Source organism: Eubalaena glacialis, chromosome 10, assembly GCF_028564815.1.
Source record: "Eubalaena glacialis isolate mEubGla1 chromosome 10, mEubGla1.1.hap2.+ XY, whole genome shotgun sequence".
Lineage (NCBI taxonomy): Eukaryota > Metazoa > Chordata > Mammalia > Artiodactyla > Balaenidae > Eubalaena > Eubalaena glacialis.
In genome coordinates this window covers 23553781-23614112 of record NC_083725.1, presented here as the reverse complement: position 1 = coordinate 23614112, position 60332 = coordinate 23553781, and the positions used below count along the sequence as shown (strand labels likewise).

Sequence of the window (60332 nt, the reverse complement as noted above, 5' to 3'; positions counted from 1 at the left end):
ACCAAGAGAAGCTCATTAGAAGAAGACCACCTGAGGCCAGATTAAAGGAGTGCAGGCCCTGCACACACCGTAATCTTTATCAGCAACCCGCCCTTGAACCATTGCTATGAAACTCCTCACCAAATCCTCCCGGTTTAGGGACACACAGTTGTGAGGGGCACGAGCCCGCTGTGTGCCCCTTTGCCTGGCAGAGCAATAAAGCTATTCTTTTCTACTTCACCCAGAAAAAAAAAAAAATTTAATTGCAGTGGTTGATTTTTTTAATTAATTAATTTTTTTAAATTTAATGTTATATATTTATATATAAATTTATTTATATTTATATATTTATATTTAATTAATTTTATATAATTTAATATTTAATTAATTGATTAATTAATTAATTAATTTTTGGCTGTGTTGGGTCTTCGTCTCTGTGTGAGGGCTTTCTCTTGTTGTGGCAAGTGGGGGGCCACTCTTCATCGCGGTGCGCGGGCCTCTCACCGTCCCGGCCTCTCTTGTTGCGGAGCACAGGCTCCAGACTCAACGCATTTTAAAAGTAGTAAAACTCCCGATAAGTGTCTGTGCTCGCCCCGCCCAGGAGAGAGCGTGCCCTCCGTGAGGGACACGTGAAAGGCTGAGTGAACGTCTGCCTGTGGTCTGTTACCTGGTGCACGGGTGTGTGAATTTCTGCGGAGAGCTCTCAATTTCTGTAGTTTCTGCTGACTTGACACGGTGGTTGGCAAATGGTGATGTGTTCCATGCATTCAGGACATGATCGTGGTTACTAATAATCACTTTGTTCTCTCTGTGCATGTCTGTGTCCTAATATTTTCTTTTTATAAGGACCCCAGTCATATTGGACTAGAGCCCGCTCATTTGACCTCAGTTACCTATTTAAGGGCCTTATCTCCAAATACAGTCATATTACGAGGTATTGGGGGTTAAGACTTCCACATATTAACTTGAGCAGGACACAATTCAGCTGATAATAGAAGGTAAGAGTAATTTAAGCAAGTAAGTGACTATTTTTTAAAGTGAGTTGCTTAAAGATATGAATTGACTCAAGAAGAGCAAGAAGAAATTACATAACACTGTACGTTATACAAAGGTATTAAATTAATCATCATAACATCCTATGAGATCCGCATGAAATCAGACTAAACAAGATTAAGCAACTTATCCAGAGTTGTATAGTTAGTACTTTCCAGAATTTAAACCAGGTATTTTCCCAGTTCCATTCTACATTATATTTTCATTTCATTATTTGAAATGAATTTTGAGTCTTCATTTTGCTTAGTTTCTGAAGTTCTATGGGGATAGAATGGAGTTGGATATTTTCAGTGACATTCACACATGGGGAAGGAAATTGAGTCCAGAAGCTTCTGCGATGTTTCCATGGAGAACGCCAACAACAGAACCAGAAACACCGTTATCCTTTTGGTTCAGTCATCTTTCGTAACACACTACAAGAATTAATTTTAAGAAGCCCAGTGTTTTCCCAACTTTCACCGATGGGCTCTGTAGGGTCCTCTAATAATATCTAAGAGACTCATTAGTTTCACATTCCAAGCCACTTCAGACCAGGAGTTCTGATTGTTCTTTGTGAGAAAATCAAGTGACAATCATAGCTCGTAATTTAGGATGGTTTCTTCAGGGCCCAGGCAAAACCTAATACACAGTAATAATCATTGTTAATTGCATCTTTGACAATGATTAATCGGGTATCAAAGAGGTGTATAAATTGGGAGAAATTATGATCAAAGAGAAACATAGGCCACAGATGTTTAATTAATGCTCAATTATTTATGAGTTTAACTTTGGTTAAGCTAATTTTCCTCCTTCTAGACAATTTCCAATTCATCTCTACAAAGAGACCAGAATAATCACCTTCCAATACAAGATTTATTGTGTTCCTTTAATTAAGAGCCTACAGTGACTTGTACATTCACTCCACGAAGTTTTGCTATGAGAGAAAATGAGCCATTATATTTTGACTTGAATTAGATATGCCACCATACTTGACTTAGCTCATCTTACTGGAAGCACTTTGAGGGCAGATCCTACAGTCTTGTCTTACATCCTCTACAGAATCAAGCCAAGGGAATCACACATAGTTACAGCTGGAAAAACCCTTGTTCTGGGTTGATATTTTTACCCTTTACCACCAAGACTTTATCACCAAGACCTATCTTTACAGTCTCTAAACAGAAGACCTTCTTGCCTTCCGTTTTCATATTGACTAGGAATGTAAAGGGAAGAACTGAGAAGTAGCCATAGTCGGCTAGCAGCCAGCCCAGATAAATCATCTGTGGAGATATTGTTTCTTTCAAAAGATATAAACATAAGAGGAAGTCCTAGAGCTTGTAACAATTGTGCATAATAAAATTCCATGAAAACCTAGAAATCCAGATGCAGATCAGTAACATATTGGTTAAATAAGCTGTTATGTTCATGCAATGGACAAGTGTACAGACATTAAGAAGAATGAGATACTCTTTTCTATGAGATTCTCTTTTCACTGAACTCATCAGTGCTGCAAAGACAATGTTACATAATAGTTTTTCTTTAACATTATATCAGGCATCTTCATCTTGTCCTGTATTTATTGCCAGTGTTACTAAAGGTTATCATTTACCTCTTTCTCTTTTAGATATACAGTTTCTTCTTACTGTGGAAGCATTCATCAATCCCTATTTTACTATTTCTTTTAAATTAGAAATGAATATTGAATTTTATAAAATGTCTTTGGGGGATATTTCAACTGATTGTATAGTTTTGTTCTCTTTTGACCTTGTTATATGATAAATTATATCTTGTTATTTTATATTATGCTATTTATTATATATGGTATTATGTTTACTAATTACATTTATTATATTAGAATTACATTATAATTAAGGTAGCATTTTGTTTCAGATAGACAAAACAACCAGTGGAATAGGAAGCATCTTAAAATTAGATGCAAGAGCGTAAGGGATTTGAGATTAAAATAAAATTGACATTTTGGATCAGTAGCCAAACTTATTCAACAAAAGTGGGAAAATATGGCTATCATTAATAAATTCTAGATATAGCAACTAGTTAAAAGTAAAAACGTCATGAAACTGTAAAGGTATCAGAAACCTGGGAGACTTGAAATAAATTATTCATGAGGAACACCTTTCTAAGATGCAAAGAAAAAAGGATACATTTAATTATATAAGAATTAAAATTTTCCTCATGGCAAAATGCACTACAAAGGTCAGAAAACAAGCAAAAGAAATTGGGAAATATATTTAGAAATAGATATGCTCTCTTTACAACTTTTGAGAGAAGCACATGTTTCTTTTTCCTTTAACCTGTTATGTGGGTATTAACCTATAATGTAAGTGCATGGTTCCTTTCCTTTAACCTGTAATGTGAGATTTCATCTGTATGGTAAGTGCATGGTTCCTTTCCTTTCATCTGTAATGTGAGTGTCAACATGGGGCACTGTTTCCAAGCACAGACTTTGGATGTTCCTGTACTGGTCCCATCACTGACCATCCACAAAAACTTGCAAACGTTGCTTTACTTTCCTGGGGGTTAGAGTCTTAGCTAAGAAATGGAAGCAAAATAGAACCTTCCCCCAGGGATAATAGAAGGTTTAAAGGAGTAAATATGTAAATGACTTAGGACAGTGCCTAGTACAAAAGAGATCAATAGAAGTACTTATCAATTTTTTAAAGAGACAGATGAAAGAAATAAAATGTGGTGATTTCAATCTATTGATATATATTCTTGACATTAAACTACCTTTTCATTCATTGGATGACCTAACTTGCTCATGCTTTTTCTTACTCTAGTGAACCTGGGTAGCTAATATCATAGCTTAAAATGTTTGCTTTTATATTTACAAGTAAATTTGACCTGTAAATTTCTTTTTCCTTACAGTCCTAATCTATTTTCAGTATTAGGATTATATAGACTTCCTAAGATGAATAAAGGAGCATTCTTCCTTTGCTACTCTCTAGAAGTTTTTCTTTATTAATACTGATGTTATCTGTTTAATAGAAGTTTGATAGAATTCCCCACCCAAACGTTCTGGGTGGGTCTGGTATTTTCTTGGTGAAAGATTGTAAACTATTGACTTAATTCCTTTACTGGTGAAAGAACTCCAGCTATATACTTCCTCTTGTGTCAGTTTTGGTAAACTTTAGGAGCTAGGAAATTGTCCACTTTACATAAATGTTCAAATTTACTGGCATTTCATATATTCTCTGTTTGTACTCTCTGCTGTAACATTGTCCTGATTCTTTCTGTGTATTATTTACTTATGTTTTTGTTTTGCTTAATCAAAGTGTATTTTTAAAATCTTTTCAAAGAGTATTCTTTTGACTTACTAAGTCACCTCAATTTTATACTTTTTTCTGTTTTATTAAGTTCTGCTCGTATCTTTATTATCTATTTTTTCTATGTTCTCAGGGTTTATTGTTCTGCTCTTCTGATGTCAATTAAAACACTTGGTTATTAATTTTAATAAATCTTTTTAGTTATAAATAGTTGAACTTTTTGAAGATGACAGCTTAGTTGTAAGTATCTAAGGGTCAGCACCTCCACATTGTTGCTGGCCTAAGCCTTAGTGCACCCTATAGCAATGTATATATTGACATTTTTTCCCCTCGACTTTCTGTGTTTTGCTACTTCTCACTTTTCTTTGGAGAGAAGCCCTCTGAAATATCCTTTAGTTATTTTACAGCCAATAAGTCTTTAAAATATGTGTATTTTTTTTAAGATAAATCTACTTATATAATTAGGCAGAAAATCTGATTTGCCGTATTTTTAAAAACAGCATAATTTCACTCTTCTCCATGATTAATTTGCTGTTTTACACAACCTTTGAGTTTTTAGCTTTATCAATGACATGTACTTTAGAAATTTTTTAAAGAGCCTACCCACTCTTTTAAAACATCCTGTTCCTTGTTTCAGTTCTAGTTTTATGTCTATTTTCTGCCTTGCACGTGATAATTCCAACATTCAATGGATGGCCTTGGGAATCTAATTCTGGTATTGATTGTTTTTGCTGATTCTCTCCCATTGTAGCTGATTTCTTCATTATTGTGTAAATTTAGATCATGAGCTCATGTTTAGCTAAACTTTATCTGTGGGAACGCTATAGGCCTGGGTTGAAGGTCTACCTCTCCAGAGAGTGTTTAGTTCTGTGTTTGGAATACCACCCATCTGGGAGCATTTTAAGGTAATTTCTTACCTTCTGTTTGCAAGACCGCAAATAAATTTGCAACCCAAACACTGTGAACACAGATCTGGGGTTTAGGATTCTCAAGATTTCCTACCTGTTTCCTACCCAGAGAAGAGGCCAAGAGAACTTGGTCTTAGTCTCCCTTTGCCAGCAGATGTTTTTTTTACTGGCACACCCTTTCATTAAAGGTGAACCTACGGATAGATAGGTTTAGTTCTAACTTCCCATCTAGGAGGGATGGAGTCTTATCTCCTGCCTCCCATGTGGTCATGGCCATTTTAACAAGTCTCTGTGTCAGGTCAGGTGTGTCATTAAACTATGGCCTGTATTCCAAATCCAGACAGCTGCCTATTTTTTATGGCCTATGAGCTATGAATAATGTTCACATTTTAACTGGTAATATTTTAAATGGTTACTTAAGTACCTAAATAATATCCTCAATTTTGCCTCTTTGGTCCACAAAGCCTAAAATATTTGCTATTTCACTCCATAAAAACAGGATTGCCAGCTTAAGTTCTGCTCATATCTTTATTATCAAGATCTTCAATCCACTCTTAATATAGCTATAACTCTCACACATGTACCCCCCTTCTTTCAGGGGTCCTGGAAATTTCTACTGCACACTTCAAAACTCAGACATGCACTTAAAAATAAGTTGTTTACATTTAACCTAGCATACCGAACTCTTTTCTTTTAGGAGAGTTTTTCAAGTAATCTTGCCCACCATACTCTGCAGAGCTTCATTAATAATGGCAAAAAATTAAAACAACTTAACATTCAACAAATGGGAATTGTTCATAACAATTATAGAAGCACATACAGTAGAAAACTATAAACTGTTCTTGAAACGGTGAGACATAACTAGTTTCATTCTTCGAGAACTATGTTTATTTTGGTCTCTGTTTAAATAAGTATGTTTCTGTGTATGTATGTATATAATCATGTATTTATATACACATACATTATTTACATGATATATTTATATAAATATGTGAAATACATACCTATACACATACCTTTGATTTATATTTGTCTACATACACAGGAATATAATTATATATATCATATATTTATATACATTGAACTGAAAAGTGGTAGTATACATATATATTGTGTATAAATGTGTGTATATGTGCATGTGTAGAAAAACAGGTTGAGAGATATGTAAGCATGATTTAGACGGTTCAAGATTTTAAAAGTAGTTATGTGTAGGTAGTGAGATTATGGCCCATTTGATTTAAAATATTGCATATTTTTACGTCAATTGTTATGAACAGATTCCTACGTAAATAAAATTATAAATAGTTACACATACTTGTATGTGTAGTGTATAATTAAAATATATATACTTTTATATAAGTATTATATTTATATTATATAATATACTTGTCTTATAATAATACATTCTGTATTGTGTTATATAGAATACATTAAATATAATGTATTATATCAGAAAATAATAATGATATATTTCTATATTATGATATAATTGTTTTATAATCAGTATTACATGATATATTAATACTGTGAACATATTAAACATAAATACATTGCATTAGTCATATAGTTTGTGTACAATATATGCTATGCAAAAATACATGTTAATATAATACATAATTGTTATACATTCATATAAACAATAATGTATTACATTTATACACCAATATAATATTTAATATTGGTATATGTATATTATATTGAATATATACATAGCTAATGCTCTTTAAAGCCATCTGCTACAAGAAGTAGAATGAGACCAGGAGTATGGCCAAAGCAAATTCTAAAAATATTAGATTATTTATATTCACTTATATGTCATTTTCCTGGAATCTGCATCTGGCTGTTAGAGAGCACACACAGCAAAATCCTGATAAAGTGCCCAGGAGGACATGGGATCCTTTATTTACTGGGACCTCAAAGGAAGCATAGTGCTATTCAGTCCCCCATCAAAGAGCTAAGAGCAAATCTTGAAGCACCCAGTAAAAGCCAATTCAAACAAAAAAGCTTTTCCACTTCAACTTGAAAAATTTGAGTTCCCAAGAGACCCCCTACATCAACCACCGAAGCTCATTTGGCAGTAAAAACAGTAACATTCAGCGAACAACAAGAAATAGAAAACAATAGTTTTTTAAACAAAAAAAAAAATCCAGCAGCTAATCAGTGTCTTTCCTGTTTGAAAGAAGGCAGTGGGAAGTGGACAGAAGACCTGATAGGAAAGATAAAAAGAAGAGGAAAAGGAAAATAAAAGTTTCCAGTTTGACAATCAAGCTGTCTTCTGCATCCATTTCATCCCAAGACCACCAAGCCAGTGTGGAGGCTTTTTCCTCCTTTCCTTTTCGTGAGACTGATCACGACCAGCACTGCAGAGTCCATTAAATTAAGAAATGCTGTTGCATACATGTGTGAATGAGCTGTGAGTAAAGTACTGGAGTAGAGGACACCTAACTTGAAACGTCCTCATGAATGTCCATGTGGCTGAGCAGGAAGTTAACCTGTCATAGATGTGCTAAATCAGAATAGTTGGGTTTTATTTTATTTACTTTTCCCTGGACTCTGTTGAATGACTGTCATCTACAAGTTCAGGCTACTTTTTGCTGATGATTAATGCACTGGGAGAGCTGAGAGAAAACTGAATAGTAGAGCTGTCTTCTTCTTGACCAGTTCACCTTACTTTCCCAAACTCAAAGTCTTTCCCTATTTCTTTCTCCTTTTTATTGTAGTAAAATGAACATAACATAAAATTCACCATTTTGATCATTTTACAATTCACTGTACAATTCAGTGGAATTTAGTACTGTCACAATGCTGTGCAACTGTCACCACTGCCTAGTTGCAAAACATTTTCATCACCCCAAAAGGAAACCTACACCCATTTTAAGCAGTCATTCCCTATTTCCCTCTCTTCCAAACCCCTGGCAACCACTAATGTATAATGTTTTCCATGTGTATGGATTTGCCACTGCTGGACATTTCGTATAAATGGAACCGTACAATATGTGGCCTTTCATGCCTGATTTCTTTCACTTAGTTGCATCCATGATGTAGCATGTATCAGTAATCCATTCACTTTTATGGCTGGATTCCCTGATCCTGTTTTCTTCATACTGTTTGAATACAAACTTTAAAGTATGTTGAGGGTGAAGCTCTGTTTTAATGGCACATCTATTAGGCCAATTCATTTAACGAAGGTGAAAATGGAGATATTGTTGTGAAATGATAATCGTTGAGAAGCCTCAGCTAATTTGATAATGAAAAGTTTGGGAAATGTTGCAAAAAATTATTTGCTTTATATTAAAAGCCTTTTAAACAAGGATTCAGGAGATTGTCTTTTTCTTGCAGGTAACTTAAATGAGGCAGAAGAAACTAACTGCCCTTTAAAACAGATTTTGAAAGGATTTTATTTATTCTTAATAGACGAATGGGAGTACAGGTTGTTCATATCCAATATGGACTCCCTGTCCAAACACTGTTTATCATTCTAGCCACCACTATCGAATTATATTTCTTGAGACTAATGCAGCTTAACTCCTGCATATTACTTTTGAAAATTCATCTATCAAATCCATTAATACAGTATAAACAAGAGATGTTCATGTTTCAGTGCAGTTCAAATATCAGGTACAAAGAGCCCTCAGTAAGAAAAGGAATCCTATATCTCTTGCCAGAATGTGGTCAGCTCTGGGGTGCTTTGCTAGCTGAAAGACACTTTTATTGTTAAGAGGATAGAGGTTGTTTAAGAGGGATGAGAGGCCAAAAATTTTAAGTACTTGTTTGTGTTAAAAACAGTGCTAGGCTATCTCATACTCTGTATCAGTCAAGGCTCACCATTTTACATATGTGAAAAGCGAAGTTAAAAGTGTTTTAGTAACTTACTAAAAGGCACGCAACCACTAAATTCAAGCAAGAATTCAATCCCAAATCTGTCACACTGAAGTTTGAGCTAATATTGAGATTAATAAAAAATAGCACTAAATTAAAAGTTCAGAGATATTTTTTATTTCGTACTCTTCCACTAACCCTCTTTGGAGATAAATCATTTCATTTATATGGGCCTTAGTTTTCACAACTATAATAGTTGGAAGTTTGACTAGGTGACCTCTATGTAGTCTTCCAGTTCTAAAATGTTCCATTAATTTGGCTTCCTACAATAATTGCCATTGCAATATATGCGTGCTGCCACCAAGTAGCAGTAGAGAGTACTAGTTCCCTTTTTAACCCTAGTGGGGAGTGCATTTTGACATCAGACTTATCCGTCAATAGTACAGCCTGTTAATATAACTATAAAATAACAAAATAATCTGGTATTATTTCCTGTAAAGCAGAAGCTTTACATTGTGTCTATGAATCGTATCAGAATCACCTGTAGGTTTTTAAACATAGAGGAAATCCAGAACCCATTGAATGAGGATTTTCAGAGATGGGACTTGGGCAGTTGGATTTTGGGGCTCCCATCATTTGTATATTTTATTTTATTTTATTTTTTGCCTATGTACAACATTTGTCACATCCTCTTGAATCTTTAGCAATTTCTGTTTGTTTTAAAAGTTTAGAATATTCCATAATCTTCACCTACTTTTCATAAGGCGTTATCTGTTATGTTTATTCACTCTTGTGCTTCTCCTGGTTAAAACTTCATTTTTCCTTTTTTTGGGGGGGGGCCCTGCCTCATGGCTTGCAGGATCTTAGTTCCCTGACCAGGGATTGAACCCCAGGCCCCCAGCAGTGAAAGCACCAAGTCCTAACCACTGGACCACCAGGGAATTCCCAAGACTTCTTTTTTAAATGACTTCTTTTCCCACTCTGATTCATTCCTGGGATCAGTTTCATGTGGGAACATTAAACCAACCTTGCATTACTAGAATAAAGCCACTTTGATTGTGATATATTACTGTTTTACATACCATGGATACAGTTTGTGCTTTTATTTACAAATTTTGCATGCATGTTCAAAAGAGAAACTGGCCTATGATTCTATTCTTGTAATATTCTTTTTACTTTTGATCTGAAGCTTATGTTGGCCTTATAAAAATTTTGAGCAATATATTATTTTCTGTTTCCTGGAAGGGTTTTATGTAAGATTACCAATATTTCTTCCCTAAATATTTGGAAGAATTTACTTGGAAAACCATTTATCCCTGGAAATCATTTTCTGTAAAGGTACTTAATTATACAAACAACTTTTTGAGTAGATATAGACTTTTTAGATATTTCTTTTCTTGGGTTAGTCTTGTTAGGTTGCGTGTTTTAAGAGTTTGTAATTTGGGGACTTCCCTGGTGGCGCAGTGGTTAAGAATCCGCTTGCCAATGCAGGGGACACGGGTTCGAGCCCTGGTCCGGGAAGATCCCACATGCCGCGGAGCAACTAAGCCTGTGTGCCACAACTACTGAGCCCTGTGCCACAACTACTGAAGCCCACGCGCCTAGAGCCCATGTTCCGCAACAAGAGAAGCCACCGCAATGAGAAGCCCGCACACCGCAATGAAGAGCAGCCCCCATTCACCGCAACTAGAGAAAGCCCGCGTGCAGCAACGAAGACACAACGCAGCCAAAAATAAATAGATAAATAAATTTATTAAAAAAAAAAAAAGAATTTGTAATTTTGGATGAATTTTCAAATTTATAAATATAAAATAATTTTCACAGCTTTATCGGGATGTAATTTACATACCATAATTTAACCCTTTAATGTATACAATTCAGTGGTTCTTAGTGTAACCACTAAAAGACGTGTGTAACCATCACAACCATCCAATTTTAGATTTCTGTCCCCCCACAAAGAAACCCATTACACATTAACAATGTTTTTTCATTCTCTCAACCCTCTCAGCTCTAGGCAAGCACTAATCTCCTTTCTGTCTCTACAGATTTGCTATTATGGGCATTTCATATAAATGGGACCATACAATATGTGATCTTTTGAGAGTGGCTGCTTTTCTTTACAGAATGCTTTCACGGTTCATCCATGTTGTTACATGGATCAATATTTCATTCCTTTTTATAGCTGAATGCTGTTCTATCGTACGGATATTCCACATTTTGTTTATTCACTTGTCAGATTGACATTTGAATTTTTTCCACCTTTTGTTTTCAGAAATATGCTTCTATGAACATTCACGTACAAGCTTTTGTGCAGACGTAAGTTTCTATTTCTCTTAGGTATATATTTAGTAGTGGAACTGCTGGGTCATAGGGTAACTCTATGTTTAACACTTGCAGGAACTGTCAAGCTGTTTTGTAAAATGGCCGCACATTTTGTAAAATGGCTCAGACTGTACTTTGTATCCAAAGGTATCCAAAGCCACTTTAGATGCAAAATGTTTAAAGTTGACCTTTGCTGCTGCCCAAATCGTAGCGACTGTGGGCAGTCTGCAAGATGGCATCTTAGGTTTCTCAGGAAGAAATTAGAATACACAAAGGGGGAAATAAGTGTACAATTACATAATGTAGATTTCATATTTAATTTTATGGGAAAAGCAATAATTAGGTGGCTTTTGGTTTTAACTGGAAATAGCCACTCATTGGGAAATAATTACTCGCTAATGGCCTTAGCAAGTCACTCTGGAGCTTCTCCTAGAACTAGAAAACCTAAGTTCTGCTCACAGCAGAACATGGAGACGGTGCCCAGTGCTGGCGAGGCAGCACAGAACAGGGGAATCGTCGCTGGAGGGAGCGGAAGACAGTGCAGCCACTCTGGAAAGGAGTTGGCCAGCTTCCTAGAAAGCGAAACTACATTGCCCACTTTTCCCCAATGTCACCGCTTGTGAAAGTCCAGTCAGCGTCCCAGCAGGATCCTGACGTTGACACGACTGCCCCTGTCATCCGTTGCCCTGGGAAGGCCCCCGGCGGCTTTCGGTCTGGGGCTCTTCCCAGTCAGGCGAGCGTTTGTGTACAGCTTCTGTGTGGACTTCAGTCTCCATTTGCCCGGGGTAAGTGCCCATGACTGCGGTTGCCGAGTCCTGCGACGGCTGCTTTTTGAGGAAGTTTCGCAGTAGGGGAGCGCCTGGCCTGAGCCCCACGTGCCGGCCTCTGCCCATCTCTCTGCCGCCTCAACCCCAGGAGGGAAGGTCCACGTGGACCAGCGCTCCCTCTGCACCTGCTGTGCCCTCGGTCCTCACGGTCACAGGGCTTCCCCAGAGCAGGGGCGGCATGGGCCCCTCCCTGCGTCCCGCCCCACCCCCGCCTCATCCGGGCCCTGCGCCCCCGTGGCTTTGGTGGGAGGGTCTCAAGGAAGGACCCCCTCCTCCGAGCCTACTCCACCCTCAGCCCCCGCTCCCACAGGGCTTCCGTCCCGACGCCAGGCCCGTGGGGCTCCCGCATCAGCAGCGCTGGGACTGCCGGGTTTCTGCAGTTCTTCAGTTCGGACTCCATCTACCCGGAGTCAGAGCCCGCAGGTCAGGGCTCAGCCCATGCCAGCCACAGGTCCACGTCGTCCTCTGCGCTTGTGGCCGACAGGCTGTGTCAGGAGTTCCCACGCCCCCAGCCCGAGTTCCGTTCGTTGGCTAGCGCGGGCCCCCAGAACACAGGCCCCCAGTCCACGGACTAGAGCACCGGGCTATTGGAAAGGAACAGCCAGGTGGAAGGAGGAGGTGGGGAGGCGTGGGGCGGGGCGCGGGGCTTCCAGGCCGCCTGCAGACACCCACCCCGCAGCTCTCTGAACCCCGTGTTTACCGAGATTTTGTTCCATGAGCACGATTACAGCGGGGGCCATGGGCAACGGATTCACGTTGCAACCCCTGGCCCTCTCCCCTCGCAGGAGGTGGGCAGGCAGGGGGGCTGTAAGATGCAAGCCGGCCTGTGGCTTTAGGTTTAGGAGCTGTGTGCCAGGACTGGGGGCCAAGACCCGACCCCTTTCTCCTGTAATTCACAGCGCGGCTCCTGCTGGGCACGGAGGCTGGGGGACGACGGGAGGCTGAAGAGCATGGCGTCCGCCTTCACCCCCTCCCTCCTCTCCTGGCTGAGCCCTGCGGCCGCGCGGGTTCCCAGTGGGGCCCCCCCCGGGGGGCCCTGTCCTGAAGGGACAGGTCCTCCCCGCTGCCTGACACCCCTCTTCCCCCAGCGTGGACCCCCAGAGCCCTCAGCTCTTCCCACTCCTGGTCCAGCAGGACGGGGTCCCTGCGGCACCCTGGACAGGCGGGCGATGGGCAGCCCGGCCCCTCCCGGGAGGCAGCCCCGTGGGGTGGGGAGGGGGACGGGCACTGCGAGCCACCCATGGTCGAGCGCGTCACCTCGGTGCGTGGCGTGGGGCGCCGTGGCTACACGCATCTTGATGGCCGGGATCAGACCCAGCTCTGCCACCAACTGGCTGGGTCCCCGGAGGCCGGTCACTGGACCCCATTGTCCCTGTTCACCATCTGCAACGTGCGTGACCCGAGGACTCCCTCACAGGTGCTGGTCGTGAGGGCTGACCGAGTCGGTTTGTGTGGAGGACAGAGAACAGTGAGGCCAGCAGATGAGGAAAGAGCTTGTCACTCATGGTTCTGGGCAGGGGCACGCCTTGTCACCTAGGGCCTCCCAGGAGCACGAGGGTTCGGCAGGAATGAGGGGAGGGGTGGCTGGGGACTGGAGCCTGAGGTGTGGGTCCCCGGGAAAGAGCAGGCTCAGGATTGGCTAGAATGAGCCCGGGGCTCCGGGCCTCTCCGGGGTGATGAGGGCAGGGGGACGGTGGCCCCGAGTGTGGGAGCCCTGTACCCAAGGGGCTGGGGTGCAGCCCTGCGCTGGCTGGTTTGTGTCCGAAAGTGACAGACGCGGTGAACGCGGGTACCAGGCCCGACCCAGGGCTCAGCGACAGTTCTTGTTCCTCAACACAAACGCTGTCCCGCTTCGGCCGGTGCTGTGCCTTGCGGTGGAGGAAACCGGGACTCAGAGGACTGTGGGACTCCGGCATCCAGGGTGGGGCCCGGGCACGTGGGCCCCGAAGTCCTCCGGAGCGGCAGGCACATGGAGCTTCGAGGCTGGGGGAGGTGAGGGTGTGGACAGTGGGGCTGCGCAGACTACCTTGACACTTGAGAACCACTGGCCCGAGGGACCACGGGGACGCCCGTGGAGGAGGGCACCCAGGAGAGGCGGCCTGCTGGCACGGGGCGGGGTCCTGAGTGCCGCCCCGCCCTCCCAGGGCGCCCTGTGCTCCTGCCCAGTCGTGGCCGGTGGGGCCGTGAGGCTGCAGGGAGGCCAGTTCCCGGCACGGCGCCTGCTGCCCGCAGAGGCCCGGCGTCCCTCGGGCTGCTTGTGAGCCAGGCGTGCCCGACGAGCCCCTGCGCCTGGCAGAGCCAGCGGGCACGCTCCCCCAGCGCCCCTCCTGTCCTCGGACAGGCACGTCTGCTCAGCCCGGGAGCGGGGCCGGTCGCGCTGAGTCCTGGGCTGGGCAGGGGGCGCAGCCTGGGCAGGTCCTCGAGGCGCCCCGCCTGCTGCTGGCCCGGCAGGGGCCCCGGGGAATCGGCACCTTCCTCTGCACCCCACGTCGCTCCCTCCCCCAGGCTGGTCCATTTCTACCTGTTTCTGCAAACCAGATAGACCCTGAAGGGACAGAAACTTAGCTCCGTTGAAACGGCTGAAGCTTAGGCTGTCACCTTGGGGTAACCTCCTGAGGAGGGTCCTAACAGTTAGGACCCGAGGCCCTTTCTTTCCCATCTCCCTCCTCTCGTCCACCTCATCCGCCTCTTCTCCTTGAACCCCCTCCGTGCCCCCGCCCCCCGACTTTACGGCCGTCTTCTTCCTTCAGAAAATCAAGAGCATCAAGAAGAAGCTGAGGACTTCCCTGTTAGCGCAGCGGTTAAGAATCCGCCTGCCCATGCAGGAGACATGGGTTTGAGCCCTGGTCCGGGAAGATCCCACATGCCACGGAGCAGCTAAGCCCGTGCGCCACAACTATTGATCCAGCGCTCTAGAGCCCGTGAGCCACAATTACTGAGCCTGTTTGCCACAACTGCTGAAGCCCGTGCACCTAGAGCCCATGCTCCGCAACAAGAGAAGCCACTACAATGAGAAACCTGCTCACCGCAACGAAGAGTGTCCCCCGCTTGCCGCAACTGGAGAAAGCCCGTGTGCAGCAACGAAGACCCAATGCAGCCACAAATTAATTAATTAATAAATTAATTTTTTAATTTTTAAAAATAAAAAAAAAGAAGCCGAGTCTCCTGTGCATCGACTTCAACAAGAACCTGAACGGGGACGTGACCTTCCTGCCATTCACGCGTGAGGAGCTGGATGCGTGCGGGCCCCGCGGGGTGGTCGAGAGGCATCCGTGTGCCCTGCCCCCGGGAGGGCCTTCTTCTCCTGAGGCGCTCAGAGTGTTTGGGTCCCAAGGTTCTGGATCCTTCCTAGGGGAAGGTGGCGGTCTGTCTACCGAGATTCTGCCCGAAGGAGGTTGTCCCTCGAGACCCCGCCCCGCCCCTGCTCTCTGTGATGTTTCTTGAATCTCACAGGGTCCTCCCGCACCTGACCCGGCGTGGGGTCTTGAAGGGCTGGGGCCTGGGCGGCTTTTTCAGCTTCTGCCCTCTTCCCCGAATGCTTTATTTTGAAAACTTCACACCTGTAGGGAAGTGGCAAGAATAGTACCAGGGAGACCCCGTGTGCTCCCCGGGCCCGGCCTCCCTACGTGGATGCCATGTGTGCTTTTCCTGCGCTGGGGCTTCTGGACGCATCGCCAGGAGCAAGGGCGCGTCTTGAGTCCCTGGGTGCAGGCCCCCCTCGGGAAGCAGAGCGTGGAGCTGTCCCCCAGCCGTCCCAATGGCGGTCTTCTTTTAAACATTAATTAATTAATTAATTTTTGGCTGCGTTGGGTCTTCGTTGCTGCACGCGGGCTTTCTCTAGTTGCGGCGAGCGGGGTCTCCTCTTCGTTGCGGGCACATGCCTCTCATTACGGTGCCTTCTTTCGTTTCGGAGCACGGGCTCTAGACGTGCCGGGTTCTGTAGTTGTGGCACGGGGGCTCAGTAGTTGTGGCTCCCAGGATCTAGAGCGCAGGCTCAGTAGTTGTGGCCCACGGGCTTAGTTGATCTGTGGCACGTGGGATCTTCCCGGACCAGGGCTCGAACCCGCGTCCCCTGCATTGGCAGGCGGATTCTTTTTTTTTTTCTTTTGGAACCAAAACTTTAATCCCAAGGATTGTCACAAAACATATTACAAATGGCAGCATGAAAAAAAAATTGCACAGTAACTCAAAGTTCAGCTCTACAATATACTCTTAATCTGGCAGGACATTGGTGTCTTGAATACTCTCAAATTCCCAAGTAATATTACCAAGAGCTTTGTATTCATGTACAGCAATCACACAGGGGACTTATGACCTAAATCAAAGGTAAACTAACTTTCTTGAAACTTCTTAGATTCTAAAGTCACTGGACAACCTCTTGGCCGGTGTGAAGACTAGTGGAATTTTTAAACCTCTAATCTAGGGTAAGGGTGCAGCTTTAAGTTTTACCTGCTGCCTTGTGTTCACAGCACCTTTTAAAGACTGCTTGCTTAACTACAGCTGCATGCCATATCCCAGCTACAGAAAGCCTTTTCAATGTTTGCCAGTGTTGTTTCCATAATAGTAAACATCACACTTTAGGTGGGCAGGAGTCAGAGTTTTATTATCAGTCTAGGCAAGACCAAAAATTCAAAGCAAATTCAATTTTGCTTAAGGGAACATTGTAAGGTAACAATTCTTCATATTACATGCCTCATATGACCCATTTCAAACCATAGAGAATGACACCTTTATGTGTCACTGTCCCAAGAGACAAACAAATGTGAACAGCTAAAACATTTAAAAAGTGCACCAAGCTTCAGAAGTCTCAAACACAACTTGAATTTTCTGGACATACTCCTGTCAAATGAAGTTATTTCCTGTACACCACTCCTCTTGCAAAGTGGTCTTCTATTTCCTTTCATTTGACCTAGATCGGCTAGGAGACCTAGAGAAAGATCGGGACGGCTTGTGATTTCTCTCCTGGGACAGGGATCTCTCTCTTCTCCTATATCTAGAAAGGGACCTGCTCTGGCTGAGGGAGAAGCTTCTCCGTCTCGGAGATGTGTGGCGAGGTGGAGGACTCCTCCTCCGATAATCATCTCGAGGGCGACGACCCCAAGAAGGAGGCGGTCACGATTTCGACTTCTCTTTTCCCATTCGACAGGTCCACTCTTACTCGGCAGCCACATAGTGTTCTCCCATCTAGTTCTCGGACAGCATCGGCTGCATCTCGGGGATCTTCACGTTCAACAAGAGCGAAGCCGGGAGGGTTTTTAGCAACCCACACACTTCAGAGTGGTCCACAATAGCCTAAAGCTCGTTCCAATTCAGTCTTGTTACCACTGTTTCCAAGATTCCCTACATAAACTTGACAGTCCAACGGACAGGAATCACGATGCAAGACCCTCGTGGCTCCTGGGTTTCACGGGCCACAGGGTGATCCCGGGCCTCTAGAATCTGGCAGCTGAATCTGCTCGCACAAGCTGTCCTGTGGGGATGCTTTTCTCCCTATGTGTCCAGCCCGGGGCCCTACTGGCTTGGCCCGGCCTCCCGGGTGAGAGGGTGAACCCCAGCTCCCTGGAGCAGACACTCAGAGCCCTGTTGACCGGACTCACGGGACTGGGGGGGGCAGCGGCTGGACATGTGTGGCCAGCCTGGTGGTGTTTGGCCCCGTCTGCAGTTCCAGTTCCAGCTGAGAAAGAGCCTCGCTCTGTAATTTTCTCCTGGTTATGTAAGGATCCCCGGTGTCATTTGACAGAAATGTAGATGGTGTGTTCTTTCTCTGTTTTCTCCCTGCTTCCTCTCCTCTCTCTCTGTCTCTGTCTGTCTGTCTCTCTCTCTCTGTCCCTCTCCCTCTCTGTCTCTCCTTCCCTCCTGCTCCCACTCCTTCCTGAGAGAGGATAGACAGAGTGTGAGAGAGGGAGACTCAGAGGGAGAGGGAGGGAGAGCGAGGGAGGGAGAGGGAGGGAGGGAGAGGGAGAGAGGGAGAGGAAAGAGGGTGAGGGAAGAGGGAGAGGGAAGAGGGAGAGGGAAGAGGGAGAGGAAAGGGGGAGAGGGAAGAGGGAGAGGAAAGGGGGAGAGGGAAGAGGGAGAGGAAAGAGGGAGAGGGGGAGAGGGAGAGGGAGAGAGGGAGAGAGGGAGAGGGAGAGAGGGAGAGGGAGAGAGGGAGAGGGAGAGAGGGAGAGAAGGAGGAGAGAGGGAGAGGGAGGGAGGTCTCTTCCTCCCTCCCTCTCCCTCTCTCCTCCTTCTCTCCCTCTCTCCCTCACCCTCTCTCCCTCTCCCTCCCTCCATCACCCTCCCTCCTTCTCCCTCTCCCCCTCTCCCTCTTTCCTCTCCCTCTTTCCTCTCCCTCTAGAGACGGAGGGAGAGGGAGAGGGAGGGAGAGGGAGGGAGGGAGAGGGAGGGAGGGAGAGCGGAGAGGGAGAGGGGAGAGGGAGAGAGGGAGAGAGGGAGGGAAACAGGGAGAGAGAAGGAAGGAGAGAGCCTCCTTCCCTCCCTCTCCCTGTTTCCCTCCCTCTCTCCCTCTCCCTCTCTCCCCCCTCCCTCTCCCTCTCCCTGTCTCCCTCTCCCTTGTATCTGCCTCTCCCTCTGTGTCTCCCTCTCTGGGAGGGAGTGAGGAGATGGAGAGACGGAGGGAGAGGGAGAGTTGGAGGGAGAGGGAGAGGGAGGAGAGGGGGAGAGGGAGAGAGGGAGAGGGAGAGAGGGAGGGAGAGAGGGATAGAGGGAGGGAGGGAGAGACATCTCTCTCTCCCTCCCTGTATCCCTCTCCCTCTCCTTCTCCCACCTCCCTCTCCCTCTCCCACCTCCCTCTCCCACCCTCTGTCTCCCTCTCCCTCCACCTCCTTCCCTCTCCAGAGAGGGAAGGAGGTGGAGGGAGAGGGAGAGAGAGGGAGAGAGAGGGAGGAGGGAGAGGGAGAGAGGGAGGGAGAGAGGGAGAGGGAAAGAGGTAGAGGGAGAGAGGGACAGGGAAAGTGGGACAGGGAAAGTGGGAGGGAGAGAGGGAGAGGGAGAGGGGGAGAGGGAGAGGAAGAGAGGGAGAGGGAAAGGGGGAGAGGGAGAGGGGTAGGGGGAGAGGGAGAGGGAAAGAGGGAGAGGGAGAGAGGGACCGGGAAAGAGGGACAGGGAGAGAGGGAGGGAGAGAGGGACAGGGAAAGAGGGATAGGGAGAGAGGGAAGGAGAGAGGGAGAGGAAGGGACAGAGAGAGGCAGAGGGAGAGATGGAGGGAGAAGGAGAGTGAGAGGCAGGGAGGAAGAGAGGGAGAAGGGCTGAGGAGGGGGGCTCCCTCCCCCTCCCATGCTCTCCCCACTGCTTTCTCTTTTTTCTGCTTCAACAGACACCAGGCACCTTTTAGATCAGCCCTGAAGTCAACGTTGATGCTTGGACAGCCTGACCTCCCCGCTGACTTCCAGCCCTGGACCACAGCTGGGAGATGAAGTCTACGGGGCCCTGAGCGGCGGGCTGCACAGGCCCCTTCTCTGACGCCCAATCTCCCCTCATTTACGAGGCAGCCGCCAGCTCCCCTCCCTGACTCCCCAAGATTTTGGGCCTTTTTAATATGTGTCCATAATGCCATGAGCTACTATTTAACTTTTCTACGAGGACCCATTTCCCGAAATGCAGTGGTTTTCGGCCTTGGCTGCACTAGAGAACCCCCAGGGAAGGGAGAGAAGTCTCTCCCTCCCTCTCTCTCCCTCTCCCTCCGTATCTCCTTCTGCCTCTCTCCCTCTCCCTCTCCCTCTGGGGTGATGCCTGATGAGCTCAGATTCGCAGATGTTCCCCCCATCCCCTCTCTGTGCCTTGCGTGGGGTCTGGGCCTTCTCACTGTGGCCCGGGCACGGCCTTGACATTCAGACATCGGTTCCTGCAAGGACACTTGTGTTTGGTCCATACCGCGTGTGGCTGCAGTCTGTGCTTCCGCCGTTTAGCATCTTCAGTAGATGGGGGCTGTGCACGAGCCCTTCATCTTCCCCGCAGACACCACTGGTGCTCGCCGGGCCTCGCGGGCGATGCGGGGGGCACGGGGAACAGTCCTGTGTCCCCACCTTGGGCTGCAGACAGGCCACGTTGGTCTTGTGGTGACTGGGGGCTCCCAGGAGAACCCCACCACAGAACTGGAGAGGTGGCCCCAGAGAAGGTGGCGTACGCCTGGGGCCGGGCCTCACCAGCGAGCCACGGGCCACCTGCAGCAACAGGCGTCTCGCCGTCCAGGGGCTGGCTGTTTGGGCGCCGTGGGCATGAGCTGCTGTCTGCACGGCAGCCGAGTTTGTATTGTTGAGCCCGGGGAGGCCCCTGGGTGGCTCCTGGAGAGCCTGGCCATGTTTCTTCCTGCCCATGGCCTTAGAGCCCATCACGGTTCACGCCGTGTCTGCTTCCAAAAGGACCTGTGTTAATAAAGACCACGTGTTAGGACAGCACCAAAGTGTCTAGAAATCCGGGCCAGGAGGAGGAGGCAGGGGGATTGGCTGTGCCCGCCAGTGGCCTGAGAGCCCTGCCCGCCCACAGAGACCTGGCCCGGGGCCCCACGGGGAGGGCATGGCCCACAGTCCCCAGCGCCGGCCGGCTCTGGGTTCCAGGAGAACTGCACGATCCTCGGGGAGCTGGTGAGGCTGCAGGCCCAGAAGTCCTGCCTGCTGGGGTTCAGCACGCGTGCCGACTCCGTGCTGGAGATGAACATGGCCAAGACCAGCCAGGTGGTGGCCACTTTCCTAGGTAACCCCGCCTCCACCTGAGTCCCAGTGGGGAGGGCGTCAGGCGGACCTTAACTGGACGTGGTGCTGCCTGAGACCCCACTGTGTCAGCCCTTGGGGGTCACCTTCCCGGACCCTTCATTCTGCCTCGAGGGGCGCAGGGTGGGGGGCGGCTGGGGGGCCGCCACAGGGACGTAGCCGAGCCTCTCCCCTCCGCCTGCCGATGAGCTGGCCCAGAAGCTGAAGCCCCTCGGGGAGCAGGAGCGGCCGTGATCCTGGAGTTAAGAAGGCCGAGTGCCAGAGGCGGGGCCTGCACTCTGACGGGCCCATCAACGCCTGGGACCTGCGCTACTACATGAACCAGGGGGAGGAGACGCGCTACCACGAGGACCAGTACCTGCTCAATGAGTCCTTCCCCATGCAGGTGGTCACGCGCGGGCTGCTGGGCATCTCCCAGGAGCTGCTGGGGCTGACCTTCGACCTGGAGGAGGGCGCCAACTTGTGTCACGAAGACGTGAGGCTCTACACGGTCCAGGACGCGGCCTCGGGCAAGGTCATCCATCGGCAAGTTCTACCTGGACCTCTACCCTCGGTGCGTGCGTGCGTGCGTGCGGGAACCTGTCGGCCGTGGGCCGGAGCTCCTCTGCGGAAGCTGGGCCTCACCCCGCGTCCCTCCCCAGAGAAGGGATGTCCGGGCACGCGGCCTGCTTCGGCCTGCAGCCGGGCTGCCTGCCACAGGATGGGAGCCGCCAGATCGCCATCGTGGCCATGGTGGCCAACTTCACCAAGCCCACGCCCGACCCGCCCTCCCTGCTGCAGCACGATGAGCTGGAGACCTACTTCACGAGTTCTGGCAAGCGATGCACCAGCTCCGCTCTCAGGTGGGTGCGGGCGCGGGGCTGCGGGCAGGGGCCGGGGAGGGCCCGGGCGCGCGTGGTCCTCAGGCAGACCCTCGCCACGGGATTCTTCCGCTGATGTCACCCCGCACGTGGCGACGCCCTCGGTGTCAGCTTCCATCGTCAAAGCCCACGCACTGGGCGCGTAAACAACAGAAATGGATGTCCTCGAGACTCTGGAGGCTGGAAGCCCCAGATCAAGGAGTCAGGACTGGTTCCCTGCACGTTAAGTACATGTACTCAAGAGTTGCCTTTAAAAAAGACAAAAGAAAAGAAAGGCACGTGGCAGGCAAGTCTGGTGACAGGCGGCGATGAGAACCAGAGGGAAGGCTCTGGGGCCGGGAGCGCCGCGCCCTGTGAGGCCCTGGGGCTGCTGCCAGTCTCAGTGGAGGCTCAGCATGTCCCAGTGACTTCCCCACGGCGCGGGGCGGGGGGGGGGGGGCAGCTGAGCGTCTGGGCCCAGGACCCACTGCTCGTTCAGTCTTCCTGCGGTCAGCCCTTCGTCCTGAGAGCGATGCTCTCACAGGCTGCACCGGAGCGCGTGGGGACAGTTTACTGAGCTGTGCAGCCATCACTACTGCCCTGTTTTGGAACATTTCCATCACCCCAAAAATGTCCCTCACGTCCTTAGTTATCAGTCCCTCCCCTCCCCAGCCCCTGACAACCAGGAACCCACTCTCTGACTCTGTGGATCTACCTGTTCTGGACGTTTCCCCTCAGTGGGGTCACACCCTGTGTGTCCTTCTGTGTCTGACTTCTCTCGCTGAGCATCGTGTTCTCAGGGTCCATGCACGTGGCAGCGAGTGTCAGGGCTTCACCCCTTTGCGTGGCTGAGGGCCGGAAAAAAGACAAAAGAAAAGAAAGGCACGTTGCCTTCGAGTCTGGTGACAGCCGGTGATGAGAACCAGAGGGAAGGCTCTGGGGCCGGGGGCACCGCACCCTGTGAGGCCTTGGCGCTGCTGCCAGTCTTGGTGGGGCACGGGCAGCGCCATCCCCCAGGGGCTGCGGGACAAGCTCATCAAGTCCCGGCAGGGCAACCCAGGTGCAGGCCAACCCAGGTGCGCCCGGGCCGAGGGAAGGGAAGGGGGCACCCGGACCGCCCGGCTGGAAAGCGCGGCCTGGACACAGTGCCATCCCCCCGTCTCCTTCCTCCCGCCCCCCAGGCCTCTTCAACCTGCACCAGATCGTCCTGGCCGAGGTGGACCAGGCCCTGCACACGCAGATGCCCGCGGACCCGGCCCAGGAGAACGCCCGCCTCTGCCAGGAGATCCTCGGGGGCCCAGCCATGCCAGGTAGCCAAGCGCGAGCTGGGCCCACCTTAGCGGTCAGTTGGCGGCTACTGCCCAGGTCAAGAGGATCGTCTGGTGGTGTGTGAAAGGGGACCGACTGACAGGCTCTGGCCGAGGCCCGGTGACCTCTGGCCTCTTCCTGCCTCGGTTCCTTGGCTGGTTCCTCCAGCTGTGGCCCGTGGAGTCCGAGGGTGGAGTGGGCGTATCTGCACGTGCTTTCTGGAGAGCCTGGAAGAGGCCGGAGAGGGCTTCATAGCCCGGACGGAACGCGTCGACGACGTTTGCCCGTGCGTGTCGGTGCGGACACGCGGTTCACTCCCTCGTGAGCGCTTTAACCCGCGCTCTCCCCGTGCTGGAGGGCGAGCCCTGACTCATCCCTCGGAGCCTCGACAGCTGACCTTGTAAGAGGCTTAGGGGTGAACCCTCGTGAGCTTCAGTAGAAAGTCGGCAAAGATTGATTTGTGTCCCTCCACTGAGTTGCCCGCAAGGTCCCCGTTTTCTACAAGTGTTGGGCCAATACTCCCTCTAGTGGCAGGGGACTCAGGGCTGTTGGAGGCCCCCGCTCTGGGGAAGGGGCACTGAGCGGCCAGGGGGCCGGGCAGGAGCCTCTCCGCGTGTGTCCCACGGACCCACCTGCCTGCAACCTTCGGCTGCCTGGCAGGAAGATACAACGCCCAGTCCTATGGCTACCTGTGCAGCGAGGTGTACTCCGCGGACACGTTCCACACACGCTTCAAGCAGGAGGGCGTCCTGAGTGGCAAGGTGAGAGGCTGTCCTGCCGCGCAGACCAACACGGAGGTCCTTGGCCTGGGCCTAGATGCTTGTGCTGCCCGCCTGGGCCTGCCAGGCTCTGAAGGCCCTGCCCTGGACCTCCTGCTCCCCTGCCCTTTGTTCAGTCACAGCAGAGGTGGCCACACCCACACCCTCAGTGAAGGCGGAGCTCCACCCTCCTGCAGCCCCGCCCCCTCTCGGCAGGTTGCCATGGACTACAGAAGCTGCATTCTGAGGCCAGGCGGCTCCAAGGATGCCAAGGGCATCGTGAAGCTCTTCCTGGGTTGTGACCCCACGCAGGATGCCTTCCTCCTGAGCAAAGGGCTGCAGGTTGAGGGCTGCAAGCCGCCGGCCTGCTGACGGCACGGGGTTCTGCCCACCCAGGCGGGCCCGGTGCCTTAGCGCCCCGCCGGGGCGGGGGAGGGGCCGCGTGTCCTCCCAGCCCCTGAGTCCCTGGCGGCCGGCCTCGGCCAAAAGTCTCCACCTGGACGTGTCTGGAGAGCCTGGCGTCAAGGCTCCCCCTTGTTGCACTAATGCAATCCCTTCCTGGGGAGCTTTCCTGCTTACAAAACGGTTCTTTGAAAACGCAGCCATTAATAAAAAGATTCTCTCTGTAGTACTACTTATTTGACCAACAAACACTACCTGATGACACCGGTGTGGTGCACTGAGCCTTACTCTAGCATATCGGGATAAACCCTGTTGCGACGAGTGTTCATCCTCCAAGTCCCCAAGGCCTCTCACACACTGCCAGCGAAACTGCTTCCTGCTTGGGAAAGAGTGCCCCAGTTCGTTTCTTCAGAAGCTTGAAGGCTCTGGAAGCCCTCCAAAAGGTTAGAGGGCAAAGAACAACTCTAAAACTGGCACATTTGTTTAAAAAATAACACTTGTCAATATTACAAGAGCCAGCTTGCTTTCCCTCGTGACACGGTTTCTTAGGAGGCAAGGGATGTGGCCATGTGACTTGGACAAGCTGTTTCCCTCTGTCTCAGTGTCCCACCTGTGAGTGGGTAGTCTGACTCAACTTAATTACAGACATCTGAATAAGGATCATGAACAGTGGCATCTAATTTCCAAAATAAAAACAGGAGAATGAGTATGTCTTTTACAACAGGACGTCAAGTCTACCTCAATGATATTGCTAGCCTTGAGTCCAGTGCTTCTCGCTCAGTGCAATTGTGCCCCCCAGGGGACATCTGGGAAAGTCTGGAGGTGATTTTGGTTGTCACAACTGGGAGGAGAGAGAGGGAATGTTACGGGCATCTAGTGAGGAGAGGTCGGGACCTTGCTAAACACTCCACGATGCACAGGACTCACACCCACAGCAAAGGTTTATCTGGCCCCAAAAGTCAATGCCTTGCTTGAGAAACCCTGCCTTAGAGCAAACCACGGATACTCATCTTTAGCAGGTAACAGGGCATTTACTACCCACCTGTAAACCTACAGACTTCCCGACTTACACAGCTAATCCTGTGGCAGGAATGAAATAGATAGCGTGTGACCATCTGGTAGTATCTAGGTTTGCCCCTCAAGTCACACGGGACAGTGCTAGAGACTGACATTTTCTATATTGGAGGCCTTTGGCAAGCCACCAGTTTTCTAACCTAAAAAGTCTAAGCAGCATTATTACAATACACATAATAACACGACAACTCTGCTTTTATAGAGAGATTAGATGTGGGAAAGGAGCTTATCTGACATCAGAAGGAAATGCTTTAAACGCATCACATCTGCTGGTTTGACTGTCAAACCTTGACAGCTGGAGAGGTAGGAAGGTAGACAGGAGAGAACACACCAAAGTTACGGGCCTGCTGAGTCCTCGGGTCTAACCATAATACACTTCGTACTGCCCTGGGTCCAGGGATATGTTCTAACACCCTCTCAGTCACTTATGGTCCATAGACAGACCAAGTGTAAATTCACAATTACCAGCAAGTGTACCAAAATAAGGCAGAGTTAAGAAACTGAAACGCGAGCCCTACCTGGTCTTTTTCTTCTTCATCGACAGAATCACCTGATTTTGCTTTTTCAGGGTCTTCCTCAGGTTTCTGTTTGGCAGGGCTGTCACACACAGTAAGGCCAACTGGTAGCACAGCCAGACCCTAGACTTGCAGTGGGCACAAAACAACTTACATTCCTCCCTACCAAGAGTACCCTCTGTTTGGAAAGATTCAGGGCATGGACACCCTCTTGCCTCCAAGGAGAAGCCCTTTTTGCCAGGACATTAAAACAAGCTTCGAGCTTAATGTTTCTTTGGATGACAGGTTTAGAATACCACCATTTTGCAAACCCTAAGAAATAATGGATCTAGACTTTGAGCAACGGCTGCTAGAATCACCGAAGAGACATTACATGCCTCTGATGGACAGCCCCATACCGTCAATGAAGTCGCACAAAACAAAGCTGGAATCTGATCAGGACTCTAGACCTAACTACCAGTTGACAGAAAACTGGAGACAAGGGAACACATTCACCACCAAAACGATGCAGTCAGCCAGACCTAGAAGCTATTAGACAAAAGACCTATTTTCTTTAAATAAATGGCAAGAAAATAAGGAATCTATCACTTGAAAGGCTTAAGGAACAAATCAACCAAACTCTGTTACACAAGGGGAGGTATGAACACTGCTATATATTTGTTAGTAAGGAACTGTTATACTTTGTAAGGCATGTTTTGTCTTCTTCAAATGACTGTTTGCTAGATGTTAGGAATTATAGCAAAATATGAATAAAAAAATTGTCAGAGAAAGAGACCTTGTCATCTAGAAATATCGTATTTGTGGATAAGATGACATGTCCGATTTGTTTCAAAGTAATCCAACTGGGGGGACATGGGTGTGTATGGAGTTGTAATCCATTTGGAATAATTTTCACTTGGAGCATACGGGGGTATAGATGAAACAACAGCCAGGAGCTGTTAACTGTTGATACTGGGTGATAGGTACACAGGGGTTCATTTCACTATCCTTGGTATTTTGTGTATGTACATTTGAAGTTTCCTATGCTAAGAGTAAAAATGGATGAGGTCTTCAGAAATGCTGTTCATGAATGTCTAAAAACAGAATATCAAAAGGAAAACCTAAGCAATGTGGAAGTCAGAATTACTAAGTTACATCCTACTAATTCTATATGTGTTTTACCAAAAACAGTTGGCCCCTAAAATGGGGGCTGTCCATTCATTATATACTGACCGCCTTGTGAAATGAGACGTGATGGTGGTCTGCCTGGTAGTTTGCCTTGTAATCCTGGGGCTACATGAGACTTCAGCTGCTTACAGAAAAGAAACAACAAAGCCACTATGAATAAAGAGTTCACAGCCAAGGTACAGTTCTTCAGCATTAGCAAGCTGGTGCACAGACCAGGTTCTGAGGATTAAGTATCCTTCTCTTCTTATTCTAGGCAACCACCGTCTTCATAAAGTCATCAAATTAGCACCTGCCAGGTTGCTAGGCCATTTTAACACAAGCTCTTGTATGAAGGGCCCGACCCTGAGACGGACAAGGAAACAGAGCCTCTGCTTATTTCGTCAAACGATGAAGTGGCCAAGCACCTGACCTGAGCTCAAGTCCCAGGCTCTTATTTTTAAAAATTCCAGAAGAGTTACTCTGACTACAAGCGGGGAAGGAGTCTAAGAATAAATGTTTAGCTTCAACAGGCATGTAACTTACAAGTCATAAATATCAGCAGCTCCTGTTTTCTTATACCTCATAAATTCAACCACATTTGGGGATCTAATGTTCTATAACTTGGTCGAAGACAAAAATTTAAAGTCTATATCTAAGCTAGTTAGAAGTATACACAAGAGGGAATTCCACGGCGGTCCAGTGGTTAAGACTCGGCACTCTCACTGCCGAGGGCCCGGGTTCAATCCCTGGTTGGAGAACTAAGATCGTACAAGCCGAGCAACACAGCCACCCCCCACCCCCCCCACCCCCACCCCCCAAAAAATAAAAATAAAAAAAAGATACACAAAAAACAAGTACTGCCGGTGGAGGGGTTGTGTGTGGGGGGAACAGACAGACCCTATGGCACTAAGTCTGTCCTCCCCTTAGGCGGTGCCAGACTCCAACGAGGTCAAACGAGTCAAGTGCTCTTACATTTTGTTTCTCCATCGGACTTGCTTCTCCTGGGCATGCAAAGTTTGGAAACAGGTTTGGGGGACTTCTTTTTCTCTGCTATTTCCACTCTGCGCTCCTCACCACTTGTCTGGCTCCCGTTTTCTAGACATCCATTCACTTCCCGACTGAAAGCATGTTCTCCAAGGACAAATCTGTATTTAAAAGGGATTTGACTTTAGCCAGGTAGCCCTCCTACAGCAGGAAAGGATAATTTAAGTAGCAGTGAATGGAAACAAGTGGCCATGAGAGAATAAGGAAACACATGCGCTTCCTTCATAACTATCAGGTAACAGGGAGAGGTGGGATGATCCCGCCTCCCTGGTCACAGACAAGTTACATGGCAGGAAACGTTTTCTAGCCGCCGGGATGCTGACGACTTAACCTCTGATAATTCTTCTTTATGTCATTTGGTTTCCAAGTCACATAACTGATTCTTTATTTCTGTCTGCAGAAATTCAGGCAAGAGATTCCATTTCTCCTTCACGCATTCCTAAGGGAAGGATATAGGTTTAGAAGTCTCCACATTCCCAAGCTATAAATCAATGGACTAATACACAAATAGTTACACTGCCTGGTCACATAACAATGACTGAATGGCAGGCAATGCTGAGTCGGCCAAAAAGAAAACTAAATATTCACAAGACATGTTCCTGTTGTTTTCGTTAAGATCATATCACACCATCTCCAGAGTGGTGAAAAATGGAAAGATTAAAGGTGAAACGGACACATAATAGCATACTAGAACAAACCTGATTTTGAAAAACAGTGTGACCAGGACAAATTATAATCCAGACTCGATGGTACGGAACCCAGACTGGGAAACTCGATGAGTTACCAAAAGCTAACCAATAATAGCCTATTAGTCCAGCACGTTAGACAAAAACATCCACGTTATCCTCAACTTCAGGGAAAAGAGAGCCAATTCCACTTAATTTGTTTTTAGGAACTACGTAGTGTCTGTCAAATGGTCACACTTGATCATACATTTTGTTAAGGTGGAGATGACCTTACCTTTTCTGTTAAACTATCTCTTTCCAAATCTTTGAGCCTGGGGGAAGAAAAAGGGAAGAAACAAACACTTGTTCAGCAACATTGTCTACCTGTAAGAATACCACAGTTTAAAGAACTTTGGAAAGAAGTTTAACATGAATGTTAGAAAAAAATACAATGGCTTTCCCCTCCCCCAGTGTCTAGAATGCCCTAAGGTAATGCCTACACGTTAAGAAGTTATTTTCCATATGAATGAGGTCCCCCTTTTGGGGGGTGGTTTTCTGATGGTGGTAAGAGATGGTATAGGAGCTCTAGAACAACATTTTTTCTTTTTTTTTTTTTTAACGTTATTTTAAAGACACTGGGAAAGGGGAAGCAGGTCACACAGTTGGGTTCCTTCCCAAGCTAATTGACCTATAGGTGGTCTTCCTCCAGCTGGACCTGACAAGATTTCATAGAAGGGCATACAGAGGTTAGAAAGAGTGGACCAGGGTGACAGGATGCTGTGGGGAATAGCCAGCTAACATTCCCAAAGGCCAGGATGGGGTGGGGGCAGCATTCTGAGGAGGAATATATGAAAATGGAGGAGTCAAGGCATCTGGGGCAGCAGGGGGTGCCCACACACAAGCAAGAGAGATGAAGCTAGAAAAGTTGGCTGGCGCCTCACCCAAGAGCTCATCCTTGCAAATGTTTGTACCCAGTCATTCAGAAGGGCAGAACTGTCATGAGTTTAGCTGGAAAATCATGGCCTGATTTGGTTCTTGAAGATCAGTATCTTGCCTCTTTGGGGACGAAGGCAGCGAAAAGAAGAAAGGAACAAAACTAGAAGACACCGAGGAAATGGGGAGGCTGCTGTTCCTAGCCTGGGTGCTGACTGTGGGCAGTTGGGTGCGAACAGGTCTAACCAGCTGGGCAAGCGTCCCTCAGCAGAGGGGCAGCACCCTGGGCAGGCACTGGGCCTCCACCATCTATGGATCCTCCCCTCCAGCACCCAGGCTAGGTACTCAGTTACCAGCAGCCCAAAGGGCAGGAACAGAGCTCTGCCAGGCTGGCCTTCCCAGAGGGCACGTGTAAGCAGCACAGCCAGGAAGGTGAGCGACAGGCTTTGCTGGCTTGTCAGGAAGGAGGGCAACGTCTGGTTCGGCACGGCTGGAGTCAGCGCTAGCCTCCCCTCGGACACGGGCACTGGGCCCCCGGTCTCAGGCGCACACAGGCCTCCAAAGCCCTTCCCTCAGGATGGCGCTCAGACCCTCCACCCAGCCCACACGCCCGCCCCAAACACCAGCAGGTCAAGCACCACTCAGAGAAGGGGGCCTTTAAAGGGCTTTAGAAAATCTTAGAATCCGGATATGGAAGCTACTATGTTTCACTTGTAGCTGAGAGCTCTGCTCCCAGAGCACAGGATGGCCGAGGCGGGCGAGATGGGAGGGTCTCGCTGTGACCCCCAGGCACCGCTGGCCTTTTCAGCCACATGCCTGCCTTCCTTGGAAATACATTTCATTAACAGCCAAACGGAACACCCTGAGAAACAGGAGGAATGATTGGTTCGTTTCAACCCTTAGCAATAGTGAATTTTCACCACCGGGTATTTCGTCTGCTCTCCGCAATGCGCTGGAACTTGCCTTTGGGCTAAATGTGCCTCAGCTGTCCACTGGCACCCGACACACTTGGCGACTCCTAATATAGGCCTCCTAATGTGCATGTGGTTAATACTGGCTGTTTTAATTTTAGCACATCGGAAAACATAAGGGGTATAAGTTCTAGTAGCATTAAAAACAAGAAGGAGTTAACCAATTCTAATAGTAGCTTTTCCTTTTCGACCACTTCCCAAAATTATAGTTCTCTTTTTCTGTCTAGCAGTTGTGGATGGTTCCTTCACCGATGGAGAAGTTATCCACTGGTTCTGAGACAGAAATGATAAATATGCCATTTAAGTTACAGGTAATTTAGGAGAGTTCGATCTTCATTGGAAATTAAGATACTTTAAGTTAATCAAAGGTTTTCAATCTGCATTTCTGGGAACCTAAATTAAGGCATCACACAATATTTTCAAAAACAGAAAAGCCATTTCATTGGACTAAAAACTTAGTTTTAAGGTGGCAGAAAGTACCTTGATCATTTTCTTTTAAGAAAGAAAGAAAAACAAGCCATTAAAGAGAAATTCTTCCGAGAGAACTAAAACATGCTATATACCTCTGACTTGGCACTCCTTCCATCTGGAGAACTTTTTTGATAACTGCTTTCATCACAGAATGATCTAAAGTAAAATAAATTGAAATTAGAGTAATTATTTCCCAGTGAGTGGCTATTTCCATTGAAAACCAAAAGCCAACTAATTATTGCTTTTCCCATAAAATTAAATATGAAATCTACATTATGTAATTATACACTTATTTCCCCCTTTGTGTATTCTAATTTCTTCCTCAAAAACCTAAGATGCCATCTTGCAGACTGCCCCCAGTGGCTACTATTTGGCAGCAGCAAAGGTCAACTTTAAACATTTTGCATCTAAAGTGGCTTTGGATATCTTTGGATAGAAAGTACAGTCTGAGCACTGTCCAGACACTTAGATACCTAAAGCACATCTAAGATAACAAACCAAAGTCCTGATATTCCCTCAAAAGCTGCTCCTCCCATCAGCCCCCTTTTTCTAAGTGATACCACCCAGTTGCACACATAATCATCAACGACTTGTCTCCTTGTTACTATTTCCTTCGTACCCCACATCTAATCTATCGGCAAGCCCTGTTAGCTACACCCTCAAAACACAACCTGAATCCAATCACTTTTCACTTGCTCCATACTTCCAACCTAAGCTAAGCCATAAACATCTCTTATTTGGACCACTGTGATAGTCTCCTAACTGGTCTCCCTGTTTCTCTTCTTTATCCCCACAAGTCTATTCTCTATACCAGGTCATCTTATTGAGATACTATTTGGATCATGCCTTTTTCCAGTTCAAAACCCTCTACTCATTTAGAATAATCCACATCTTTACTCTGGCCTTCAAGACTTTACAAGATCAGACCCCTGGCTAGCTCCTTGACCTCATGTCATACCACACTCTTCTTCACTCAGTACTCTGACCATGTTGGCCTCCTTGCTTTTCCTTAAATACTCCACCCACCTACATGCCTGCATACTCATTGCCTCCTTGTCCTGGAATGTGCTTACCCCAGATCTTCCATGGCTTGCTCCTCTCTTCATTCAGGTCTCCGTTCAAATGCCACTTCTCCAGTGAAGCTGTCCCCTAACAAACCTATCCAATGGAGTCCTACCTGCTCCCCCTCACTCTCCTTACATTAAGATATTTTTGCACTTCCTACTGTCTAAAATTATATTACTTATCTGTTTACTCATTTCTATCTGAACCCCTTCACTAGAATGTAAGCTCCACGAGGGCAAGACTTTTGTCTGTCTGGTCCACTGCTTTATCCCTAGTGCCTGACCCGTATCTGGCACACAGAAGCTATTAAAAAAATTACTTGTGAAACTGACAAATGAATAAAGTACTCCTTGCAAGAATTCAGAGGTTGCACAACAAGGAAATAATGCTCTTGGTGGAAGCAGGCTTAGTATCTAGGTTCACCTCTATTCAGAGTAGAGATAAGAACAATTTAAAGGTATAACTCACTTTAATTAGTACATTATCTGCTAAAAACATAAGGGAAGTGCAACATTAGAAAAGTACAGTTGACACTTGAACAACATGGGTTTGAACCTCGCGGGTCCATTGACACACGGATAGTTTTCAATAAATATGTACTATCGTCCTACACGAGCCAAGGTTGGTTGAATCCACAGATGCGGAACCACTGACTATAAACTTATACCCAGATTTTCAACTGCATGGGGGGCGGCACCCCTAACCCCCAAGCTGTTCAAGGGCCAACTGTATACGATGAAGAAAGTGAAACACATTAAGTTTTAAAAACTGTCAATACGTGAACAAACTCTTTTTGTTTTGCTATGTGTTAATCAATTAAAAAAAAAAAGTGACCACATACCAACAAGTGGATTTTTTTCTTATATCCAAAACGACCAGAGTTCTGTTGCTTTCAAGGGCCTTTAGTAAAGCCTTTGCTCCTTCACTGGTGAGGCCGCACTGCTGCAGGTCAAGTGCTTTCGATGAAAGACAAAAGGTCACTTGCGAAGTCCATACAGATTTAACATATAGACAACTCTCATTTTCTCACGTGCGGAAGAGTCCTGCACAAGACCAGCCATGGCAGGTTTGTAATTTTGGGTATGGAAAAAAAACAGAAATGTATACACACACACATAATGCATAATCCAATTTAAAAACCTCTTCTTGGAATGTTCATTGCAGCTCTATTTACAATAGCCAGGACATGGAAGCAACCTAAGTGTCCATCGACAGATGAATGGATAAAGAAGATGTGGCACATATATACAATGGAATATTACTCAGCCATAAAAAGAAACGAAATTGAGTTATTTGTAGTCAGGTGGATGGACCTAGAGTCTGTCATACAGAGTGAAGTAAGTCAGAAAGAGAAAAAGAAATACCGTATGCTAACAGATATATACGGAATTAAAAAAAAATGGTTATGAAGAACCTAGGGGCAGGACAGGAAGAAAGACGCAGGTGTAGAGAATGGACTTGAGGACACGGGGAGGGGGAAGGGTAAGCTGGGACGAAGTGAGAGACTGGCATGGACACATATACACTACCAAATGTAACACAGCTAGTGAGAAGCAGCAGCACAGCACAGGGAGATCAGCTCGGTGCTTTGTGACCACCTAGAGGGGTGGGATAGGGAGGCTGGGAGGGAAACGCAAGAGGGAGGGGATATGGGGATATATGTATATGTATAGCTGACTCACTTTGTTATAAAGCAGACACTAACACACCACTGTAAACCAATTATACTCCAATAAAGATGTTAAAAATATATATATGCTCTTATCTAGGATCTCACAAAAAAATAAAATAAAATATTCAAAGAGCTGTCATCATCTCATTTAATCTTCACAAACAACCCTGTGAAGTAGGTAGGACATAGAGACATTTGGGTTGCTCTATGTCAAAGGAAAAAATGTTTGTCCCAAAAGTAAGAAATGGGTGAATTATGCATTGTATATCTTCATAGCCGGAAAGAAATAATTGCAATGGACCATTTAAAATTAACTTGCTCAGTGTTCTGCTTATTTAAATCACAGTTTACTTAATGCTTTTGTGTTAATTGGCCCGACTGGACAGCACAGAGGATAAAAACTTATCATTTCAGTTTCAATCACGTGTATAGTCTTATCATACACTTTTTTTATGTATATAAATTTATTTATTTATTTATTTATTTATTTATTTATTTATTTATTTATCTTTGGCTGCGTTGGGTCTTCATTGCCACGCACGTGCTTTTTCTAGTTGCTGCGCTTCTTAAATGTGCTTTTTTTTCTCTTGTGATAGTCACTGCACCAAGCACCTTCAACCATCCTATCTTAGACTTCCTTTGTAATCACTGCTGCGGACAGGATGTTTCATGACCTTATGAAATGAAAACTCTATCTTGTTAAAAACAAAAACAAGCAAATAAACAACAACAACAAAATCACCTCAACTAGCTGCTTATATAAGCACTTTGTTTCCTAACTCTAGAACCCCTCTGTTTCCATACAGTCTCTGTACTGGCAAAAAAGCAAAAACAAACAAAAATCGCCTTGTTAATTCCCTTGCTAGCAAGGTAATACAATTTAGCACATGTTCAAGAGAAAACTGTCTAAGAAACTTTGTTTCTGCTAGTTACTTTCAAAGCTGTGATAGTAACGCTCTGTTCTTTAAGAGTTTCATTTTCGGTGGTGTGATTACATTATAGGAATTATCTTGTAGGGCTGATTATTCAGCAGTGTTAGATGAGGAAAAAAATGTGCTGAAGTCTGAGTAGAAAGTCTCAAAAGAGAAAGATTAATGCGAGAAAAGATGCTTCTAATTGACCAAGCAGGTGCTTTTTTTTTTTTTTTTTAAGTGCTTGGATGTATTTCGGAAAGAGGTACAAGCTTTGAAGGGCCAGAACTGCAACAGAAGAAATGATTTCATTAAAACCGTGATTTTACATTAAAAGAAATTCCCGTATTCTCTGACACTGTATTTCAGGTTCCATTGCCCTGGGAAAGAGCCCACGTTTAAGGCGGGTCTGAGGCGTGCCAGAAGAGTCTCCTCCCTCCACCTTCTTCCTCCTTTCTCCCAAGGGCTAGGCACCCTCCTCCCCCAGACGGCTGTTGGATCCGGACAAGCAGCGGGGAGTTCTGCTACCCAAAGCTTTCCACATTCCTGGCTGGCTGCTTCGGCTGCTGAAGGGCTGCCTTCTATCGGGAAAAGAAAGGGACTTCAAACCTTTCAGGTAACGTCCTCTCCTAGGAAATTATTGAGCACAGGTAAGAAATATCATTACTCGTTATTTAGAAACCCAGGCATGGCAATTAGAGGTAAATAAATAAGCTAGAAAAGCGATTGAGAGGTAACTTCTCTGACATCACCATGATGGGCGACTAGTCAGTAACAACATAAGGAACATAGCATAGTCAGAGGAAAATCTTTTTCTCTCTTTTAGCCAACCTTGGAGAGTATCACTTCAGAGGAAATGTTCTCAAACTTCTTGGTCTCGTGACCTCTTTATACTCCTAAAAATTATTGAGGATCCTGAAGAATTTTTGTTTCTCTAGGTTTTTTACTGTAGTACTGTCATTTGCTGTATTAGAAATTAAAGCTGAGAAATGTAAAAAATAGTGACCTATTAATTTATTTTAAGATAACAATAAGCACATAACATGTTAGCATAAATAACATTTTAAATTACGGATAACTATATATTCCAAAAGAACTACTATGAAGAGTGGCATTGTTTTTATTTTTACAAATCTCCGTAATATCTGGCTTAGTAGAAGACAGCTGCATTCTCATCTGCTTCTGCATTCAGTTTATGCAATATCACTCAAAATGTAGCCCCTGGTAAACTTTATTGTACACTCATGAGAAAATGAGAGTGAAAATGACAAATTACATCTTAGAATTATTATGAAAATCGCTTTGACCTCGTAAACCCCTGAGAATCACTGCTTTAGAGTGTTAAAATAAATAAGCTTCTATTTAAAGGGAGTCTCAACTCTGAATCAACTATTTTAAAAGCAAACAAAAAAATTGCAAAAGGTTGATAATCTTGATGGAATCTGCATCAGCACCCTTAGGCTGGCCTACGTTGGGCAATATTATCGCATTCCCCAGGAGAATTTTATTTCACATGAAGGAAGGGCTGAGTAAATATCTCCATTTGAAAGTATAAATAACAAAAATTAGGACACTCTTGAACTCTTCTTTTTGCCTATATCTAGCTATTTCAAGTTCTATTAAATCTTTCTTCAAAATATCTTTTTAAATCTGGCTTGTCCATAATATCCCTACATGAATATTATGAATTCTTACATGAATTCTTATAGTTTCATAGCCTGTCTCTAATCTTTTTCATAATACCCTTGCCAGCTCAGTAATCTGCTTTCCTATTGCCTGTGAGATTAAATACAAACACTTCTATGTGAGTTCCCAAGCCCTCCATAATCTAACCCCACCCTACCTTGTGTTTACTGCAAGACAGCAGAATTGTTCCACTACAGTAAAAAAATATCTCCTTTCAGTCCACCCCCCACCATAATTTTGTGTTAATTATCACATAAATGCTCTTCCATGTTCTCCTCCATCTATTCAGTCAAGCAATCAGGATTAAATTCAATTCTCCTTTTCCCACAAGGCCATTCCAGCAGTTCTATTTTGGCTTCTTGCTTTGAGTCTGTATTTAGCAATTGATTATATACACCTTTTATCTTTAACTATTTACCTAAATTTTTACCTGAGTCTTCTTCCACTCCCACCTCTACCACGCCCACATACTTACCTTCGTAAGATGGCAAAATTTTGAAGGACGAAATGATTTATAGAACTGAAAATTTAGATTTTGATCTTGTTGCTGTAGAGATGATTACCTGCCTGATTTTAGTGAATTAATTAGGTAACATGCTTCCTCATTTCATCCCATACCTATTCCACAGAATTAGAATTCCACAGCAAAGATAAACATAATCATTATTGCTTTTCAAGTTCAAGACATTTTTACTTTTAATCTAATAGTATGCTTTTAAACTCCCAGTGGCTTAGCAAAGCTGGTTATATAATAAATATTCCGTCAATATGTGTTGTTTTAGAATTATGAGGAAGTGGTTACTAGGGCATTTGCCACATATAAATAGTTCTCTCTTTGCAGCCTTAACTAGAATCTAGAATTACAGAATGCTGGAGCTGGAAAAAAACTTAAATATTGACCATGCAACTCTCTCTTGTCTAAATGAGGAAACTGAGACCCTCAGAATTAAATGACTTGCCCCAGAAAAGATTGGAACACATGTGGTTTAATCTCCATCATGATTTTCTACTGTTCACTAGCCTCTGGCTAGTTTCCAAGGCTTGTATAACTGAAACTTTTTGTTGTTGCAAAGAATCAATTATGCCTGCTTACTCCTGGGAGGATCTATCTGGGGTGGTTTATAACTCTTTTTTTTTTTCAAGTCAATAATCTCAGAGTCTTAGATGAAATATTCAAAACATTTTTATCCAATGGGAACTGTAATTTTCACATATTAGAGTTAAGAAAGCAAAGGAACATGGATGAGAAAGGAAAAGGAAAATTAGGGGGGAGGAGAGGAAGAGGAACATGATACTTGTAATCATAGATGTATTGAGATCTAACAAAAAGAGTGCTAAGAAAATAAAGAATTCAAAATAAACACTCACATGAAATAAAAGAGAAAGTAAAGAAACTACTAGGAAAAGAAAGAAGAGGAAGAATATTAGATAAATTATTCTATTTTTAAAAATCTGTTTTCAGACTTTGCTCATATTCTTTCCCTTTCTCACTGGCTTTCAGATGGAGTTTAAGTTTTAAGACAGAAAAAAATTTCTGCCATTCCCTTTACACACTGTTGTCATGGCTACAAGGCTTATCATAGCAAACATTTATTTAACATTTATTGAGCTCCTACTCTGTATAAGCTCTTTCCAGGTGTTAAAGATTGAAAAAACAGAAGACAACTCATTGTTTTAGAGAAACTCAGATGGAAGTTGGGCACACCTATTTGTAATCTTAATTAAGGGTAATAAGAGGTATTTTAGAAGCATGAATGCGGGGAGGGGGATGTGGGGACTGAGGAGAGAATGATTAGCTAGGAATGGAGGAGTCAGGGAAGTGTTCCTAGAGGACATGTTTGAGCTGTGACTTTAAAGGATAAAGGGTGAAGAAGGGTTTGGCAGGCACAAAAGGGAGGGGAAGTTCTGGCCTGGAAGGGGGAATAAATGGGTACAGCATGGAGTGAGTGAGAATCTGAAAGCAAGAAAACCAAGTAGAGGAATATTAAATAGAAAATACCAGAAGTGACAAGGCCTAGATTTAAAATAGTGCTGGTGGAGATGGAGAGGAGATACCAAATTCTAGACACATTTCTGAGTTATAATCTACAGTATTTTTGAGACAGGAGAAGGTTAGACAAAAGAGTTGAGAAGGACTCCCAGGTTTCAGTTTGGGACAGGTTATTTGGACATACTTTAGAAAGTAATTCATTAGTATATCTTACAGTTGGAACTGTGGATCTGGAGCCAGAAATTGAAATTTGCAAGTTATATATCCCCCAGTAACCGCCACCCTCTCTCTTTACTTTATAGCTAAACTTCCTGAAAGAATAGTTTATATTCACTGTCTTTGCTTTTCTTTTTCGTCCCATTCTGTCCTAGATCTTTGTCCACCTGCCTTCCGTTCCTCCACTTTCCCTAAACTGTTCTACTGATAGCAAAACTTCCTAATTGCCAAATTCAATGAACAAGTTTAAGTTTGTATCTAAATTATGGACTGCAGCTTCAGACTCCAAGCAGCTCCTTCTTGAAGTTCCTTTGTTTTTTGACTTCTGTGATATCTCTTAGATTTACAAAACTGAATTATTTTCCACTCAAGCCTGTCTTTCATTCTCTGTTTTCTTAATGAGGTAACCACTCAACAAATTGCCCAAGCCAGAAACTTTGAAGTCATCCTCAGTTCCTCCTTCTTCCATTTGACCCACAACCAGTCAGCTAAAAACTCCTGCTGTTTAAGCTCTCTTGAATCATCCCCACAGCCACTGCCTTAGTTTGTAGCCTCATCAACGCTTAACTGTTAAAATTGCTTCTGCGGTTGTTTTCTGGCCTCTGTCCAACTTTATCCCATCAAATCCGTTCTCTACAGCTGCCAGAGTGAGGTTTTTGAAACATAAATTTGACCATGTCTTTCTCCTACTGAAAGTAAGTCAGTACTTTCAGAAAAAAAGTTCAAACTCTTTAGCCTACTTAAACAAGGACTTTAAAATCTGACTCTCCTTTACAAGCTTTTGGCAAACAACTACACTGCAAGTTACATTTTATCTGAATTGAACTAGGCAGAATCAAACTAATTTAATATAAAAATAATAGTCTCACTTTATAGGCAAAATGAAATATGTGAGCTCCAAATTAAATAGTTTATCTAGAATGACAGTTTCAAAGCTGGTAGGCCAAGTGAGTTGTGAACTGTTGACACTATTGCCACATGGAAGTGTCTTGTATACCTGGTAGAAATATCTGCTTTCATGTCAGTATAATGTCAGCTCAGCTATTCTTTAAATATCTCAGAAGTTCTTGAGACATAACAGCTTATTGTGGTATTATTTTTTAACATTTATTACTATTATAATTTTAGATATTTTTTCATTTATTCATTCATTCAGCAAACATTTATCAGATGTCTGCTATGTACCAGGCACCATTCTAGGTACTTGGAATACAAAACTGAACCTAACAGAGGTTCTTTCTCTTATGGAACTTACATTCTAGCAGGGGAAAAATAATAAAATAATAAAGAATGTGCTAACCATGTTAAAATATTTGAGGCCAGATTTTGATGAAATTGTCAAGAAGGTATAATTTTCCTTTGGGAATCTCAGCCATTTATTTTCAATATCCCCACCCCCACCCCTGCCATGATGCCCTTTCATCAAGGCACTTAGATATTCCAAAAGCTCATTCTTTCTCTCTTTTGTTTTTTTATTTAAACAATATCCATAGAGAACCCTGTGGTTCTCTCCACAGGGTTCTCTATAGATATTGTTTAAATTAAAATATAAAACAAATTTAAAATAAATTTAAAACCATACATATGTGCATATATATATATATATACATATATATGCTTATATATTACATATGAACTGAATCTAGATAAAACTGTTAAATAGCCACCAAATAGAGAGTTGATTCAAGATGGTGCCCTCAGAAGATCTTGAACTCACCTCCTGCCACAGACAGCAGATCTACAGCTACATATGGATCATTCCCTCTGAAAAAGACCTAAAAACTAGCTGAAATCTCCTCCACAAAAAAAGAAAAAAGAGCCACATCCAGATGGGTAGGAGAGGGAGAGACATGGTCTCACCAAAAACCACACCTACGGTGCAGCAACCCACAATCAGGATTGATATCACAAAACAGAGCTACTACCTGAGGAGCGAGAGGTCAGTGCCCCACATCAGGCACCATAGCCCTTGGGAACTGCACTAAAGAGATGAGCCCCCAATACATCTGGCTTTGAAAATCAATAGAGTTTACATCCAGGAGAACCATAAGGCTGTAGGAAACAGAGATTCCACTCTTAAAAGGCTTGTGTGCTGACTCACTCACCACAGGACCCATCACAAAAGTAGCAGTCTGAAAAGCACCCAGACCATAAGCGAAGGAGATTCATTTGCTAATCTTAAAGCATCTGAGGGAGATGCGGGAGCCTTTTGGGACTCTCTCCACCTGGATGGAGGCATTGGCAGATGCTATTTTTGCATTTTCCCTCTATCTTGCTAGCACCGGCACTGGTAGGTGCTATCTTTGCACTCTCCCTTTAACCTGCTAATACCACTGGGCACACCACACCCCCGCACTGCTCTTGTGGCCCTGCCAAGGTGAGGCAGGTGTGCACAGCCCACATGAGGGATGCTCCTCCAGCTCCTAGCTCTGGTGGCTGGAGGGATTGCATTTCTGGGTCCCATGAATCTGAAACAATCAGGGAGTTCTCCGAAGGCTACCACCTCAGGGTACTGCACAGACAGCAGACTGTACCTCCAGTCTCCCTGTGAAAAAGGACTGATGACTTGTCCTGGAGCTTCAGCCTGAAGGGCACACTTCAGGTTTACCACTCATCTAGAGGCTATAGAAGTACTCTCAAGGAACACAGGCTGGGGGAACCATCTCTGCACTCTCTTTCGCCTTTGCTACAGTTCACCAGCACCTACCAGAAAGGAGCTCACACACTCTACTGGAGCCCGGATTTTTGCAACTGTAGTCAAAGAGACACCTTCAGATGACCAGGTCTGGAGGCTAGCAGAGCTCACAATTGCGGTCCCATAGGGCAATATATATTTGCATATCTTAAAAGCTGCTGCCTGAAGGTCTGACTTCTAATCAGCCTGAAACTAGGGGCTGACTGAGGTCTACCCCTCTGGAATACTCACAGGTCTTGGCACACCCTCAGCACTTGGGACCTATCAAGAATAAATCAGGCTGCATAGACAATCACAAAGGTTGAGTGACAACCAAGAACTAGGGCAAGCTTAAACAGTAAGGTTCATCTCTATACAAGGCCATTCCTTCAAGACTAGGAGAGATAGCTGTTTTGCCTAATACATAAAAACAAACACAGAGAGTCAAGGAAAATGAGGAATGAGAAGATTATGTTCCAAAGGAATTAATAAGATAAAACCCCAGAAGAAAATCTTAATGAAAAGGAGATAACTAACTTACCTGATAAAGATTTTAAAGTAATGGTCATAAAGGTGCTCATTGAACTCAGGAGAAGAATGGATAAACACAGTAAGAACTTGAACAAAGAGATAGGATCAATAAGAAAGTACCAAACAGAAGTCAGAGAGCTGAAGAATACAACAACTGAACTGAAAAATACACTACAGGGGTTCAACAGCAGACTAGATGAAGCAAAGAAAGAATCAGTGATCTGGAATACAAGGCAGTGGAACTCACCCTAACACAGCAAAAAGAAAAACAAATTTTAAAAAGTGAAGATAGCTTAAGGGACCAATGGGACAAGCATCAAGCAGAATTGCATTCACGTTACTGGGTTCCCAGAAGGAGAAGAGAGAAAAGGGGGCAGAAAACTTACTTGAAGAAATAATAGCTGAAAACTTCCCTAACCTGGGGAATGAATCAGACATCCAGATCCAGGAAGTCCAGGGAGTTCCAAAAAAAGATGAATCTAAAGACACCAAGACACATTATAATTAAAATATCAAAAATTAAAGAGAGAATCTTGAAAGCAGCAAGAGAAAAACATGTGTTATATCCAAAGAAGCCCCATAAGAGTATCAGCAGATTTCTCAGCAGAATCTTTGCAGGCCGGAAAAGAGTGGCATGATATATTCAAAGTGCTGAAAGAAAGAAACTTCCAACCAAGAATACTCTACCTGGAAAGGCTGTCATTCAGAACTGGAAAAAAGATAAAGTGCTTTGCAAACAAACAAAAGTTAAAGGAGGTCATCCCCACTAAACCAGCCTTACAAGAAATGTTAAAGGGACTTTTTTAAGCTGAAAAGAAAGTGCACTAATTAGGAACAAGAAACACATGAAAGTAAAAATCTCACTGATAAAGGTAAATATATAATAAAGGTAGTGGATTAATAACGTTAGTATAAAGATTAAAAGACAAAAATAATAACTACACAATAACTAGTTAAGGGATACAGAAAGTAAAAAGATGTAAAATATGACATCAAAACATAAAACGTTTGGGGAGGAAGTAAAAATGTAGTTTTATAATGCATTCAGTCTTAACTTCTTATCAACTTAAAATATACTCTTTAATATATAAACTGTTACATGTGACCCTCATGGTAAACACCAAGCAAAAACCTATAGTAGATACATACCAAAAAAATGAGCAAGGAATCTAAGCATAACACTATAGAAAGTCATCAAACAATAAGGGAAGAAAGAATAGAAGAAACAAAGAGGAATGATAAACAAAGAGAAATGAAAACTATTAACAAAATGGCAACAAGTACATACCTATCAATAATTACTTTAAATGTAAAGGAACTAAATTCTCCAATCAAAAGACAGAGAGTGGCTGAATGGATAAAAATATAAGAACCATCTATATGCTGCCTACAAGAGACTCATTTCAGATGTAAGTACACATACAGATTAAAAGTGAAGGGATGGAAAAAGATATTTCATGAAAATGGAAACCAAAAGAAAGCTGGAGTAGCTATATTTATATCGGACAAAATAGACTTTAAAACAAAGACTGTAATAAAAGACAAGGATGATCATTACACAATGATAAAGTGGTCAACCCGGCAAGAATATATAACATTTATAAAGATCTATGCACCCAAAATAGGAGCACCTAAATATATAAATCAAATATTAATGGTCTTAAAGGGAGAAATTAACAGTAAAACAGTAAGAGTAAGGGATTTTAATATCTCACTTACATCAATGGATAGATCATCCACACAGAAAATCAATAAGGAAATATCTTTAAATGACACATTAGTCCAATAGACTTAATAGATATATACAGAACATTCCAGCCAAAAGCAGCAGAATACACATTCTTCTCAAGTGCACTCAAGTTCATGTGGAACATTCTCGAAGATAGACAATATGTTAGGCCACAAAACAAGTCTCATAAATTTAAAATGAAAATCATATCAAGCATCTTTTCTCACCACAATGGTTTGAAACTAGAAATCAATTATTAAGAAAACTGGAAAGATCACAAATATGTGGAGATTAAACAACATTCTACTGAACAACCAATGGGTCAATGAACAAATCAAAAGAGAAATTAAAAAATTATCTTGAGACAAGTGAAAATGGAAAATTAACATGCCAAAACTTACGGGGTGCACAAAAGCAGTTCTAAGAGGGAAGTTTATAGTGATACAGGCCTACCTCAAGGAACAAGAAAAATCTCAAACAATCTAACTTTATACCTAAAGGAAATTTAAAAAGAACAAATTAAGCCCAAAGTCAGTAGAAGGAAGGAAATAATAAAAATCAGAGCTAAAACAAATGAAATACAAACTAAAATGACAATAGAAAAGATCAAGGAAACTAGGATCTGGTTCTTTGAAAAGATGAACAAAATTGACAAACCTTTAAGTAGACAAGAGGAAAAGACAAAGAGCTCAAACAAAAAAGATCAGAAATGAAGGAGGAGAAATTACAACTGATACAAAGAAATACAAAGTATCATAAAAACTACTATAAACAATTATATAGCAACTAATCAGACAACCTAAAAGAAATGGATAATTTCTAGAAACACACAGTCTTCCAAGACTGAATTGAATCAGTTATCAAAAACCTTCCAACAAAAAAATTCCAGGACAGAAGTCTTCACTAATGAATTCTACCAAACATTCAAAGAAGATTAATACCAAATCCTTTTCAAACTCTTCCAAAAAACTGAAGAGACGTGAACGCTCCCAAACTCATTTTACAAGGCTAGCTTTACCTTGATACCAAAATCAGACAAGGAAACCACAAAAAAAGAAAATTACGGACTAACATCCCTCATGAATATAGATGAAAAGTCCTCAACAAAATATTAGTAAACTGAATTCAACAATATGTTAGCAGGATCATACACCATGATCAAGTGGGATTTATTCCAGGAATGCAAAGATGGTTCAACATCCAGAAGTCAATGTGATACACTAGATTAACAAAATAAAGGATAAAAATCACATGATCATCTCAATAAATGCAAAAAAGTCTTTGACAAAATTCAACACCCATTCATAATAAAAACCCTCAACAAAGTGGGTATAGAGAGAGTGTACCTCAACATAATAAAGGCCATATATGACAAGCCCACAGCTAACATCATACTCAACAGCAAAAAGCTGAAACCTTTTTGTTTAAGATCAGGAACAAGACAAGAATACCACCTATTGCCAGTTTTATTCAACACAGTATGGGAATTCCTAGCTAGGGCAATTCATTGGGAAAAAGAAATAAAAGACATCCAAATTGGAAAGGAAGAAGTAGAACTGTCACTATTTGCAGAAAACATGATTTTATATATAGAAAACCCTAAGACTCCAAAAAAAAAAACTGTTAGAATAAATGAATACAGTAAAACTGCAGAGTACAATATCAATATACAAACATCTGTTGCATTTTTATACACTAACAACAAAGTATAAGAAAGAGAAATTAAGAAAACAATCCCATTTACAATTGCATCAAAAAGAATAAAATATCTAGGAATAAATTTAACCAAGGAGGTGAAAGATCTGTATGCTGAAAACTATAAGACATTGATGAAAGAAACTGAAGAAGACACAAATAAATAGAAAGATGTTCCATGCTCATGAATTGGAAGAATTAATATAATTAAAATGTCCGTATTACCCAAAGCAATATACATATTCAATGCAATCCCTATCAAAACTTCAATGGCATTTTTCACAGACATAGAACAATAAATCCTAAAATTTGTATGGAACCACAAGAGATTCCAAATAACCAAAGCAATCTTGAGAAAGAAGAACAAAGTTGGAGGCATTACACTCCCTGATTTCAAACTATATTACAAAGCTATATTAATCAAAACAGTATGGTATTAGCACAAAAACAAACACATAGATCAATGGAACAAAACAGAGAGCCCAGAAATAAACCCACACATATATGACCAATTAATCTATGAAAAAGGAGGCAAGAATATACAATGGGAAAGGACAGTCTCTTCAATAAATTGTATTGGGAAAACTGGACAGCCACATGCAGAAGAATGAAACTGGCCAACTATTTTACACCATCCAGAAAAATTAACTCAAAGTGGATTAAAGACTTGAATGTAAGACCAGAAACCATAAAACTCCTAGAAGAAAACATAGGCAGACATCTCCTTGACATCAGTCTAGCAATATATATATATTTTTGGCTCTGACTCCAAAGGCAACGGCAACCAAAGCAAAACTAAACAAATGAGACTATATCAAACAAAAAAGCTTCTGCACAATGAAGAAACCATCAACAAAATAAAAAGGCAGCCTACTGAATGGGAGAAGATATTTGCAAATCATATCCAATAAGGGATTAATATTCAAAATATATAAAGAACTCACACAACTCAATAACAACAACAACCACAAAAAACCTGACTTTAAAATTGGTCAGAAGGGGCTTCCCTGGTGGCACAGTGGTTAAGAATCCACCTGCCAATGCAGGGGACACAGGTTCGAGCCCTGGTCTGGGAAGATCCCACATGCCACGGAGCAACTAAGCCCATGCACCACAACTACTGAGCCTGCACTCTAGAGCCCGTGAGCCACAACTACTGAGCCCACACACCACGACTACTGAAGCCCACGCACCTAGATCCTGTGCTCCGCAACAAGAGAAGCCACTGCTATGGGAAGCCCGTAGCCCCCACTTGCCGCAACTGGAGAAAGCCCACGTGCAGCAACAAAGATCCAATGCAGCCAAAAATAAATAAATAAATAAATAATTTAAAAATATTTTTAAAAATGGTCAGAAGATCTGAATAGACATTTTTCCAAAGAAGACATACAGATAGCCAACATGTACATAAAAAAGATGCTCAACATCACTAACCATCAGAGAAATGCAAATCAAAACCACAATCACTTATCATCTCACATCTGTCAGAATGGCTATTATCAAAAGAACAAGAAATGACAAGTGTTGGCGAAGATGTGGAAAAAAGGGAACTCTTGTGCACTGTTGATGGAAATGTAAATTTGTGCAGACATTATGGAAAACAGTATGGAATCTCCTCAAAAAATTAAAAATAGAACTACCATATGATCTAGCAATTCTACTTCTGTGTATTTATCTGAAGAAAACAAAAAACACTAATTCAAAAAGATGTATTCACCCCTGTGTTCATTGTAGGATTATTCACAATAGCCAAAATATGGAAACAACGTAAGTGTCCATCAATGGATGAATGGATAAAGAAGATATGGTATATATACTGGACTACCATTCATAAAAATAATGAAATCTTGCAACAACATGAATGCACCTTGAAAGTGTTATGCTAAGTGAAACCAATCACACAGAGAGATAAATACTACATGATTTCACTTATATGTGGAATCTAAAAAAACAAAACAAATGAACAAACAAAACAAAATAAAATAAAGCTCATAGAAAACAGATTAGTGGTCAACAGAGGGGAGGGGGATGGGGCGGGCAAAATGAGTAAAGGGGATCAAGAGGTACAAGCTTCAAGTTATAAAATAAATAAGTTATGGGATGTAAAGTACAGCATGTAGACTATAGTCAATAATATTGTATTGCAAATTTGAAAGTTACTAATAAGTTGTCTTAGAAGTTCTCATCACAATAAAAAAAAAGATTTTTGTAACTGTACAGTGACAGATGGTAACTTGATTTATTGTGGTGATCATTTCACAATGTATACGAATTTTCCATAATAAAAAGTAAAAAACAAAAACAAAAAATAGCCATCAACTAACATTTATTTTGTGTTAGCTTAATTTGGATTAAATGTTTTCAACTGGGTTTTAATTTCCTGCTTCCTCTGTATACGTTTGGCCTCAGCAAACTATGCTAGAAAACATTTGAGTCATTTCTCAACCTCTAAGTATAGACGTATGAACACCCCCATATATACCAATTGACAACTGTGACCCAACCACCTTCCTTGGAGCACCAACCATAAAACTGTCCTCAGGAAACCAAGGGACTTCTGAACTCTAGAGTAGAATTTCTTAATCATTTCTGTGGACCCTCATGGACAATCTGGTGAAGTCTGTGGACCCCTTCTCAGAATCATGCTTTTATATGCATAAAATTAAATACTTAGAATGAGAAAGGAAACCCTTTGTAATTAAAGGGTTATTAAAAAAATTTTAACATATTTTGATAAGGTATATATGTGCATCTTTATTAACACATTAACAACAAGATGTCCTGTTGGGACTAATAACTTCCATATATTTCAAAGTAGTAATGAGTTTAAACCATATTTCAAGATCTCTGCAACAATTACAATACAGTAAGAAATATGTATGTCTATTAATGATAGTCACAGGTACTGTGAATAATAGTGTGGTTTGTTTCCTACACCATAATGGAAGGAACTGTTAAATTTCAGTTAGAAGTTGGTGAAAAGGGCTTCCCTGGTGGCACGGTGGGTGGGAATCTGCCTGCCAATGCAGGGGACACGGGTTCGATCCCTGGCCCGGAAAGATTCCCACATGCCGCGGAGCAACTGGGCCCGTGTGCCACGACTACTGAGCCTGCGCTCTAGAGCCCGTGCTCTGCAGCAAGACAGGCCATGGCAATGAGAAGCCCGTGCACCACTCGCTGCAACTGGAGAAAGCCTGTGCACAGAACAAAGATCCAACACAGCCAAAAATAAAAACAAATAAATAAATAAATTTTTTTTTTTAAAAAAGAGGTTGGTGAAAATAATTGTGTAATATTTTCCCCATCCAAGTTCACAGATTTCCCAGATTTAGAACCCCTGCTCCATAAACAAAGGTCTGGAAGGATACACACCATATTGGAGTGGGGTTGGGTGGGGTGGCACAAAGGAGAAGAGCAAAAAGAATTTTTAACATTTTCAAATCCTATATTATTTGATGTTTTACAGGAAGATTGTATTCATGTATTACTTGTGCAAAAAGCATAGTATAGTCCAGACTCCAGATCAAAAGCTGCTATTGCTCAGAGAGAAAGAGAGCCATCAGATGCCAGAGCCCTTCAGCCTCCTCCCACTAGCCCCACTCCCAGGCAGAAACACCATTTTTATCATTGCCTCACCTTTAGCACTTTGACAATGAAGTCACAACCTTCAGTATCTCACTCACAGGATCCCATTGGTTGTAAGACAGAGATAGAACCAGCCCCTACTTAAAGGACAGGATTAGGTGTGTTTCTGGCATCCTATATTTATTCTGATAATATATGTATATTTCCACCAAAATACTGGAACAATAATTCAGTTCAATAATGGACCACTTATCCACCCTTTATAACATTGTTTAATGAGAAAATGCTTTCTGGATTCCGAATATCTAACAGTTTGCAAAAGAACATTTGAACTTGTACATTCATAAACTGAAGACTCCTGGCATTTATTAAATGTCCAGAGTGTTCGTCAGCGTGCTGGATTTCTGAAATTGGAGGTAGAACAAGGCAATAAGTGGTAAAAGATTCCTTTTGTGTAAAAGGAACAATCACTACCTTTTAACAGATGACTCTTTGCTTTCATTAGGAATAAAGATGGCTGCTGAACCAGAAGACAATTGCATCAGCTTTGTGGAAATGAAATTTATTAACAGTACACTTTACTTTGTAGGTAAGTTCAAAACCGTAGACCAAATACAGAGTTTAGATAAATGTATATAACTAGAAAAGATGTTGTAAGGTGAACTATTAAGTGACTTGTTTTTTGTCACCAAATTCCATTTTAACACTAACGACACACTTCTCTGGAAAAAAAAAATATTGCGTCTCTAGAAATTAACCATAACATGTCCAAGGTCCCAGCACCTTGTCCTGCCACATGTCCTGGCACTTAGTTAGTAGTAGCCCACTCACAAGGTGGCTGCAGGTGCATGTCATGAAAATCCCACAGAATTGGATATACAATTTCCCAAAGCAACCTGGCAAATTATGTAAGAGATACATATCTGAAATCTAGAGTTCTGTGAGTTATACCATTTTATGTAAATACATTTGACAAATAAAAACAGATTCTTATGATTAAGCTTCCTTGGGCAGTTTGGTTTCATTTGAAAGCTTCATAGAAAGTTCTTAGGTGACTTTCCATTGAAGCAATAAATTTAAGAGTAAAATCTATCATTTTATAAAATTTCTTTTTGGCTACAAATTTAAATTTATAAACCCTAGATTTAGGTTTTATATCTAACATACCTGAGATCACACTAAGTCTAATTAGCTTCATTTTATGGGACGTTTTGGATGATTATATTTTTACGGGGCCAACAAAAACCATCACCAGTAAGATAGGGGTTAAAGAATGCAGAGGGGCAGAAAAGAGTAATAAAAGAGAAGGGTGAGAGGAAATTGAGTAGAAATATAGAATTTAACATATTTTTTTCTCTTTTTTCCCCTTTAGCTGAAAATGATGGTAAAGTATAAATTTATTTCTCTTTCTTTGTAAAAATAAATAGCTACTTGAGTAAGCATCCCACCAGCACATCCATATCACCATTCTCAGCTGAAAAACTGGTACCGATCTATTTGAGAAGCTAATATTCCCTCAAAGGAATGTGGACTCAATAGCACTGCCTTGGAATAAAGATGACTATAAGGGAATTTCTAATAAAATACACTTCTCTACATCATAGGAAATTCTCAGCTATTAGAATCTGCAAAATAGACCTTGCCAATTACATAGATCCTGAGATTAGCAGAAAGTCATGGATTCTCTGGAGTACATAGGAAAAGGGGTTGCAGCATGAGAATTGTTGTCCAAAATCAGGAACATCTTCTTTCTTCAACCTTCCCTCTCAGAAGTGCTCTGAAAAGAAGCCTGGGAGGCTCCCAGGGTTCAGAGAATTCTGGAAGTAGAGGAGATGGGGGAAAGTAGAGCAAACAGACCTATTAGGTTGAGTCATTGTCTTCCTAAGTAGATGTACCCATTCCTTGTCCTGTTGGCATTCAGGGAGGATCATACGCATATAAAGCCTATGATCCTCTAACTCAGGGGTCCCCAACCCCTGGGCCGTGGACCAGTACCAGTACCGGTCCGCGGCCTGTTAGGAACCCAGCTGCACAGCAGGAGGTGAGCAGAGGGTGAGGGAGCGAAGCATCACCTGCTGCTCTCCATCACTCGCATTACCGCCTGAACCATCCCGCCACCCAAACCACGGCCCCAGTCCATGGAAAAATTGTCTTCCAGAAACCGGTCCCTGGTGCCAAAAAGGTTGGGGACCGCTGCTCTCATGGACCCCCAGATTATTAAAGGTCATTAGTTTCTCATACTTTTCCTTAAAAAGCACTTTCTCCATTCTTAAGGTGATCCTTACTGGACTGGAAATATACAACAGGAACTTTTGAAAAATACTATTCCTTCCAGTTTCTTTTCCAGACTTATTGAAATGTCATTGTCATATAGCTCCTCATGTTTCTTAAAATTTGCCCTACTCCCATTTATTTGGTTCAATAAATATTGGCATCTGTATCTCTGGCACTATGTTAGGCCCTACAATACAATTGTGAGCAAAACACAGTTCCTATAGGGAGAAGCAGGCACATTAGGGAGGCAAATGGAATGTGGTATGTTAAGTGTTATGAAGGCACAGATGCTATGGGAGCACATAGAAGGGCACCTAATTTAGTCCAGTAGACTCTGGGAGGGCATTTTGAAAGAGGAACAGAATTGAAGAGTAAATAGGGGTTAGCCAAGAGAAGGTATTCTATGCAGAGAGAAGAACACATGCAAAGATCAAGACATGAAAGAAAGCATGGTATGTATGAGGAATTAAGAGTAATTCAGAATGGGAGTAGAGTAAGAGTAGGAAAATGATGAGAGAAGAATGATAAATAGGGTGCAGATCAAGAAGGTTCTGTTATTCCAAGGTATGGAATTTGAACCTTATCTTTGGGGTAATGGGGATTCATTAAGCACAATATGTATGATCTGGGATACAGATTAGTTTGCTGTAACAAAGAGATCCAAAAATACAGTAACTGAATAAGATAGAAAATATTTCTCTCAAATATGAATCCAAGTAGGCAGTTCAGTATTGGTATGGCTGGATGCAGCCTGATGATGTTGGAATCTAAAGTTTCTTCTGTCTTCTTCTATTCCATCTTCCCTAGTTGCTGAAATCATTTACATACTTGAAAATCATCATTACACTTCCTGGGTCCACATCCCAGCTAGCAAGAAGGTGTTTAAAATAAGAGGAAGACAGGCCCACTCCTTTTAAAAGCTCTATTTAGAAGTTGTAAACATCAAATCCACTCATACTCCATTGACTAGAATTTAGTCATATGGCACCAGCTGCAAGGAAAATATGGAAAATACAATCTTTATTGTGGGTGGCAGTGTCATTCATTAAAATTCAAAGATAACATGATCGTATCTCTGAATGTTAACTTTAATTAAAATTGAATTTTAATTCCTTCTGGCTTCCATATAAAGAATTGCTGTGGGGGCAAAAAAAGAGGGGAGGGGAATGCCAATTAAGAAGCTATTATTGTAGTCCCTATAAGAAATGATGGCGACATGAATTAAGGTAGGCACAGTGGGGTGCCATTGAAGAGCTGTGAATGGATTTTAGAAAAACTTGGAAGAATCAACAGGACATGGATTTGGAAGGGGATGGAAAGAAAGACAGAAAAGCTGATGCCTATGTTTTTTCACGTAGGCAATTTGTACCATTCAGTGAAATAAGAAACGCAAGAGGAAGAGCAGGGTAGAGAGGTTTCCAGGGCAAAGAGGAAGATAGATGATGAATTTATTGATGATGAATGATGATATCTGTGGGACATCCTAATGGAGATGTCCAGTAGATTCTTGGACATGTGGTTCTAAACTCAGGAGAAAATTTGGGGCTGGATATACGGATGTGGGAGACATATATACGGTAGAAATTACATCTGAAGCTATAAGAATAACATGACAAATCAGAGGAAATGTGTAGCGTGAGGAAGTAAAAGCCAAGGACTAAACTCTGAGGAATACCTACATTTAAAGGATTCAGTAGAAAGAGAAGCTAATAAAGAACAGAGCAACCAAAGAGGAAGAAGAAAAACAGAGAATGCCACAGAATCCCAGGAGGGCATTTCAAGACAGAGATAATAGGCACTGTGTTGAATTTTGTAGCCTTGAAAACCGAGAGCCAGAAAGTATCTATTACATTTAGCAACAAGGATTTTGGTGATCTCGGTGAAAGCAGTTTGATGGAGAAATGGAGCCAGTGAGAAGAAGCTTGCAATGAGTAGAAGGGTGAATGGAAAGTAAGGAAATGATACATACAATTCTTGCCAGAAGCTTGGCTATTAAAAGGAGGAGGGAAACAATACTAGCTATAAAGTGGGATTCTGTTGATGGAGGTGTTTTAAATCTCAAAATAAAAAGCCTTATGTTTTTCTGATTATAAAAATAATTTGTTTATTATAAATAATTCAGGCAATGAAGATAAGAAAATGAGAAATTAAAATATGAAAAAAACCCAAAATATTCATTGCTATCATTTTGATGTTATATATATATAAAATACTATACCTAAGCTTCTTTTTCTAGTTTAATACACATGGACATCTTTCCATCTTTCCATGGCAATGAATAATTACAATTATATTAAATTCATGATAATTCATAGTAAGGGCATATCAAAATTTACTTGATCAATTCCCAATTGATGGACATTTAAGTTGTTTCCAGTTTGTTTTTATTATTAAAGTGTTCCCATAAGCATTCTTGTAGAGAAATATTTACACATTTCTCTAATGTTTCCTTAGGATAAAATCCAGGAAGTAGAATTGCTGAGTTGATGGAAGAGAGGGAATAATTGATAAATCAAGGTTTCACTGAAAGTACATGCAGAGCACAAATGGGGTTAACCTTAGGTAGCAGAAGAGGCACCTTTTTCACATTTCCCTTGGGACAAGAGGGTAGAGGAAATAACAGGTGATGCCATAGTTAAGTTTGTAAGTGGAGTAGCAGGAAATCATTTGCTGAAAGTGAAAGCAGAGGTGATGATGCACAGATCCTGAGGAAAATGAAGAAGGCTTGGAATTGAAGCTATGGACTATGGAAGAGAATGCTGAACTGGAAAAGAAGTATTGACAATCGATGTGTTTGTTATGGCACCAATTTGCACATTTGTATGATTGTTTACCAGCAGCGCACTCAGCAACCAGGTTTAGAGTTTTGTAGTAGAAAGACAAATGAGTTTGGGATTTAAGATACTGGCAAAAGGGTAGATAAAATGATGAACCATGAGGTCCAGGCTGCATAGAGAAGAAAGGGAAGACAGGGAGAGGTTATAGGAAGAAAATGTAAGAATCAGGAAGCCTCAGTAAAGTGGAAGAAAAGTATAAAAAACCTAAAAGGATAGGAGATTGTGGTCAAAGGTAGGATATTTGAATTTAAGATTTCAATAGTAGAGTGGTTCTGAGTGATAACAAGAATCAAGGTATGCCCCTGGAAGTGGGTTAAAAAACACTGTGCAACTTTACCTTAGCTTCTATAACAGAAGATTGTGATTGTTATTGAAAACTGGAACATATAATATGCCTATTTGTAAATTTAGAAAAAAAAGATTATTTTTTAAATGAGATTTCATGTGCATTGTAGAAGACCTGGAATCAGATTACTTTGGCAAGCTTGAACCTAAGTTCTCAGTCATACGAAATTTGAACGACCAAGTTCTCTTCATTAACCAGGGAAGTCAACCCGTCTTTGAGGATATGCCTGATTCTGACTGTTCAGGTATTTTTTTATATACATTTGTAAACATGGAAATGACAAGCTACTTCTTCCCATTCCATTTACTGCCTACATTTTCTGTGATAGACCTAATGCTTACATGAAAAGTCATGGTAGTAATAATTTCACTTACAAGAAACTTTATAGGGTATCCATAATTTTTAGTTGGGCTGAAAAATTGATACAATAAAGATAGTGCTGGGGTCATGATCTTTGAGCCTACATTTGGATCACCATCCCTTCACTGTAATTGCATTAACTGTATATGCTCTTCATTGGGTTGGATCCTTAATACCTGCTGGTTATAGCTGAAATTGCTGATAACATTTTCAGAAGTCAAAATTAAATATAAATATACAAGCACTTCAAATAAGTCTGTCTTCCACCAGAAATTTAGAGTGCCTTAGAAAATGAATAACTTTACTGTGCCTTCCAAGGAATGAATTTCAAATATCAGAGTTTAGGCAGAGTTGAAAAAGTGAATGATGCACTCTTGAAAAATGCTGAATTTTTACCTTAACAGATAGAGCTTTAATATTCTATTTACCGTTTAAAAGCTAAAGACAATCTTTTAGAATTCAGAATATCTCTAAAACACTTTAAAAGTTGCTGCATTTGTATTATAATACATATTTAAATGTGTTTTAAAGAATATGTGTGTCACTGTGTATAGTCTCCTTCTGCTACATGGCTGAATCTCAGAGTGTGGGATTGGTAATGGACCTATTAAGGATTGTCCTTTGGCTAATTTCCCTAAATGCTTATTTGCAAAAATTCTTCTAACTAGTGTTCTCATTTGTGAATGTTTATTTTAGATAATGCACCCCAGACCATATTTATCATATGTATGTATAAAGACAGCCTCACTAGAGGTCTGGCAGTAACCATCTCTGTGCACTGTAAGAAAATTTCTACTCTCTCCTGTAAGAACAAAATTATTTCCTTTAAGGTAAGACTTAATTTGTTTTAGTTATATTTATGTGCAAAATTAGAAAACCAAAATATCCCCAGTCCAACCTTTTATCTAGAATAAGAATAGCAAGAAGTAGAGAACCATTAAAATAGACAGTTACTAAAAACTGTCAAGCTCTTTAACCTACTATAGTAACATCATGGTTTTTCTGAGCCTGCCGTAGGGAGGAAGGGTATCAACACTTGTTTCATAACCTAGGTCTTCTGAATAATCAATCTATAGATAAATAATAATACAGAATATATATATATATATAAATTATCATGTTTAAGAACTGCATGTGACTTTCCAGAATAAGTCTTGCTACACAGAATGAAGTTAATCGTTCTTCTGTAAACCCTCTACTTTGTAAATTATGATGATAATATTTTAATCCCTAATTGTTTTGTTCCTACTTCTTAGCCTAAGTCGTAGCCACAACCTTCAGCTTTCAGTTGATGTATGTTATTTTTAATGTTAATCTAAGTGAACAAAATTAATAGGATCTGTTGTAAGAGCAATGGTATAATGTATCAAAAGCCAGGTATAAATTATTTCTGACCACTGCTTTTTTCTCTATCCTCCATCATTATTTTTCTCTTTTTTTCCCATTATTATTAGATAAACAACCATTAACTATAGATATGGGTTGACCCAGAAAACTTTCCTCCCAATGAGAGCAGGCAGGGTATGCTCACAAATTGGCAGTGTTTCAAAGGTGAATCCCATGTCTTGAAGACTTTTAGAGTATGACTTTCGTAGGCATGCCAAGGGGCAACTTGGGAGGGAGGAAAAAGCCACTCGAAAATATAATGCAGATAAGATCAGTGTGTCTGTAACAAATAGAGCCTCCAAACAAATCCCTTAGCCGTCCCCTTCCAAGCAGAGTACCACCCCTTCAGGTGACAATTTGGAGTCCCTGCTCCCTGACCTGACAGCTAGGAAGCTCAGTTATTGTAATGGCGTTAGAAGCCTGGAGGTGGACAGGCAGGGTGGAGAGGATTAAGCATGTTGTTACTTAACAACAAAATCAGAAGGGAAAGAGAGAGATGGCCAAGCTCAAGCCATGTGGGATAGAGGAAAACTAATTCAGCTGCAGAGACAGAGTCAGAAACTGGGAAAATATATAAGTAGATTCTTATTGAGAGACTGATCTATATATAAGTGGATTCTTATTGAGAGACTGCGGAGAGTGTCAAGAAAATGGGAAAAGTGCTTGGCAGATAATAGAATGGGAGAACTAATTTATCCTCTCATTAATTCAAGATTCACACTTGTTGATAGAGGACAAAGGTCAAGAGTTATGGCTATAAATTCCATAATTGATTGAGAAGTTTGGGGGGAAAAAAAGGTTCTTTCAGGCATCTAAGGAGGATGCTGGGATGCTATTTTGGGTCTGAAGGTCTCTCTGTCAGTCCTTAGGATCATGAAGATCTTTGCTACCAGAGGGTCAAAATTAAGTTCAAATTTTCTACTGGTTCTGGGATTAACATGGAAAGAACCTGAGGTGGTCCTCACATTTTCTAGTCCATCCTGAAAGTAGGCATGATGCAAAAATAGGAAAAGTGCAGGCAGTGCTGTCAGTTAGGTGACCAGCAGGATTATAGTTTCAAGTGATCTAGCCATTCTTAGGAAATCCCTACTCTGCAGCTGAGATATAGGAATCACCATCTGGCCTCCCAGGGCAAGGTCCAGCCAAGAGACAGACTACTTTCAGGATAGAAACTCAGGACTACTATGGAACTGGAATGCTTGGCAGGGAAGCACCAAAAGCTGCTAACTAAGCCCTAGAACAAGTAATGGGTCTATTTATAGCCAGTTTCAGTTCTAGGCTCCACTGAAGGAAACAGTTGAGATTACTGCCACTTCCTGCCTCTCTCACAGTTGGTTCACAAACTGGAGCTACCCTAGGCCTATGGGTGGAGGTCATCAATGTCTTTAGCTGTGAATGGCTGGAGAAGACAGGAACTGATATTAGCCTAAAAAGGTTGTGGTCTTTGCTGAAACTCTACTTCATCTTAAGCAAATATGGACTCTACTTAATGGGGGAGGAGAGAAGGAAATCATCTGATGGGTATATTGGGAAAAACTAGAGGCCTGGACCTGAATGTGCATTCCATAGTGTGAAAAGCCAAAGTGGACAAGAAGAATGGAAGGTTAGAAATTAAGAGGGAAAGGAGATCAGTATTCCTATAATCAGAGATTTTTTTTCTTAACTCTTGAGAATATAAACCTCTTTAGTTCTGTGTAGTAATATATTTCAAAATAAACTGCACATATTCGTATTGGTCATGTCCTAAAAAAATTAAGTAATTTTTTTTCTCTATAGGAAATGAGTCCTCCTGATAATATTGATGATGAAGGAAATGACATCATATTCTTTCAGAGAAGTGTTCCAGGACATGATGATAAGATACAATTTGAGTCTTCATTGTACAAAGGATACTTTCTAGCCTGTAAAAAAGAGAACGACCTTTTCAAACTCATTTTGAAAAAAAAGGATGAAAATGGAGATAAATCTGTAATGTTCACTGTTCAAAACAAGAACTAGATATTAAAATTGCATAGTTTGAACTTTCTGAGTTTTTGTGTTTCAAAAGGGTTATGAGTTCGAACCTACAATTATAATGATGAAATAAAATGAATAATGATCTCAAAAAATACTACTGAGAAATGAATAATAAGCTTTCATGAAATTGAATTGACTTCCTCTTGTCCAGGTGAATTAAATATTTGTATAATGTAAAAAGAATGCATAGTTTGAAAACACATTCTACAGTGTTAATGGGAAAATAGATTATATTCAATAGAAGTGTTTTGAATATTTTGGGTTATTGGTCCTAATAATGAATAAAACTGATATTTGAATTTTCTAGTTTTTAAGAAAATAATTAAAACCTTAAAGATTTTAAGCTATAAACAGTGATTCACCATGTAGTCTTAATCTATTACCTCATCCTTTGCCTTTACTTTTTGTTTGAAAAACTATTCCAACCTCTCTCCAAATATGCTTCACAGAGATGTGAGAAATCATATGATTTTCTGGAAATTGCTTTCAATTACTATAAAGTTGCAGAGAAAGATTATGTGTAAAGCAAAATTACATAAGCATTTGTGTGAGGGAATAAATAAGGAAGAGCATTTCAGTTCAAGAATTAATGCTTTGACTCAAGTTATGAATAAAAGGTATCATAGTTACTGGAAATTTTTTTTTAAAACCTTAAAGATTTTATAGAGACCACTTCACTTGACTAATTTTTTCATTTCTTCCAAAGTCAGGATATCTTTAAAAGTCAGATTTCTCCTGAATCCGGCAACATATGAAAAGGATTATACATTCTGATCAAGTACCATTCAATCCAGGAATGCAAAGATGGTTTAATATCCTAAAATCAATTAATATACCATATTAATAGAATAAAGGATAAAAACCCACAATCATCTCAATAAATGCAGAAAAAGCATTTAACAAAACCTAGTTCATAATAAAAAATCTCAACAAACTTGAAAGAGAATTTCCTCAATGTGATAAACAGCATCTATGAAAAGCAAACGCTAATATCATACTTTAATGGTAAAAAAAAAAAAATGCAAGAATTTCAGCTCTTGCAACTTCTGTTCAGCATCATGCTGGAGGTTCTAGCCAGTATAATCACAAGAAAAAGAAAGAAAAGTCATACAGATTAGAAAGGAAAAAGTAAAACTGTCTTTATTTGTGGACAACATGATTCTAAATGTAGAAGATCCTAAGGAATATACACACATGTGTGCACACAAACCCCTATTAAAATTAATAAACAAGTTCAGCAAGGTCACAGAAGATTAATATACAAAAATAAATTGTATTTTTATATACAAGAATGAACAATCTGAAAATAAAAATAAGAAAACAATTCCATTCACAATAGTATTTAAAAGAATGAAATGCTTATGAATAAATTTAGCAAAAGAAGTGCAAGTCTTGAACACTGAAAATTTCAAAACATTGCTGAAGAAAATTAAATATAATCTAAATAAATGGAGAGACATTTCACATTCACAGTTTGGAAGACCCAATATTGTTAAGATGGCAGTTCTTCCCAAATTGATCTATAGATTCAACCCAATCTCCATCAAAATTCCAGCAGGCTATTTTGCAGAAGTTGACAAACTGTACCTGAATGGTATATGGAAATCCAAAAGACACAGAATAGCCAAAATTTTTTGAAAAAGAACAAAGTTGGATAACTTTCATTTCCTAATCTTAAAACTTAATATAAGCTGCAGTAATCAGAGCAGTTTGGTACTGACACAAGGATAAACATATAGATCAATGGAACAGATTTGAAAGTCCAGAAATAAACCCTATATTTATGACCAATTAACTTTTGACAAAGGCAAATTGATAGAAAAGGAGAGTTTTCAACAAATGGTGCTGGTACAACAATATCCACATGCAAAACTAAAACAAACAAAAACAGATGAACTAGATCCTTACTTCACACTATATACAGAATTAATTCAAACTCAATCAGAGACATTAATTAAGAGCTGAAGTTATACAACTTTTAGAATACAACAGGAGAAAATGTCAAGACCTTTGGTTAGGCAAAGATTTTTTTAGACACAACCCAAGAAGCATGATCCATAAATGAAAAAATTTAATAAATTGGACTTAATCAAAACTCAAAATTTGGGAGTTAAACTGGATGAATGGTACAGGGACCTCTTGATAATATCTTTGTAACTTTCTGAGAATATTATTTCGAATTTTAAAATTAAAAAAAATACTTTTTTACTCAAAAGATGTCATTAAGAAAGTAAAAAGACAAGCCACAGAGAAAATATTTGTAAATCACATGTATGGCAAAAAACTTGTATCCAGAAAATACAAAGGACTCTTCAACTCAATAAGAAGACAATCCAATTTTTAAATGGGCACAAGAT

At 42.3% G+C, this 60332-nt stretch overlaps 3 protein-coding genes across 3 annotated transcripts; 2 read left to right on the top strand and 1 right to left on the bottom strand.

Moving 5' to 3' along the window:
• Positions 1–20481: 20481 nt before the first annotated feature.
• On the top strand, positions 20482–24292 carry LOC133099809 (thimet oligopeptidase-like). The gene is given in 11 exon segments (XM_061203683.1): positions 20482–20569; positions 20653–20857; positions 21059–21106; positions 21108–21396; positions 21398–21429; positions 21518–21675; positions 21678–21937; positions 22700–22775; positions 22897–23025; positions 23648–23784; positions 23998–24292. Coding segments are annotated over 11 exon segments (1578 nt in total). The 3' UTR covers positions 24154–24292.
• A 1274-nt stretch (positions 24293–25566) lies between these two features.
• Positions 25567–32089, bottom strand: LOC133099808 (DNA (cytosine-5)-methyltransferase 1-like). Its single transcript, XM_061203682.1, has 4 exons — positions 32076–32089; positions 28294–28344; positions 27891–28063; positions 25567–25854 (listed from the first exon to the last, which is right to left on the bottom strand). Exons 1-4 carry the CDS (start codon positions 32087–32089, stop codon positions 25772–25774), a joined length of 321 nt encoding a protein of 106 aa, XP_061059665.1. The 3' UTR covers positions 25567–25771.
• Positions 32090–35159: 3070 nt separating this feature from the next.
• Positions 35160–57957, top strand: IL18 (interleukin 18). The gene is made up of 6 exons (XM_061202559.1): positions 35160–35266; positions 49262–49345; positions 50129–50140; positions 54323–54457; positions 55270–55403; positions 57736–57957. The coding sequence occupies exons 2-6, from the start codon at positions 49270–49272 to the stop codon at positions 57955–57957; spliced, it is 579 nt and encodes a 192-aa protein (XP_061058542.1). The 5' UTR covers positions 35160–35266; positions 49262–49269.
• Positions 57958–60332: the final 2375 nt, after the last annotated feature.

Bases quoted from the DNA above. Each gene is read 5' to 3' on its own strand.
- LOC133099808 (XM_061203682.1), bottom strand. The intron at 28,064-28,293 runs GTTAAGTCGTCA...TTTTAAATACAG, and splicing joins ATAAAGAAGAATTATCAGAG to ATTTGTCCTTGGAGAACATG. The intron at 25,855-27,890 runs GTAAGAGCACTT...TGTGTGTGACAG, and splicing joins GTCCGATGGAGAAACAAAAT to CCCTGCCAAACAGAAACCTG.
- IL18 (XM_061202559.1), top strand. From the start codon at position 49,270: ATGGCTGCTGAACCAGAAGACAATTGCATCAGCTTTGTGGAAATGAAA. The intron at 54,458-55,269 runs GTATTTTTTTAT...TGTTTATTTTAG, and splicing joins GCCTGATTCTGACTGTTCAG to ATAATGCACCCCAGACCATA. The intron at 55,404-57,735 runs GTAAGACTTAAT...TTTTCTCTATAG, and splicing joins ACAAAATTATTTCCTTTAAG to GAAATGAGTCCTCCTGATAA.